We start from the raw sequence: 69,993 nt of genomic DNA, 5'->3' as shown, positions 1-69,993 counted from the left end.
TAGCTTACCATCACCAGGTATGAATGAGGAGTGGATGAATAATGGACACAATGTAAGCGCTTTCAGTGTCTGGAAAAGCGCAGAAAAATCCAATCCATTATTACTATGGCATTCATTCAGCCCAATCACTGCTTACGTTTTTTGTCTGGCTCCAAATTGAGGCATTGAGATAGTGAGTGTGTGTGCAAGAGTGCATTAGTGGCACAGTCCTCGGGGCCGGCTCACCGGGATCCTCTGGGGCTCTCCTTCCCCATCACAGATTGGGGAGGGCACCAGAGAAGGTATGGGAGGAGGGGCCGGATAATATGGCGGGTGAGGAGGGTTGTGTAGGGTAGAGTAGTGGGGGGGGTGGAGCTGTGGTTGCACGGTCATCTCTGGGTTGCTTGGGTCGGGTGCCGGGGCTGGCTTGCGGCTGGGTGGTGGGCGGCTCATGGGTTCTCTGGGCCCTGGCTTCGTCCTTGGCCCGCGTCTCGGTGTCCGGCGCCCGGTGTCCGGCGCCCGGTGGCCGGCGCCCGGTGGCCGGCGCCCGGTGGCCGGCGCCCGGTGGCCGGCGCCCGGTGGCCGGCGCCCGGTGGCCCCCTTGGCTGCCGCCTGGAACGACGAAACGTGCCTGTCCTGTGACCTGGGGGCCCAGACGCCGGGTTCACCTATGGCTATGCAAATTTGATTTTGTTCATATGTCCTCCATCATTAAAAAAAATGCCACAAGAACATGACAAAACCACCCAAAAAAAGATTTTCATTAGAGTGGGTCTTTAAACTTTTACATTTTTTATTTAAGTCTCAGAATGAACAGGCAGAACTTCACTCTCGGCGGCATGGCCAAATCAGGAATAATGACCAAAAAACAAAGCTTACCCGTGGTTTTCTGCCCCTGTTGGAGCCTTGTTTTACAGCATGTTGGGTTGGATCTCATTTTACCTCCTCCTGAAATATCCAGACAGTGACATTGCCTGCAGCAAAACCGCAAAGATTTGAACTTTTAAATAGCATCATAGTCCTAAAGAAGAAAGAAAGAAAATCCAACAATCTTGTTAACCTGCAGAAATGTTGCCTGACTGTCAACTGCCTTCACAGACTTGCAGAACTCTGAACTGCTGAGCCTTAAGCCTTTTCTTCCTTCTAGTTGTTTAAAAGCACTTGTCAAACTAGAAAGCTTTTTTCCTGTACTGACAAATTCTGAATGAGATCAATTTAGAGAGCAATTTCCTCTTTTGCCTCTGGTGTAGTTTGGTCTATTAAATCTGACAGTTTACAGGACTAAAGCAGAAATCATGTCAGAACATAAATCACTCGTTCATTACTTGATTTTTATATTTATCATTTAGTAATCATTCATAATAGAGCATTTAATGGCATTGTATTGATGCCAAAGGGAAGTCTTCTGAGCTGCAGGTGCATGCTTGAATTAACAAAGTTTAGAAAGAAAAAAAAACTGTTACAGTGAATTTGGTCTGAAGATTTTTAAGTAAATGTTTCTGTTTTCATCTTTTATTAGTTGATTTTAACTGATAATATGAATTTCTCATAAAATCCAAGGGCATAGTTTAAAAAAGCATAATGTCTGCTACTATCATGCAGTTGAGATAAACTTCTTTTCCATTTCTGCTTTCCCTTTCAGGGGTCGCCACAACGAATCAGCTCATTGGTCTAACTCACATACGGTACTTGGTTTGGCAAAGATTTTACGTCAGATGCCCTTCCTGACAAAACCCCTATGTATTTATCACATAGCACATGGAGACCCTGGCTTAAAACTTTTATATTTAAATTTCAGTTTTTCAAATCAGGGAGGATCCGAATTACAGATAATCCCTGGAAAACTCTCCATCAACAGATGCAGAAGATGTAGCTTTGCTTAGTGGAGTGAAACAGTGAAAGGCGTTCACTTTTCTCACTTGTTCAGGTGTGAACATATTTGCTCTGCAGGGAATTCCTGCATGCAGTAGTGATGGACAGAGGCATATTGTGCAGGTAAGATAGCATGAGAGTGAAACAGGTTCCTGTAACTACAAGACAGGCTGGACGCAATGACTCAGCCGCATGAATGAGTGCAGCTTTTATTTGCTTTTGCTCATAACTCTTTCTCTCACATCTGTGACATTTTCTCAGGACTCTGGACTCAGACAATCACTCTGTTTCCGCATTTGGTCAGATAAGAATGTTGCGGCAAACAGAAGATTTGGGGCGGGCACATGTTGGTGTCGGTACATCACAGTCGGGGTGTTTTGTTACCAGAGAAACAAAGCACTCTTGTTCAGCGGTGAGGAGGAGACTACACTTTGTGTCATCTGCCAACTGTTACCACTCCCCTCTTAATGCAGACTGTCATCTGTTTATAATAAAACAAATAATTCAGTAAGAAACGAGAATTATTGCTGTCAAAAGGTTGCACAGTAGATCTAAACTGTTTTTTTTGCAACATTAAATTAAAATGCACCTAACTCCTTTAAGTGGATGAGTAACGCTGTCGGGAGACAGTTAACGCTTGGGAAATGGGTATATTTGCTTAAGTGTGTGCGACTGTGATTTAAAGGTAAGAGTTTGACTGAGCTTGTGTCCTCCTCGTTCCTTCATGCTTCCAACACAAAAAAAGACAAACTGTCCAGAACTTAACGTGAAATGCACTCTTCCCTGTTCTTTGAAATGAAAGTCGCCCTTTTTTGGTCAGCTTTTCTGCTGCTTTTACTTTTGTTTGCATGTTTATGTTACATTTGTTTCTGTTAAAATGCTTTGAGTGTGTCCTTCTCGGTGGGTACAGTTTTTTTTTTATGCCGTTACTTCATTAGGTTTTTCAAATCTCAACTTGCTCCAGTCTGCTCTGGTGTGTGTCGGCGGTACATTCATAATGGTGAACAATAGGTGGGATTTGTGGAGTTTTTCTGTCTCTATAACTACGGCTGAGATTGTGTGGTCCAGGGTGGGGCATCCCCTCCTATTATTCCTGCTCAAACCTGTTCCTCTGCGGGCTTAGACGGTTCCTTGCAATTTACGGAAAGTGAGAAAGCTACTGGTAGTAATTCATGGACTAAACTTGAATTTTCTGCTGTTTTCCATGAGCCGTTTCAAGTTACCATTTTGGATAAAAGAGCACTAAAGTGCCGTGAGAATTTCATTTTAAAGTTTCAGTGAATTAATGGTGATAAATGTCCGTTTTTCATTTGATATGAGAGTTTCAGGAACGCGTGACCATCGGATCACGGCTAATGCCGTGGAACCAGGCAGGCTCGTACTCGCCTTGTGTTCCAGGGAAAAAATGTTATTTTCTTGCTTCTGTGTATGAAGTGCTGTGATTAGTAAATATTGTGCTTTTGCAGAGGTTTTGCACTTAGAAAACATCCAGTATGTTTCAATGTTTTGAAAGAACACATGAGCACCATATTCATTATCATTGTTACTGTTTTTTTTAATTCATTTTGCAGGTTTTTTCCTCCAAAATGGACACATCATGAGTGTTCATTATCTTCTCATTTTCCACGTGGGATTTACAAGGATACCATCTGCTGGTCAGTGTGGTGCGGTGCAGGGATCTGTTCACATTTTCCATTGAAAGGGAAACTAAACTTGGATCAAAGCACCGCTGCATGAACATCAAACCAGTGCCGAGACATGAAGAATTGATTAAAGATCACTCCTCGGCCACAGCTTGAGCCTCCTCCTGCTCCTTCTTCTCCACAGCTTCTGACTCCTCAGCTCCGGTTTTCTGCTCGTCCTCCGTCTCCTCCTCTTTCTTCTTGTCCTCGGTCCTGATCACCACCGTTTCGGTTTTGGTTACCGTGGTACTTTTAACCTCTGTTCCTTCCAAAGCAGAGACTGAACCAACACTGGACTTGATGCCTTCAAGAGAAGAGCTGACGCAAGAGGGAAGGCGAGAGCTCTCCAGGTTGTAGGCGTTGTAGTTCAAAGCTGCAGGTCAAAAGCAACAGGGTCACAACCAAAGCGTTAACGTGTAACAGTGACTGTTGGCGAATAGAGCAAGTCCTTACACGTCTGCTTTGTCACGTGGGTCTTGATTCCTGTGGCTAACCTTCATGAGAAATAGAAAGCAAAAGGCTCAGCATCATCTTGTATCGCTGCAGGACCACTCCAACAACTTACCTGATCTCCTCTCCTTCCAGCAGTTTCTTATAAGTGGCGATTTCGATATCCAAAGCCAGCTTCACATTCATGAGCTCCTGGTACTGACGGACCTGAAGGGCCATATCCTGCTTGGCTCTCTGAAGAGCTTCCTCTAGGTCTCTGATGCGGAGCTTGGCGTCCTTCACTGCCAGTTCACCGCGCTCCTCAGCCTCCGTAATCTGGGTTTCTAGGCTGCTTCGCTATAAAAGCAAAGAGTTCAAAAGTAGAGTGACAAACAACTCAACCATATTAGGCCTTCTAATGTTTTCAAAATGATAATGTTCATGAGAGCGATGAGTCCGAACGTTTCTGGACATCATTGGCCTCACCTGAGCTTTAACCATATCGATTTCAGACTGCAGACGCATTATCATGCGTTTCATGTCGGCAATCTCAGCTTTGGTAGACTTCAGGTCGTCTCCATATCTTCCTGCCGACTGTTGCATCTCTGCATACTGGCACATCAAAGGTAACAAATGTATGAGGAGATGGGAAGGAACAAAAAATGCAAGTAATCTCTCACATTCATGTTTTTTTCCTCATTCATACAGTGAATTTTTTTTTTTTTTTTTGCACAACATAAACCACCCTAGCCTTCAATAATTCTTTTTTTTTTCATTTGTATTATTTTTGCTTGATTTCCATCATGTCATGCATTTTTCTAATTCCTCTGCGGCACCAGATCTTTGGCCTTCCATTGGATCGTGTTTTAGAGTTAATGTCTTTCTGAATTTGGTCGTTTTGAGTGAACAAAGATTGACCTTTTGACCCCCCCCCTTGCGATGCTTTTCTGCATCTAACTGCAGACGCACCAGTAGCCGCGGTTACATGGCATACATACAAATACATGGGCAAAACTGTTTCTCACATTACACATCTAATAAGCAAAGTAGAATTGGACTCTGATTGAAGTGGCGTAACTGACCACTCGGGAGAACAAAGAGGAGAAATTTGGCTTTTTGTCTTTTATTCTTCTTTAAATATTGTAAATCTTTTAGCTTGCATTCTTTTGATTTTGTGGAGTTCAAATTTCTTCTGAATAAAGACAATTAGGTTTTGATAATAAGCCAACTTTTTTCACAATTTCTTTCAAGTAAAAACAGCACATAATTATCAATCAAAGGACTCATTTCTCCTGTGCAAATCTTATAGTGACATGATTATTTTTATTGTTTGGTTTGGTCAAATTGTTTTAAAATGCTAATTAAAAGCTTTGGATTGTGCATGCAGTATTGGATGTTTGCAGTGCAACCATGAAGCTGCCCTAACAGTCACAAATCACTGAACAAACAGATGCATTTGAAAAATAATTCCAAGAATTCTCCCCACCTGACTCCGTCTTTGAAAAGAAATGCATTTTGATCAATTGATAAATGCTATTTTCTGACCTTGGTCTGGTACCAGGACTCCGCCTCGGCTCGGCTCCTGTTGGCTATGTCTTCATATTGAGCGCGCACTTCTGCAATGATGGCGTCCATGTCGAGAATACGACTGTTGTCCATCTCCACCACGACGGATACGTCTCTGATCTGGTTCTGAAGCTCCTGGATTTCCTGCATGGCATTGTAAACCAGTATGAGCACATTGCAGTCCTCGTGATTTCTGTCATAAGTGTGGAAACATAAAGAAGTGAGGATGATTACTGCATCGTAGAGCTGTCTCAGGAACTCAATCTCATCAGAGAGAGCGTCCAGTTTGGCTTCCAACTCCACTTTGACCATGTAAGCTGCATCTGTGTCCTTTGAAAATGGAGAATATTAACTGGCTAGTTTACTTCACCCCACAAGAAATTTTCGTGTTTTCACATTTTAAAAACAAACCTTCTTTAAGAGGACGAAGTTGTTCTCACACTCATTGCGCTTGTTGATCTCCTCTTCGTATCTGAAAAACAAGAAAACAATGATCCCTTCATATGATGGGAGAAGATGGAAGAAGCTCCTCCTTCTTTTGTGGGTAAACCAAAGATGTGTTTGGAGAAAGTTGGGGAAAAAAACAAAAAACAGCGCTCACTTGGTTTTGAAGTCCTCCACCATGCCTGTTATGTGGGACAGGTCGGACTCCAGTCTGACCTTCTCATGGCCCAGGTTGTCCAGCTGCGTGCGGAGCCTGGCGATGTAGGCCTCGAACATGACCTCCATGTTGGAATGGGATGTGGTCTGCTCCTGCAGGAGCTTCCATTTGGTCTCCAGCATTTTGTTCTGCTGCTCGAGGAAGCGTACCTGGGAAGAGTGATGGGGGGATGGGGAAAAGAGCTGTGAATTAGTTCAACTTTGAAGGGTTTGAAACACGATGGCACTCATTAACTGTATTTGTAGTGCCCCACTTGAACACAGGGTGGCGCCATGTACCAAGTGCTGCTTTACAATGTTTCAGCTCTAGGTGGGGCCTGCCAGCACTCTGCAGACATGAGAAAGGGATCAAATCCTGCGTTTGCTCCTGATGACAGCGCTGAATGTGTTTGTAGGACTTCCTCGACAGCAAAACCCATTAATTAATCATCATGACAACTTCAGCACATAAAAGTAAAAAAAATGCATCGACATTTACTGTGCAAGCATTTTAAAAGATAATGTTTGACGAGCAACTTTTTACCACATCTTCAAGGGTTTTTTTGAATTAATTTCCTCCCCTTTTTAGTTTTTTTATGGCAATCAAACTGCCTCTGCATCGGGTTTATTAGCTGTTTTTGGAGGACATGAGCTCTGCTGAAGTTCACAGAGAGAAAGACTTTTCTTAGCCGGAAATGAAAAACCTTCAAAGGCACATTTTTTGCAGGAAATTGCTTATTTGCTGGATTCATTGCCTCCAGCTAAAATGAAGCTCCTCTTCGTGTCAACAGTGACCTGACACGACCTTCTTATGATCTCCTCTGAGCCTAAACTGAGAAAGCTTCCCCCCAGAAGAAGTGATGTCTTCACAGATTGGCTGGATTGTGAGGAAGACTATCCTTGTTTCGAGGATGCCCTCCATTGTGAAATGGTTCCTGTTTGTTCCTCACATCCATCAATGACATTGTTTGTTGTTGTTTTTTTTAGTTTTGAACTTCACTTCCTCTTTTCAACAATTTCTTTCTGAAAGAGCGTGAAAGCACTGACCTTGTCGATGAAGGTGGCAAAGCGGTTGTTCAGGGTCTTGATCTGCTCCTTCTCCTGGATCCGGATCTCCTGGATGTTGGGGTCAATCTCCAGGTTCAAGGGAGCCAGCAGGCTCTTGTTCACAGTCACCGCAGTGATGGGGGCCACCATGTCATTGGCCGTGCCCCCTCCGAAGCCCACATAGCCAAACTCCAGTCCGCCTCCTCTTTGCCCTGATCCTCCGGCTGCAAAGCCGCCCGTCACCTTAAACCCCCCAGCGCTCACGCCGGCACCGCAGCTGCCCACGCCCCCGTAGGAGCTGCGGACGGCGTAGCTCTGCCTGGCACTCCTCACGCCGTGACCTCCGTAGCCAGAGAAGGAGCGGCTGCTGTAGCCCTGGCTGGGGCCCCTGGAGGAGGACACGGTGGAGAGGGTGGTGGTCTTCAGAGCTCGAACAGACATGGTCGCAGGAAGAGTCTGAGATGGTAGATGGAGAGTAGAAGGTCTGCTGAGGGAAGGAGATTCGGGGCAGATGGACCCTCCCTGGTCTGCAGTGGCATTTATGAGTGCAGGGGTGGGACCCCTCTGAGGTGCAATTGGCTTGAGAGAGAGTCTGTGTGTGTGTGTGTGTGTGTGTGTGTGGGAGGGGGGCTGAGGAGGTAGAAGTGAGGCAATGTGTTCCTGTTACACATTAACAACACATTCAATGCAAACAATTCATCAGGGAGCGGATTAACACAAAACGTTTTAATATCAGAAAAGCGTCAAATCTTGATGAAAGTTGAAGGATTTTTGCATTTTTTTGATGACTAAAATATTTCTATGATTTGTTGTCATGGAAAAGTGTTTGACCCTCATGGAGCTGCATTCCTCTTTTCTAGACTCAGAAAGTCAAACCCTGGGTATAATGAGCAGGACGTCTGTTTTACAACCATGTTTTTCTTTAACATGGCCGCGACATCAGGGAGGCTGAGCTGCGTTTGGTGGGTGTGATGCCCGTTTTACTGTCGTTGGCCAGCGACTGTATGTCTCACAGCTGTGGCAGTGTTTCATCTGTCACCTTTGTCGTCTCCGTGTTTAATATGGACCTCGTGAACAACAATGCGAGCATGAAACATTTCAGAGTCTGCATTTGAAACGAGCAGAAAAACTGCTGCCTCTTCTGGTCGGCGCCTGCCTGAGATCGATGAACGGAGACTGGGCTTTGCAGACACCAAATAAATTCTTTCCATATCAGTGAGATGGGGAACAAAGAGGGGTTGGTTAAGTTCTTATCACTGAACTCCACCTGAGACATAAAGAATCTCACTTACAGATATATAACATTCATGACAGGCATTTAGCCTTCAGTATGTTTTCTTATCGGAAACATTCTCGTGAGTCATCGTCTCACTGTTTGAATTATAAAGCACTTTGTGGATGTGAATAATGTTTGTCCTTTTGACTTTAATTCATCTTTTTTGTGTAAAATCCTTAAACAATCTTGTGGTATGATGGGAAATATATGTTTCCATGTTTTTCTTGGCCGGTCTCAAACCCTAAAAGGCTTTTATTTCACATGCTGACCTTTGTGAGGACCATACATGCACAAGGTGCAGCTCTTTGAAGGATTTTACTAGAGGATTTCTCAAGCTTTGTGCGCAGATAGTAAGAATAAGAAGGTGATTTAGCAGCGTTTGCCTCCCCCCCGAAACTTCCCATGAGGCCAGAGATGGTGGACTGTGCGAAGCTGCTAAATGACACAATGTGACGAGAAAGTGTGGAGAGAGACACATAGATGTGACAAGTCAGAGAGAGGAGCTCTGGTGAAAAGACAATTAGCAAGGATAAGAAACATATCTGCAGCACGACCACTGACTGACTCACTGGAATTCTCACTAGGAGGGGAGGAATGCAGAGAATAAAGGCATCATCACTTTGACTTATGCAATTTCAAACAAATATTTAAGAGAATAAAACTACTAGAATTCGAGAACCTTCAGCACAAATTTCTTTTGTTGGGTTTGAGACTTCTGCTGTTAAGGAGAGTCCTGCCAAGCCTCCAGAGCAATCAGAATAATAAGCAATAAAAATGGACTTCCTGCGCCACCCTGCCGCCCCTGTTCAAACAAAGAACGTCCTCGACACACATTAAGGAGAGTCCACAGCATGGAGATCCAAGGCAGTGCAACAAGTTCCACCTTTACCTCAAGGAAAGTATGAGAGTCACGCCCTCTAGTGAAAGTATTCTGCATCTGCATGATTTGAAAAAAAAAAAAATAGAGGGGAAAATCTGATTTTTTAATGATTTTTTTAAGTTTGAACACTAATCTGATTATTACCAAGCAAAACTGTAAAAATTAGAAAAAAATAGCGTATTTTTTATGTTTAATGAGTTGTGGATTATTATTTTAACAAAAAAAAAAACTATGACTGTCACACAAAAATGAACAAAAGTAACAGTAATAAAACATAAACATGAATTCAGACCATCATAAAGAGGGATTTCCTCATTTTTATTAACGAGGATAAAACAAAGAAATCATCAGCTTTCAAATACGGTTTTAACTTTTCTAAAATTTCTTCTGTAACAGACAAACCAACTAAAGTAACTGAAAACCTGATCTTAAGATCCTGCACTGTTGCACATAGTCCTAGTTAATGTTTTCTTAGTGAACATGTGTAGCATTCCTCATTAAAAGTACTTTAAATAATATAACAAGAGGAGTTCAAACATGAAATAGCTGCATGGAAGACATTAAAAATGGTCAATCTGTTAAAACATTTATAAAATCAAAAACAATGATAAAAAAGGATGTAATAAATAGATATTGAAGGATTTAAGGAGTATTTATTGCCATTTTCAGTGAACAGGGCAGTTTCACAGAATTGGAATTTGCTGCGGTGCTAATGTGCGACATAAAACACTTGAGAATAACAGAAATTAACAACAGTGAGCAAAGAAAATAACATATCACAAAGGCCAGAGCAATTAATAGAGGCGCAATAGTGCAAACAGTGCAAACTGTGGATGGAGAAGGTGCAGGTAGTGGACTGGTGACTGTGGGAGGAGTTAAAAAGTGTTCATGAGTCTGACTGCAGAGGGAAAGAAACTGTTCTTATGTCCTGATGGACCAGAACCTGGACTTAACAAAATTCAATATTATGTATTTTTTATTTTACTTTTTTTTAACCATAATGAATTGTTTTCAGTTTTTGTGTCATGTAGTTTTGTAAAATAAAATAAAAAAATAAAAGCATCAGTGAATTTTATAAATACCTGAAAGGTTGCACTAACAACAGATAAAAATCATTTTTTAAAGACAAAAAAATCTTCCCAACATCCCATAAACAAAAAGATATGCTCATAACCTACCTATTATTTAAAATCTGTCCAACACAAGAGTTCCTCAGCCCACATCTGTTTGCTGTACTGCTGGACAGGACAAGTTACAAAAAATGGAAACTAATGTCATTTACTCGCTTTTTATTTTACCATCTGAATTCTCTCTTTTAGGAAACTAACATTTTTCACTTGTTGAAATGATTCACCTCCTCTCAAAAAGTGACCAACCGACAGCTCCTCCTCTTTTAGGTCTTCCTGTTATATATCTTGTAACCACAAATGAACATGAAAGGTCACAGAGAAGAGGCCTCTTTAGCCACACAGTACACACACCTCACTACAGATTGGAAGAAAAGCCAGTTCTGAGTGTGTGCATATGATCTTAGACAAAAAAAGGTGTTTTATAGAGTGTTTTTGAAAACCACATAAAGAAAAAGACAAGAAGAGATCCCAGTGAAGTGACAATGGGTGTGCCGCATGCTGTGAGCCTTTAGACCAGGCATGTCCAAAGTCTGGCCCACAGGCAACTTAAAATCAATTCTTTGCAAAGAAAATAAACAGTTTAGTTTTGGTGATTAAAATCATGGTGGGTTTTAGTTCTGAAAAGGATTAAGTGTTATTTTCCTGTTCAAATGATTTGAATTTAAAAGTTCATAGTGAGGATTTAGTTGTGAAAATGTGTAATATTTTATGTTAACCCATGAGTTGTTTTTTGACTTTTTCTTTATTTTATTATTGGTCTTCAGATATGACATTGTCAGTATTTTTTTGTAAAAAAAAAAAAGTATTTAAATGTGTTTGTGTTCTAAATGAATAAATGAAAAGTATTCCATTAAATAAATACTGGTAATTGAATAGTTTAATTGCACTTAATGTAATTAAGATGATTGAAAGAATGCAGGCCAAATGGTTGACCTCACCAAATCTTGCCCTCTTTGCAAAGAGTTTGGACCCTCCTGCTTTAGACAGTTATTTTTTTAAAGTTTTCATTCAGGCACGTCCTTCTGTGCTGAAGGAGAAAATCCATGGAAGGCCACGCTAGACTGAGAACGGTGATGATGTGGCCGATTTCCAAAGACTTAGTGATAAACTCCTGCAGCAGTGTGAGTAACGGAGACTCCCACACTGCAGCTGGACCAGACCCTCATTTATATTCCTCCGCTCAATCACACGTGGAGTTATGAATTTACTAAGGCTACGACTTTTCAGCAACAAAATCCGTGCATTTCAACGGTTGGTCTGTGTTTTTTTTGTTTTGTCTACATTTTTCAGCACACGAGTCAAACGTTGCCAAAGCAAACGCTCAAACAGAGCAGAGAGCTGTGACAGTCATGAGACATGAGTCACGCCGCTTTCATTCATCTTCCTGTAACTTGAGTTCTGACTGCATTCACTGCTAAATTTCTGCTGGAACCGGATCACTTCTGCCTTTTGTTTAAAGAAAAAAAGGAGGTTCAGACACACCAGCAGCCTTGGAGATCAACTCCATGTTTTGAGAAAAGACATAAAAATCAGTGTTAGCTGCCCTTCTTAGCTCCTATATGAGGGTGAGAGGCTGAGGAAGATCAGGTGATCCTCACATTAAAATGAAAACGTCACCATCTTTATAGTTTTCGTATATTTCCTAACAGAACTATAGTAATAACAGGACAATGGGTATAACTGAGATTAAAATGAGGATTCATATTGCTAAGGGCAGCCACCTCTCCCACCGGACAATGAAACAGAAAGGGCAGAGGGAAAGCAAGAACCAAACATATGAAGGGAAAACCAGAGAAAAAGAAAAATTAGGGGCTGCCAACCCAACACTGAGTAGAGGGGGGAGATAAACTTAAGGACAACCCATATTTTGTGTAAATAAACAAACAGACAGAGCTCATTCTGGTACACTGGTTTTCTCCTTCTTAACAGGATGCAAGTAGAAATGGGAAACAAATACTCACAGGGGCCGGGAGGGGCCATGGAAAACGCCTGAAGCTCTGAATCAATGACTGCAGATTCACAGTGGAGCAGGGACCACTGGAGACTCAGTTACTTGCTTTTATTCTCTGGGGTTCAGTGAGAAAAAAAAATTCTTTGGCCACAAGTACAAACTCACATCAACATTTTAGTTTAGAAATGAAAAAGTGGAGCTTGAGTCTGCCTTTTGTGGACGGGGTGCATCTCATTTTTCTGGGTCACTTGCAATAAGCAGCAGTGAAAAGAGGATGATGCTGCGCCGTGGTTCCCAGAGGATCACTGCACATGAAAAGTGACAACAACAAAAAAACATTGGATAAATCTTCAAAGACAATTGCTCAACAGCATCCGTGGCAGATTTGGGCAAGAAGACGTGGTGGTAAATGAGGGCGCGCTTTGTTTTCTTTCAGTTGTGCTCTGGGCCGTCGATCAGTTTACTTTTCTTTTTCAAGCTTCTGGGCTTTTGTTGAGCCGACACTTGGATGTCCTCTGGCTGTAAACATGCAAAGCCTGAAACCTGATGCCTGTGATAACTCTGTAACCAAACCAGTTGTGCTGCTGTCGCTGCTGCTCTCACAACTTGTTTTCATCTCATTCTAGATTAAAAGAGGCTGAACTTTGTTTGGTCCGAGACATTCCAGAGCACAAACTTAGCAACTGTGCAGCATCTGGTAAATAACGCCTTTTATGGGCGTAATGGGCACCAAATCTTCTCATCTTTTTGGAATTTTCTATTTTGGAGACCAAATTCTTTCATCTCCTTCTGCTTAGCTTCTATCTGTGTGGGCAGTAGTGCTTTAAACATTTCTGATTTGATCTTTTTCCACACAAAAAAATCTCCATGGTGACTAAAAATATTGCAGTACAAAAAGGGAACTGAATGACAAAGAGAAAAAAAGAGCAGGAAATAAAATCTGGGCGATGCTGTAGTGGGCAGGGTCTGTTGGACTTTCTGTTGCTGGGAGGGGGGGGGGGGGCAGAGAGGCAGGACTATAAATTTTCCTTCTTCTCACTGCCACCGTCTCTTTGTTAGGAAGTCAGCAAAGAACCTCAACAAATCATTTTTCACTTCATTTTGGGAAAATTTACATCCAAACTTTGTCCAATATGAATTTCAGAGGCTCCAGCGTTTATCAGATTCCTGCCACCCGGATCTCCACCACCCGAACTGCTCCTCCGTCCCGGGCTGCCAGCCTTTATGGAGGTGCTCATGGCCCAAATGTGCGTATGTCCTCGACCTCCGCATCTTCCCTGCGTTCTGGGGCTCCAGTCTCTTCTTCCTTTGGATCTTTCAACCTGAGCAGTGCAGCTGGTGCTGGGACGTCTGCAGCTGCCGGTCCTTCAGCTGGGATCCTGGGCAATGAGAAGGGGGCCATGCAAAACCTGAATGACCGCCTGGCCAACTATTTAGAAACAGTTAGGAACCTGGAACAGGCCAACAAGGAGCTGGAGATGAAGATCAGGGAAGCCCTGGAGAAGGGAGGACCTGACACGAGAGACTACAGCAAATATGAGCCCATCATCGATGACCTGCGGAGACAGGTAAGCTCCATTCAAACACTCTCATTCAAATACTTTCAATGAAATTATACATTTTAGACCTTTCAGGAGTCACTCTAAAGTTCCTCCTGCATTGTTTTTTTATTGTTTGTTTGGTTGTTATTTTTTTAAATAGAGTTGAGAAGTTTTTTTTATTTTCAGTTTGCAAATTTCATGCAAAAGACTTAAGGGTGTGGCTTCCGTGCTCTGGCTCTCCTATTTCCAAAGCTCTTCAGTACTGCAGAGTGGGGCAGAACTTCCCCTGATGAGTCACCGACAGCAGGGTATCATCACGAAAGATGTGGGGAAACGTTAAAAAACAAAAGCTTTTCCACATGGTTCTGCTTGTTGGATGGATACTTTACAAGCTTGCGGTGTGTAGGAGGGCTTTAATGAGAAACAGATGTGGGACAATGACTCACAAACACACACTGGTTTGTGCACAAAAGGATCCCAGTCTGGCATGGCAAAGCACCCAGATGCTCCAGTCTGTGGAGTCAAATGTCACATTCCTCTGCAGTCTCTCCAGCATCACAGAATGACATATTGATTGTATTTCTCAGCACAAAACAGGGAAAGTATTTTCCCTTTTCCTCTGTGACAGGATACTACAGCCACAGAGAATCCAAATCCCCAGTTGTGTTCAACGTATCCTCCGATCTGTGCCAAACAACGGCAGCTAGCAAAAAAGAGAGAAGAAATCAAACTTTCTGAATCAAGCTATTCTTTTTTTTGGGGAGGACGCCCTCCCCCACAGCAACAGCATAAGTCAAACCACATTTTGTGCTGGCACAGGAACATCCTTACTTCCTGTTCTTCTGTGTTTGGATCCTCTTTTTAGACCAAATGTTACCATGGACGCAAACGTGACTAATCGGACACTTTTGAGTTTTTATTAACAAGGATGTGTTCATTAGATTCATATTCTTGGGTGTCGTTACAAAAATTCCAGTTTGCGATCTCCACAGTGGATGAGTTTCTGAATTACTGCTTGAAAAACAATTCTAATAAAGTCGTGTTGATTAAAAATAATCTCATGACTTCTCCTTTCCCTCCAGATCTTTGATAAGATAGGGGATAACGCTCGCATGGTGCTCCAGATTGACAACGCCCAGCTTGCTGCTGATGACTTTAAAGTAAAGTATGTGGGTTTTCTTCTGCCTCATCTGTCAGCAACATAAATATTTGCCCCGGTATGATTTATGACTTTATGGACGTCTGAGTTTTTGCTTTGCATCTTTTGCTCTCCTGCAGGTTTGAGAACGAGACTTCGATTCGTCAGTCCGTGGAGGCCGACATCGGTGGACTGAAAAAGGTCATAGATGAGACCAACGGGAGCAGGATGAACATCGAGAATGAGATTGAAGCAGTGAAGGAGGAGCTCCTTTACCTGAAGAAGAACCATGAAAATGTGAGTTTACGAGACACATCACAAACAGGAAGATTTTTACAGGTGGAAAAAAAAAAGAGATGTAGGATCCTGAAATAGTTTCAGTTTGAACAAAACAATATTTTTAACCCAAAGGAAACAGGGAAAACAAGAAACAAAAATGTGAATATATTATTATTCATATTTTTATCAACATTTGCAGGGCATGTAAAATATACTTTTTGGATAAAACTACTTGCATGGAATGTGCCTGCAGGAAGGTTTTTTGTTAAATGTTTTTTAAGTGAACGTCTTTACACAAAAAATAAAACGGATGCATAATAATTTTCCTGTCTGTGTTTTGCAAATAGGATTAAGTTACTTGCTGCTTTTTGTCCTCTTTATATTGTTTCTACAACTAAGCATTCAGGATTTTGATTCGCTCTCTAAGTTTCCATAGAATTTTTGGTGAATTTCAACAAACTCTTCATTCAGGAAAAGAAAATGATGTGCTTCTTGCAATTCTTATTAATGTAGTTCTGGTCATTTATTATATTTCTTCTGAAATGACAGTGGAATCTAATAGTCAAATATTTTTTTAATATTCCTATCTTTTAGGGGGCAAAACACATTGTAATAATGTTAATTGGAAAATGTGACTTTTTTCGATCTAAATTCACAAATATCTGCATTAAATGTAACGGCTGATACATGTATTCTTGTTTCTCTTTCAAATAAACTAATAATTTTAGTTTACATCCAAACAACAGTGTAAAGCTCCTGAAGGATAAAAGCACATTATAGTATTTGAATCTTTAAAACTATAATCGCTCATTTGTGTTCATAATTTGCATTTCTCCCTTTGGCAGAGCTACAACAAAATAGTGAAATCAAAATGAATCTCCTGACATCTGAATTAGTCATGTAAAAGCCTCTTGCTTGCTCTGAGACTTCATAATGCCAAGAATAATTTTTTTAAGGCCTTCTTTTTTTCTCCCACATCAACACGGGCAGAACTGCGTGACCTGCTCGTGTGGGAATTCCCTTTTATCTGATCATAAAGGCAACGGCATTTTTGCAGAGCCGTTTGTCTCTCAAAACAAATTTCTTACATTTGTGTGCGTGTGTGAAAGGGCAAAGATAAGAGTTTCTCAGGGTCAGAAGAACGTGCTGCCTTTTCCTCTCAGAACCCACTGTTCTTTTCGATCAGGAAGTTAAATCTGTTTCAGAAAAAAAACAAAAAGTCTAAGAATTAAAGCCACTTGCCTTTTTGTGTTCACATAGGAAGTGATGGAGCTGAGAAGTCAGATCTCTGGTTCAGGCGTTCAGGTGGATGTGGATGCGCCCAAAGGTCAAGACCTGGCTCAGATCATGGAGGACATGAGAGCAAATTATGAGAAGATTGCTACTAAGAATGTGGAGGACCTCAAACGCTGGCACGAAAACCAGGTATAACACAAGGCTCAGCCGTGACACAAACCTGTAGATCTTTCCCGGTTAACTTGTTCTTTGGTGTCAGATTGCAGATATTCAGGTCCAAGTGTCACAGAACACAGAAGCTCTCCAGGGAGCCCAGGTGCAGAAGAATGACTTAAACAGACAGATACAGACACTAGAAATTGAACTTGCATCTCAGCAGAGTTTGGTAAGCATTTTGTCAAAAATAGTCTAATGTTTTACATTGCCAAGAATTTCCTAGTTATACATTTGAGCATTTTAATGGGATAACTTTTGTCTGAACTTCGTGTTTTCATTCCTTCTTATCAGAAAGGCTCTTTAGAGGACACCCTTCGCAACACGGAGCTGCGCAACAACATAGAGACGGAGAAGCACAATGCTCTGATTGTCCGTCTGGAGGAAGAACTGGGGAACCTGCGGGCTAATATCAAAAACCAAACCCAAGAGTACGAGGCGCTCCTCAACATGAAGATGAAGCTTGAAGCTGAGATAAGCACTTACAAGAATCTGCTGGATGGGGAAGACTTCAAGTAAGGCTTAGAAGAAGAAACATAAGATGATGGGGGTTTTCATGACTGGGTAGGAATGCATTTGAAAACAGCAACTAAAATCAACACTATTCATAATTCCGATATAGTTTGGAATTGCATTTGAAAGGTGTCTTTTACATTTTGTATAGGCTTCAGGATGCATTGGAGGAACTGGCAGCCACAATGTAAAGGGATGGGAGAGCCAAACACAGTTGATGCTTCAAGACTTCACAGGACCCCGTTCAAACCAGCAAAATCTGCACCTCAATGATACCGAAATGGATCACAAACCCTGCAAAATTAAATAAAACATGACTATAAAACATTATCGTGGTTTTTGTGAATTTATTGCTTCAAAAAATGCATTTAGTTTTCTACAAGAATAAATTCTTGCTAATATTTTGAGAGAAATGAAGTGTGAAAAAGTGTTTTAGTTTGTTCTTTTTACCTTTAACTGTCTCCGTCATACATTTTTAGTTGCCTTGTCCTTGAATAGGGCAGAAGAAATCGGAAGCTGCTGCAGAAAAAAATAATTTTCATGATCAAAAACATTTTTTTCTGAATTTTTGAGTGAATTTTAAATGGTTACGCCTCTCCAGTTCTCAGAGGATCCAATCCAAAAGTGTGTTTTGGAGTATTTGTTGATATTTTTAGAGCATTTTCAAAAACTTACAAAAGTGTCCAACTCTCAAGAAGAAGAGAGAGGAAACTGATTTTTTAATACTAAAAATGAGAACCTCTAAATTAAAACTCCTGTTCGCTCACATCTTCCGGCTCCTCCTATAGACTTTTAGCGCCACCTTTCTTTTGAAGAAAGCACAGCAGCTGTGTTTCCATTTCAACTTTGGAGAGAAGACTAGAATAGCAATTGGTTTTTGTCTCTTGGGTCACATTTCATATAACATTATAAATAATAACATTGTTAAAACACAAAAAATATAAATAAAATGCTTAAGTTTCCACTTTGTGGCCTCTACAAGAAGCTTCAGGTCTGTGTTTTGAATTTTATAAGAATTGTCACTTGTTTTAAAGGTTGTTCACTCTCAATCCTATCAGCTTTCATAAATGGTGGCTTGTTAAAAATAAGCAAAAAGGTTATAAGGTAAATATGAGGACAAAATGCAGCCTTCCCCTTTGATGGGATGTCTTGTGTAAATGAGTTTTATGCATTGATGCCTTTAGTGGGAGTGGATGGCAACCTGAGAAAACGCCCTCTGAAAAAGCGGTTATTTGTTTGCTTTATTTACAGCTGCTGCAGTTATGAAGAACTGAGTAAAAAGGTTTACTGGTCTTGATACTTTTGACCAATCAGAGTACTTTTTTAAGATATGCGCAGCACAATATTTAAGTGATTAAGAGGTAAGATTTTACTTTTATTTTGTTTTGTACGTGTGTGTGTTGCATATTTATTAAATAGCCTACAAGCCGTGTGTAAACTTTGCACATATGTCTGAAACAGATTTCTACTTGCAAATATTTTTTAAAAAGCTGTAGACAAAACAAAGAAAAACAAAAAACAGTAAAAATAATATACAAGTGTAAATTTATGTATTAAAAAAGGTAGTTCAATTGTATAATTTTAGAGATTTGGACCACTGTGCATGGGTCCACAACGCCAACATTGGTTACCATTACAATATATTTTTTTTCACACTAAGTTCCCTAAACCAGTACAAGGCAGCTTAGTTTAAACAGCACCTTTTATACAGGTGATGTGTGCAAACAGAAAAAGCTTTGGCAGTATCAAGCAAATAAACAAATTAAAAAAACGTATTTACGTATTTTAAGAACAATTTTCAACATGATACTAAATTTAAAGAAAAGCGTTTATTGATTTTTTTATTTAAAGAAAACAATAATAAAGTCATGCATATCATTTTTTGATTCCCCACCATAACGGCTGTTTTATGTTTTATTTTTCAACTATAAAAATTTAAATGTAAATATAGACCAGAGTAAATATTCAAAAATACATATTTTTGGATTTCTTTTTACAAAATTGTGTGTGGGTGGGTGGGTGTTAGGCCCATGTAATGTCCAAGCAGGAAACTAGGGAGGAGGCCGAGGCGCGCAAACGGCGATGCGCGCTCCCGACAATAAACAACTGACGCTTTCATCCGGGAACTTTATGGAACTCGCTCTCCAACATGGCGGCGTCAGGTGAGGTTTATGTGGGTGAGCGCCGTGGGTCGGTTATTAGAAACGTGTACAGCGAGTTACTTCAAAACAAATTTTCAGTAAACGTCTTAAAAATGACACGCTGTAGCCTGATCGGCTAACGTTCTTGTCTCCGGCCTGAACGCTTGTTTGGTGGCTGTTTAGCCCGCCGAAGACGCAGATGGCTGGGGTTAAGCTAATGACGGAGCAACTGGCTGTTATCGCAACGTTTTCGTGGATAAATCGGAAAGGAGGCTCTGGGGTTTGTTGCTATGCGACCTGTTTGTTTTCGCTCCATATAACATGGACTGATCAGGGGGACATAGGTTGCGGGTCGTTCCCGCAGAGCTGGCACACTGCATGTCAGTTGCAGAGCTACTCAGCTAGCCGTGGCGCTCGCGCTCAGGACACCGGGCGCAAGCGCGAGTTCTGAAGGAGGGGTTGGGCTGAGGCGTCCAGGCCGCCTGAAGTAGAGGCTCCCCACGTGTGCGGCGCCGTTCCCTTCTTAGCTGGCTGTGGTGAAGCTGGGCCTGCTGGGTCGCATCCGAAGCGCCGAGCTGTCTGCGTCAGAACTGGAGTCGTGGTTGGTTCTTTCAGCCGGACAAGTCCGACGCAGTTGATGGCGCACTTGGATCCCAGCGCTGCTACGTGCGCCACTAGGCCCTAAAACCTAGCCGGCTAAGCAGGGATACTTCCCCGTCAGCACTCTTCTGCTGACTAAGCCCGCATAGACACAAAAGACAAAAGCGATCAGCCCAAACAGAAACCTCCCGACACGTGCTCATATACTACTCCCGCTAAGTTTTGCCCCTTTAGTGCAGCTTTTTGGTAAATTACCTAGTGATGCAAGCACGTGACGTTCACTATACCGAGGCTTTTCCTATAGAAATAGAAGATCAGTCTGGTTTTCTGTACACCTGACAGCCGGGATTTTCACAGAAAAGCACAACCAGCTCTGTCTCTACGCCTTTTCTGCCTCAAACCAAAAACATCCAACCTGCTCTGGTTGGATCATGAATGAAGCCTCGTGAGAAACTGGGGGCTTTGTGAGGAATGTTACACTACTGTCTGACCTTCAACTCTTCATATTTGATTGCTTTGGCATTGATTAAATGTCATGAAACCAGCTTTTGCCCCCTGTATTTTTTTGTGGCTTGCTGTTCTGATGGATTTATTTTAAATGGCTTCCTCAAGAGATGTCTACTGTAGTGAAGGGTGTGTTCAGCATTTCAGGCCCACGTGAGCTAATAGGAGTCAAGCGCCTTCTGATAAGTGGCTGGCTGCCCTTAGTTTGCCTCATCTGCCCTTTGCAGCAAATGTGCAGTCAAACCTACTGAAGGTGATTTTGTTGTAAGAAAATCCTGTTGGCTGCAGGTGAAGATTCTGGGAAAATGGACGTGTCCTTCGGACTGCCTTCCACTGTTGCGTTGTGATCGTGTGCAACAAACTTTGCATGTCGAGTTGGTTTAAAGCTCTCATCGTTTTGACTTAAAGGTGCATCGTGTTGGTGTAATTTGGCAGTTGGGCCTGCAGGCCACTCCCTGAACATTTCTCCAATGGGGAAATAAGTGTAATATTTATCATGTACACATGGTGCCCCCCCCCCCCCTTATCTAACTCTGCTCCACATCTTTTTGCACAGAGGAAAAAACCTGCATGCTTCAGGACAGACAGAACAGCAGTTTTACGAACAATAATGTCGTTCTAATAACGCCTCTGTTTGGGCAACACAAATATTATCTGCCGGTACGCTCAGCACCAGGCTGTGAAATTTGACTAACTTGAGGATGACGTCTCCTAACTTGATGTGTGGTGTCCGTCTATCTTCTAGCTAAGAAGAAGAACAAGAAGGGGAAGACCTTCAGTCTCACTGACTTCCTGGCAGAGGACTCTGGAGGCAACCCCGCCGCGCCTCCCAGCTACCCAAGCAAGTCCACGAGTTGGGCAGATGATACTGACGACCTGGATGGAGACGGTGAGCAGAAAAAAACGAATGGTGTGTAGTTCAGTGTTTTTTATTCTCTTAATGGAGGAAAAGTTTGAGCTGGGGATGTAGTTGGACTCTTCTGAAACTGCCTCAATACTACGGAGTGCTGAAGGAAACGAGCATCAGCAGGCTGGTAAAGGCAGCGGGATGCAGGCGACGTTCAGCTGCAGAAAGCTCACATCCAGCAAAGGATGGAGTTCTGCTTAAGCTTTCATAAAACTGCTCTAAAATGTGGACTTGATCACACTTAATTCCTTTGTTTGCTTTTAAATAGTGATGTGAGGCCAAACCTGTGAAGAGTTTGTACTCTGAAAATTAAAAAAACAACATTTCCAAAGTACGGTTTTGTGTATTCTTTAAAAAATCAAAATCCTATATTGCGAAGGCCAAGAGGAAAGTTCATGTTGTAAAAATGTCAAGGAAAAGATTGCTGTACTTAAAAAGCAGCTGTTTGTGTGGTTTTTTTGTGTTTTTTTTTCTTTTTTCTTCCAGGGCTTTTTGCTGTGAATCCTAAACCCAAAAGTTTTTATTTTTTGTTGTTGCTGTATGTGTTGACCCTTTTAACACCTGGGGGGTATTCCAGAAAGCACGTTTAAACTACCCCGACTTTAACCCTGAACTCTGGCTGAAATCCACCTGAACTTGCTTACTCTGGGTATGTCGGTTCCAAAAGACCGGATATGAGTTGGCGTAATTACGCTGGACTTGGTAACCCTGGGTTAATGTGCATGCACGGCTAGTACATAAAGACATTCTCAATGGATCGCGATTTCCGGAGTCACCATGGAAACGCATGGAGAAAAATAGAGAGCGCTATACTTCAGTGAGACAGAGTCTGAGATTTAAATGACGGCGTATGAAGATTATACGTCCATTAAAAAAGTAATACGGCTGCATCATCAAAAGAAAGAGTTTCTGTTTGGAGAAAAAGAACGGACAAAGTAAACGCAAGAGTTTCTGATCTTATTTCTATTGCTTTTTATAAATGCTTTTTGTGAAAATATATACAACTTATCCAACTTTAATTAATTCAATTGGTAACAAGTAATTGAGTTACATTTATTCAACCTAATTTCTTACATCTATAAAACTCAATAAATATTTTTACAACTCAAATTTACATATTTATCTAACTAAATGTCATATTACTCCAATTCAATTAAATGTTTTTCCATCTTAATTTATTGTACTTGTGAAACTCTCGTATGTCTAAGTTTGAGCCTGCAGATATTCTCATTTTTAGAACAATAAAATGAATGATGCAGAATTGATTTAAAATATATGTCATGCATTCAGTTAACGTGACTCTAACTTTAACTTCAGTTGTTACGACACAAATTGGCACTAGGGGTGCTAAATAAACTCATCATCATCTCCCTCCCTCTCACTCATGGTGCAGAAAGAATTAAACACAACGGGACAAAAAACGAAAATAAAACACAGTAAAACAGCTAAACAACTAAACACATTTGGTCAAAAACCCACACTAAACCCAAATCCATCCAGACAGGCAAAGGGAATGGTATCCCACAATCCTTTGCGCTGCCAATCTAACAGCATCACCAAAGTTACACCTATTTAATTGAATTAATTTGAATGAAAGTAAAATAAATGTCTGATAACTACGTATTATTTTTAAGCTGACTTAACTAAAAAAAGGATTTATCTTGACTGAAACAAATAATTAAGTTAGATCAAAGTAAAAAAGTTTATTTTTCCAACATCCATATGTGGTTTTATCACCCTCTCATGGTGTATAAAGTATCATCTGAGCTTCTTCATCCACTAAATCATCCACTTTGAACCATCTTCAAATGGACACGCCATGCTGCTTCACCTCTCTGAAAACAAACTAACCTTCAACTAAACCTGCTCCAGACCAGGTTATGTTCAGAGCATGAGTTGCTATGGCAACTTGACATACCATGAAACATACCTCCATTTCTTGAACCGAAAGCTGAGGTTATCCGCTTCCTTAGCCTCAAACTTACAGAGGTAACTAGCATAACCTGCTTTCTGGAATACCCCCCCAGAGCAGTCGCCAACAACACAAAATAAAACCCGCTCTTCGAGCTTCTGTAATTCTTCAACTGTTTATGTGGAGAAAAGATGCTTTTTTTCAGCTTATGGCCTGTTCACACCGGGACGAATTTCGCCCACGATATTCGCCGACGTTTAACGCGTCGTGACTAAACAAAGGGCACCACTGTGTATGTACACACCGACGCGAAAAAGGCCATGCGTCAAAGCGTCACTTTTTAAAAAAACGCCTCGGGCTCGTTTTTTTGGTTCGACGCGCGGCGTCGAAAACTATACGGCCAATGAGAATGGCGCTTTTGCACACGTGTTTGGAGCTTCTGAAGTTACAGTAAAACACAACTTGGGGGCGCTCAAACATCAAACTGCCTTTCTGAGCACATATACCAGCGAAGAATATAGACGCCAAGTAGCGTCTACACTGCCACGACGAAATAATGACGGACATTTTAAAATATCCCCGAACCAAGCACCAGTTGGAGCTACTGGTGCTTGAAATATTCATGTTTTCTTTGTATTATTCTGACAAGCGCGTAAATACTTGCTCTCTTCTTCTGAGTGAAAAGCGACTTTAAGAAGCGTAAAGTTACGCAGCGCCACCTTGTGTACAGGAGTATTTCTGTTTTACATTAAGCGCCATCTAATGTCAGGGAATGAAATTGTATGTTCGCTCGGCTCATCGTCAGCGAAAATCGCCTGGGTGTGAACACTAAAGACGTGGCGAAAAACGCTGGCGAATAACGCCTGGCGAATATTCGTCCCAGTGTGTACGGGCCTTCAAAACAACACTGGAGCTGAAGCAGCAGTGCTAAAAGTTTACGAGAAAACTGTCAGGGCTCATTTTTTTGTTTTTAATTAATCAGAAACTGTCTATGTAGGACTCAACCCCGTCTGACTCGATGAACGTTTCTTTTGACGTTTTTTGAAAAAGCCGTTACGCTGTCATTTTATTTTATTTTATTTTAGACAAATGAAAATGCATAAAATGGAGTCAAACTGCCGCCCGTCTGCAAAATCACTAGTTCTTTGGTTGTTTTTGACTGTTCTGATGCTTTTATCCCTTTTAATGTTTGTATTCTGACTTAACTTTGTCTTTTAAATCGCTGCTCATGCAAACACATTCTCTTTGTGTGTTTTTACATTTTACAAACATTCTTTTCTGCTTCAGTTACCAGCTTTTGTCTCTCGGATAAACATTTTTCTCTCGCCTTTCTTAAGTCTCAACGTCATGGCACACTGACGAGGATACATACAGGGCGCCCCCCATTGACCGCTCCATCCTGCCGACTGCCCCTCGCTCGGCGCGCGAGCCCAACATCAACCGCGCCAAACTGCCCCGCAGCCCGCCGTACACCGCCTTCCTCGGCAACCTGCCCTACGAGGTCACCGAGGAGTCCATCAAGGACTTTTTCCGGGGCTTGGCTGTAGGTTCAACCAATGCATGGCCACACACCTCCACATTACGACACTGATTACTTATGCGTTAGCAATTCATCTACAACCTGTTGGATGTTTCTTTTTTCTTCTTGAACGCTGGAGAACCTCAGACTCGAGAATAGCAGCTTCTGATTATCAACACATTTATTGTTTCTTCTTTAAAACAAACCTATGACAGGAATGTTTGCTTGCTCCATAGTTGATCCTAAACTGGGTGTTTCTTTAGCTCAGTAGGTTAAGCAACCGTCTGCATGTTGGTTAAGGGTTCAAGTCCCAGGCCTTACAATAATGTGCCCTTGAGCAAGACGCCAAACCACAGTCTAAATGTTGTGTAATGTTTAGAGATATGAGATATTTGATTGATTTCCTGTGTCTAATAGTAATAAATAAGCGTGTTTGTAGGATCTTCCCAGATTAACTAATGTGGGGTTCATCCCTGCTGGCGTCTTTGCTCCATCCCGCTTAATCATCAACGTCTTTGCTCTCAGATCAGTGCAGTGCGTCTGCCCCGGGAGCCGAACAACCCGCAGAAACTGAAGGGCTTCGGCTACGCCGAGTTTGATGACGTGGATTCTCTCCTGAGGGCTCTCAGTCTCGACGAGGAGGTAAGATGGGCAAACGCAGAAATAATTAAATTTGTTCTTTTTTTGAAAGTGATTGGTGTGAAAAACATTTCTTCTTTGTCAATAGAATCTAGGGAATCGCAGGATTCGTGTTGACATTGCAGATCAATCTGACAAAGGTATGAACTACATTTCAAAAATTAAAATTTCCTTTTTTTTCTTTGATGTTCAGATAATATTAAAGCTAGCATGTTTTAAGGAAATAAAGACTTTTACTCGTCAGATAAAGACGGCGGGCCCATGGGGGGCAGAGACAGGGGAGGGCGCATGGCCGACATGGGACCTGACAAAACGGACAGTGACTGGAGAGCTCGGCCGAGTTCAGATGCTGATGACGGGCCTCCACGAAGGGATGATGCTTTTGGAGAAAGTCAGTCAAGCACTTTCTATTTTGTCTTTGTTCTGGTCTTGTTTTAAATAAAGTTTTATTGCATTGAGATGTTTAGGAGTTTTTTTTCACATGAAGTTCTTGTTGTCTTGTTGTAGGACCACGGGACCGTTACGAGTCAGACCGCTACAGAGACGGCCCGAGGCGCGACGATCGATACGAAGGAGGAAGAGACCGCTACCGTGATCGCTATGACGACCGGGACCGGAGGGATCGTTGCGACGATCGGGACCGCAGAGATTATGATCGAGGCGGTGAGTTGGTTGGCTCTGTTTCTGCGTCCTGATCGGCCTCCTCTTCTGCACTTTCCTCTTTTCGATGAAGTAAAATCTCTATTTCTAAAGATCGCCCCGGTTCTCCCTTTGTCTCCTCTTTTCAGGTTTTGATTCTCGCGGCGGCGGGGGAGGTCGCCGTGCCTTCGGTACTGGCTTTCGTCGAGATTACGATGACACTCGGGGAAGCGGCGATCGCTACGGCGACAAGGATCGCTACGCCGATCGGGATGACCGATACGAGAAACGAGACGAGCGCCGTGAGGAGAGAGGTGTGTTTGTCCATTTCAGGAACTATTTCCCTGAGTTTCCATATGGTATCCCGCATCCTCTTACAAAAATGATCGATATAAGTTCCAAGTTAGCATTTATGAAGTTTTTACGGTCTAATGAGTTCTAGAAATGACTTTATTTCTGCCAAACTGTCTGTGTTGACGGTCCTGGCACTTGTTTTTGCCTTTCAAGCTCCTATACAAAGACCCAAGTTGAACCTGAAGCCTCGGTCAGTCCCGAAAGAAGAAGAAGGTCCTGGCAACAGCGGCGGCACGTCTCCGGCTGCCGCTCCCAGCTCCGGCAGCAGAGCCTCGTCCATCTTTGGCGGAGCCAAACCTGTTGACACAGCGGCCAAGGAGAGGGAGGTGGAGGAGAGACTGAAGAAGGAGGAAGAAAGGCTGCAAAGGCAGTTGGAGGAGGACAAGAGCCGAGGAGGACCTGACAGGAAGATGAGGGACAGGTCAGGGGACGGTCAGAGTGTGTGTACTCTAACGTTTTTTTCTCAAGAAGTCTAAAAATGTGCTCTTTTTCGCAGGGAACCTGGTTGGCGCAATGAAGAGACTCCCACTGAGCGATCTCGCACAGGAAGCGAATCTTCACAGCAAGGAAGCACTTCTGGAAAAGGTGAGATCCGGAGCGTCGGGGCGCTCACGGACTGAATGTTTTTGGGGCTTCTCTCTAGAAACTCTTCTGTCTTTTAGGTTCAAGGTGTCGAGATGGCGAGCGCTCCGGAGAGAACGAGGTTTTCTCTGGGAGAGAAGGGGTCTCCTCTTCCCCTGTGCCCTCACCGCAGAGCTCTTCCTCCAAAGAACCACTGAAGGTGATGCCTGCTCCTCCTCCCAAGGAGAACGTGTGGGCCAAACGGAGTGCAGCCAGCACAAGCTCCAATGACGGAGACAGCCGGGCCCCGGTCTCCCCCGTCTCACCAGGCGGGTCGACTCCTCCCAAGCTCAGGTGAGGAAACCTGCAATGATGTTTAGAAGATCTCATTCATGAATTAAAGCCTAATCACTTTACCTGGAAATCTGTATTTTAATTTATTTTTTTCTCTTTTTTTTTTGCCTGAAGTTCCTCAAGTTCTTCAGATGAAAGAGGTTCTGGAAAAGGTAAAATTCGCAGGTTCAAGTCAAACCGGAACTTTTTATTTTTTTATTCATTTCACGTCCACTTTCATGCCTGAGATTTTTTAAATCCAGCGTGTGGAGTAAAATGTCTCTGTCAAAGTGTAACGTAACTCTCACTCATCTGTGTCTCTAATTGAAGATGAGAACCGGGGCCGAGGGGGGCCTGCTGGGCCTGGAGCCGGGCGGGGCCGAGGAGAAGCGCCTAACAAAGACCGAAGAAAGGAGGCAGACAAGTCAGTAGAAGTTTAGGAGTCACCCTGGTGCTCAACGGCATCCGATGGCATTTTTCTTTTCAGAAGTTTTTATTGGTGGAAAAAAAATCAACATCCTCTGTTTGAATTTCACCTCAGAGGTTATAGAGATGTGTGCTTGAATCTGCTTCCCCCCCTCCTGTGTTTTTAGAAAGGACCTCAAAAAAGACAGAGACTCCAAACCCCCCCCAGAGCCAAAGAAATACGAAGAAACCCCAACCCCTGTAAGTCCTCCTCTGGGCAGCATCACACTTATCACCACCTCCTAGTTTCATTTAGATTACAGTAAAGACCCAAGCCCATGTAAAAGGTGTCTCTGTTTTTTTTTTTAACATGTTCTCATGGCATTTTTCTCATCATGAAGGACAAATTTAAAGAACATTTAATCTAAAATTGTGTTTCTGAGTATTTCTTTTATTTAAATTGTTGTGAGTCAGGAGCAGACAGTTGGAAAAGAATCACATTTATGGTGTAGAAATACGCTGGGCGGGCCACAGGCTTTCTGTTCTGCTCCATTCTGATGAGTAGACAACTAGATCCATGTGCATCTTCGTTTTCCTCGTCTGAGCTCAAATCTAGCAAACTTTGTCCTAGAAAACGACACAGGTTTTTGATTTGGCCTAAAAACGGCATCATCATCATCATTGAAAAGCTGTTGGAAACGCTTTAATATCACGGTCACTCGTGTGACGTCTCAAGGATTTTTTTGTGCAGGCTTTTTTTTCCCCTCTCTTTACAGCGCGCTCTTCTGTGCCCTGATTGGCTGTTAACCTTGTCAGTCAATGTCTGTGTCGTGTGTGCTGCACTTTCCTGCCCAGTTAGGCAGTTTTGATTTTGAATATCCTAGCAAAAATTGCTTTGTGCTGGTGGACATCATTTGGGTGGGTTGGCGTCTGTCTGTGGTTTTTATTTTTTTTGTATACATTTTTCGGCTTTTCTTTTTTATTTTTCTGTGGCGTCTGGCGAGAACTGCAACTCACTGAAGGTGATGCGCCTGCTCCTCCTCCTCCTCTTCCTCCTGACCACTCAGTGACACAAATTGTCGATCTGTGATCAGATCTTTAAATCGCAGATTTATCGATATCTTGATATCAAGCTTACGCACATCGCAAAAACATCATGAAAACAATGTTTTTGGTTGTGGTGGTATTTGGTCATGTATGGCAAGGTGTTTCGTCATCACAATATTGATCACTAATATCGCATATCGCGATTTCCTCATATCGTGCAGCCCTATCCTTTTTTCCGTCTGTAATACTGGACTTAGTTTTTCTACAAAGGTCGGAACAAGAGAGAAAAGTGTGAAAATGTTCACGTCTGTCTGAGAAAAGTGTAGAAAGTGTGAAGTGAGGACTTCCATGGTCATAAAACATGACACACGTCATTTATGAAAGCGTCCTCCCCGATGAAAAGATCATTAGTGGGTCTTTAGGGTTTCACAAAACATTGTTTTTAAACATGTTTAAAGCTTCTTCTTAAATTAAAATTCATATTTTTCTCTGCAGAAATTCAGCTCTGCTAGCAAGTACGCTGCTTTGCTAATGGACGGAGACCAAGGAGACGACACAGAAGACGTGGAGTAGAGAACCCGGCAAGAAAAACAAAAACGAAATGCCTCAAGTTCAAGAAGAAAATGACAGTTTTGGAAAAAAAATAAAATAAAGAAAAAATGACCACACATAGTTTATTGAGACAGCTCCTCACGCTGAAGTGGCTCCTCCCTCTTTTCCTCTGTCAAACCTGACCCCCCCCCCCCCCCCCCCCCCCCGCGCTTTCTTTCCTGCCAACATCCGGACTTGTCAGTTCTAAAAAAAAATAGCCACATACTGGACTTGTTTTAAATGGGAAAGAGGAGAAGCTGACACAGGAAAAAATGGATGAAATTGAATTAATTGTAATAAATAAATGGAAGAAAATAAAGTGTGGGACTGAATTTGTATGTTTGAACTGCAGATTCATCTGCACAGAAGCTTTGGCATTTAAAGCAACATGAGTCTTTGTGTCTGTTCATAGCAAAAAAGGTAACTGAGTAATAATACCTTACTTTGACTATTTAGCCATAATAAATTAGGTTAAATATGACATTTCCTATGTCTAAACATTACCAAGTATTTTCTGTATATTTAGGTGGAGTTCATCACTTAAGCAGACATGTCCACAATAACAGATACATTTGTGTGATTCTCAGAGAGAATCCATCCTGAACTTCTCTGATGCTGCCGCATTCCTCCACTTTCAGGGAACATCGTCACAACTGGAGAGCAGCTCTGGTTTTGCTTCCAGCCCCCGAATGTCTTCCCGCGTGGAAGTGTGAAGCTTTTCCATAGATTCCAGTTCGGGAATGTGAAGCTGAGGGGACATCAGTGGGCATCAGGCTGAGCAGTCAATTTTGAACTTAAACCATGTAGATAACAGGAATGGAGAGTTGCATCATGGGGCTTCTGTGTGCGTCAATAAGGTGTATTTTCTTTTTGCTTCTGGTGTGGTCTAAAGAGGCAGATGGTCTCCTCGGTGTTTCTCCAGCTGAGGCTCCTAACCGGGAGCTGGACTCCTGTTGGCAGCTGTTGGAGCTCCTGCTGAGCCTGAAATGCCACACATGCAGGAGCGTGCTGACGCGCAGTCTGCAGCTTTTGCCAAGATTGGAATTTCTTTAGCTCTATGAACCTCCGTGCAGTCAGAAACCAGAATGTGTTGAGGGAGCAGGAAGTTTACGGTGAAACCATGAAATGCACAATTCAAAGGATTTTACTCCTTTGCAGATGCTCCCTGTTATGTTTCTCCAATCAGCTCTTCTCCAGGTGTGCACAGCAGGACGAACCGGTCAGGTGTATCGTCTCCCACTTAAACGCCTGATCCAGGTTCTATGTTTCTGTCTGATCCCAAACAAACCTTCAAAACTTTAAATTCAGCAAAGCTCATTAAAAATCAAAATCCGAATTTGTTGTATGCAAAAAAAAAAAAGGAAATAGGGGGAAGGTACTTTTTTAATGGAAAAGAATCTAAAAGTCCACCCAAAAATTACAGGTGTTAAGGGGTAAAAATAAAAAAAATGGCTTAAGGCAAGTTTACGTAATACATTTAAGGTAGTAAAAAAATAACTATGCAGATGTAAACATTTGAATAGAAACAATCAAATGCAGCTGAGAGCAGGTGGGTCTTTAACTTGGATTAAAATAAACGCAGGTAAACAATTTTAAAAGGGGACGTGAATCAAATTTTTCCTAAAAAATGAGTGGCTTTGAACTTTCGCCCAGTGATTTAGACCCGAGCAAAACTATTGACATTAATTTCAATATGTCGCATGTCAAGTGGTCTATGCCTTTACCAGTCAGGTCTCACGTGTCCCTGGAACGGGTGGACCAAAGACCAAGTTTCCAGTGTCATTTTATTATTTTTTAGGATTTTTTTTTCTCAAATTTCCAAATATTTCAGTAATTTTTGAGCAGGTTTTTTGGAACTTCCAATGCTTTTCTTTTTTATTTTAGTACACATCCCAAAGTTGAAAAGAATAAAGAAAAGCACTCTAATTTATCATGTGTTATCATGTTTTGATATATTTTTTATGACCAGTTCTTTTTGTTGGGTATCAGGTAAAAATTACCCGGCAAAAGTGATGATGTAGCTTTTTTTCATAGTGTTTTAAAGTGTTCTGGGGTTAAGGATGCCCCCTATTTAATGTACATGCTGACTTCCCTTTAAACGGACTGAAAGGCCACATCCTCAGCCTCTCTGCGCTGATGCTTTGCCGCCGGATTGCAGCCCCTCATGGATTTGTTTACGTCTTAAACCAAAGACTGCTTTGTATGGTCTGACTGGACGCAGAAACAGGCTTGCAGAAAGAGCTAATTGTCAGAGATGTTTCCCCTGGTCGCTCAGGAACCTCCACCCTGCAGCAGCATTTTGTCTGGGGAGAAAAGACTGAAGAAACTCTGAAGGAACTGGGATTTTAACATACAGTCTGTCTGTTTGTTTTCTTTTTTGGGGGAACAGCAGAGACATTGAGGATGTGTCAAAGAAGTCTTTTTTTTTTTACTTTTCTCTTTTTCATTCGGAACAGAAAGATTTCTTTTTTTTTCTAAACGTTCTGCTCATGATGGATGTTATTTACCAAAAAGTCCAGGCAACAGGAGGGTTGGAGGAGAAGTGGGGTCAGTGATAGATTACAATGTCTCTCTTGTGCAATTAGAGACTAAAGGGATGACGAATGTGAGACATGTTTTATCTAATCACTCCCCATGAGGAAGATGAGAGTGAGCGGGGCTGAACCGGAGCCAAAGGAAAGGGGAAGGGCCTGACCACCCAGCCAAAACAGCTGCCCCGTTCTCCCCTGTGGAGACGCAGAGAGGAGGCTCAGTCAGAGAGGAGCAGGAGAGTCCTGGAGGCATGTGAGGGTCTGCAAAAGGCTGGGAGCAGGGCAGGGGGGCACTGGCAAGTGGAAAGGGAAGGGAGAGGTGCTGAGTGAGGATAGCCAGAGAGACGAGGGACGGAGGGGAGGGTCGGTCCTCGCTGACATTTCTTGTGAGAGGTGTCTAGGAGGTGGGTGAAAGTCATCTGGGGGTAGTAGCTTCCCAAGCAGGAAGGGCTGTGAGCTTACTGGAAAATGAGAGGCAAAACGTGAAGGCCCCTCCAGGTGTGAAAGACTGGACGAGGACGGAGGAAAGTGAAGAGACGGCACTGGAAGCATGGGTTGTTTTCACAGCAGGACACAGAGGAAAGGACAGGAAGGAGCTGAACCTGGAGGAATCCTCGTGAAGGCAGAGCCTGAAGAACATCCTGAAATCCTGCAGCTCACAGAGGTCAGATTCCAAAACTGCACAAACTTGAACTTTTGTCAATTAATCCAGTCACTCATTTGACTCAGCTGGATCTTGTTTAGTTGTCACATTTACCATGTACAAAAAAAAAAAAGCTGGAAGTGAGATGCTGCCTGGACTCCAGAGCACTTCAGCTTCTCACAGTAAACATTTCAGAAATTTGTTCAGCAGATCTGTTTTAGAAGCTTGACAGCATGTGGTGCAATTTAAGATGTTTGGCTTTGATGTCTTTGGGTGCACTAAACATGCTAAACCACCGGGAAAGACTAGACACGCAGCAGCTGATGCACTTGATTAGCTGTGAGTGCTGTCCCTTGGGAGTAGTGAACCAAGAGGAAGTGGTGTTAGTTACGAACTGGTTTGGTCCCACCGCCTTCCTGTCTGCAGGTTTTATTTAGTGTTACGTATGGGCGCAGGAGTGAAGCGCGCTTTTGGTGACTGAACCCCCCCAGGGCTGCACATGTGTGTGATCTCACATGTCAGAGGAAATCCGTCTGCGCTGCTGTGTCATTTCATCTCCCCAAGCAAATAACGTTTTTATTTATTTATTTTTAAATGTGGAGTTAAAGTCTCATTTTTGTGGTACTAAATCCTAACTGAGGTCACGTGGGGCCTTGAGTCCCCCCACATCCATGCTTGTGTTTCTACTCCTGCCAAATCATGACAGCATGGTCCCCGCTGAATGGGTGGACTCCACCGCTGTGAGGAGGAATGAAGAGCGTCCTCCACGCCAAGTGGTCTTGTGTAACGCGTAGTGTCTGTTTGCTGAACTTTTTTATCACAGCACACTCATTCCCGCACCTATTCTCAGCTTTTTCCTGACCCACGACGGCTATAAATACCCCGGCAGAACTGGACCCCTGGTTCAACCACCTGCTCCCGTCCCTTTCTGAGAGAATCACAGCTCTGCATGCATGTGTGTGTGTGTGCGTGAGGTGGTGACCCCACATCTCCATCATGTCACCACTTGTGAGGTGAGGTGCCACTGAGAAAGGCAAGGAGACCTTCGGTGCCAAGGCTGTGTGTGGAACCTGGAAACAGTTGTCCTAAATGCAGTTTCGGTCCCGCCAAATGATATAGTAGAAGCAAAGAGTCCATAAAGGAAGCATTATACTGCTGCTGCTTCCTCTCTCTCCATCCTCATGGAGGATGCAGAAGAGCTCCAGGCTCTTGTCAGTGGATGCTTGGAGAATGACACAGACTTTGGCAGCACAAAAACAAGCAGGGTGGGGCTCGCTAAAACACTGCAACTCTGCAAACTGGACATGGACTCCAATGAAGATCCAAAGAGTTTCTGTCAAGCAAGAGCTTTAATGACAAAGGAACAAGAGTTTGACCAATAAAAAACAAATAGAGAGGAATTGTATGCAATGCATGTTTCTGCCCACAAGTAGAAAAACAAAGAAAAAATGACATCCACAGGCACTCACCTTTGACCCGACCTCACTCGTTAAGCAGCTGCTACGCACCCCCATCCTTTTGATCGACATAGAAATGTCACGGATCCCCCCCCCCGTCAGGCTGTATGTGAAAAATGTATGCAAAGAAACCCTTTTTTTTTTTCAAAATGGCGGGTTTTATCTCCATAGCAACCATTTCATGTTTTGGTCGTCTTGAGATACCAAACAGATCGACGGGCGTTTCGAAAGAATCGGCAAAAGTAAACTTTTGGATTTCCTTAGCAACAGAGGTTATCTGGGAACCACACCCACATTCCTAATATGTTCATATCTCATGGTATATTGTTTTGCTCTGCATTAAGTTCAAACAATTTCCTGTTCATAATTGTGTCAGTAATAGGAATATGACACTTTTGCAACCTCGCCACGTGCACGCCGTTCAACATTTTTTCCCCAACTGCTTCCTAATGATGCCCGAGAAGTTAGGAGACGATCAATGGAAATCCCTTGGACGAGGTTTAATTTGCAGCTAATTTAAGATGGCGGCCTCTTTCCGAGGTCAAAGGTCGACAAAACACCAAGGGTGATTGTGGACTTAAGCAGGAGAGAAAATTGATTAATCGTCATTTTCACTGAATAATAATTGAGTGCAAATTTGGCGAGTTATTGGTCATGGGACGGGGATCAAATTTTCGTTCAAAGACGCAGAAATGTTTCCGTCTGGTTGCTGTCAGTGACTCCTGCGCGCCATCATAACGTTTAGTCTCATTTTTGATTGTGGCCATTAAGCTTATGGAGGAGCGTCTTTGAAATGCTAAAATCATTGCCTTATAAAAGATCTTTAGAGCTGTTTTTCCTGCAGAGTGTTTGTTATTTAACCAGAGTCCTTGGCTACACTTTCTGCAGTTCCATTCATGCTGGGAAAAATTTGATGCCACGGTAGAAACGCAGAAAGCAGAATCCTTTTTCCAAAAAGGTCTTTGGACAAAAACTCTCTTTTCCGCTAAAGTTACTTTTCTGAGCTTCGGCCTTTGACAGAGACGTGCGCAGGATTTTAGAGCGACGGGGGTTTAAAGTCAGAAAAGGGCAGCAAAAACACTTTTTTCCCCCTTTAAACAATACAGAATTAGGCAAAACAAATACAAATACAATTCCCATCATTGTCAAGATGAGTTTGTTCACTTTATCGCAGACTTGGAAGACAAGGCCATTTACAGTTATTAGCACATTGTACTGCAGGCATAATCAACAAAAATCAACTTTAAAAAAGAATATTTATGCCCATACAACCTTCATCCCCAGAATACTTTAATTATTAATAATATATAATGTCATAATCTTACTGTTGCCATGGGGATTCTGCGCTTTAATCTGCTTTTTTTGGTTGCGTTATTGGTCCCGTCAGTCACTGCAGGTTCATGTTAACCACCCAAAGCTGAATAGAAGCGTCTTATTTTTAGGTCTATACTGTCAGGTCATCTGCTTTCTGTTTCTCCATAGTTTCTTTATGAAATGTTTACGTTTTCTGCCACCAAGCCCGGCTTCCTGCATTTTGGCTCCCACACCTTCAGTTCTTGAGAGCTGCAACTCAACATGACTCTGGTTCCATGTTGGGATTCACAGCTAAATTCTCTTTTGCATCTTTTCCTCTAAACACAGACTGTTGTTGTGATCGGAAATACTTTAATGCAAAAAAATGGTGAAACTGAATGACAGAGTTTCAAGAAGGCGATTCGAATCAGAAAAGATTACGTCAAACAGATAAATTTAGTGTCTGGCCCGTAGCGAGGAAGCTATATGAACTCGCCGTCTTCATTTATTCAGAAAATTCCCCCGATGTGGTGTTCTATACTTAGTACCCAACTTCCTGTCAATGCACTATGTGTTCTTTGTCGAATTGATGTGCTGTTCTCAGACGTCTGCCTGAAGTAAAACTGACTTCTTGACTAATTTAGAGCGCTTTTTCTGAAATTTTCACCATATTTTAGCTTGTTGAATCAGTGGGCGGTGACTAGTTATACCATAACTCACATGTTCAAGTAGCTGTCATGTCTTTTTATTCTCCGTAGGGCAGCGGTTTTCCCTCGCTGTCCCCCACTCTCTCTGAGTCCGAGCAGAGCCGCAAAGACAAAGGCGGCAGATCAGAACCCCCCTGTTATAAGAAAATGTTTCACACAATTTCTTTTTTTCTTGTATCTGTAACAGAAATTCATTCATGTTTATTCAAAAAAACCTGAAGGCACTAGGGAACTTTTCAATATGAGGCCAAAGGGGCAGGTACTAAAGCCCCCCTAAGACCCTATATGTGCACGTGCCTGGGCCTGGCATTTGGTGAGAAATGTTTTTAATGTCTGGTATTTCTACCCGTTTTGGCTTATTCCTGACGCATTTGGCACATCAAGAACCCGAATTCCCACCAGCAGTGAGAATCAACCAAGCTTTTTGAGGAAATGTTTTCTAGAGATCATCAACCTTTAAAGTTTTCTTCACCACCAACCTTTAAGAATGAAATCCACTTCCTTCCTCCACACAAGCTATGTGTGGTTATGAATCATTTCCTTGTTTAAAGTGTTTTTTTATTATTTCATTATATAAAAATAGTCATAATTTTAGGTGACTGTTGAGTCCAAAGTTCTGTTTAGTTATGTTTACGTGTATACCTATTTTATGTTTAATCATCAAAAACAACACTCCTGGTCATCTAGCTCTTCAGCATCTTGAACAAAATGCTTATTTTAAACCCAGTAATAAAATATATACTGTTAAATATAATATTTGTTTGAAAGCTGTTAGATATAGTAACAGTTTTAAAGTAACTTAACATTTTCAGTTTTACATTTTTTGTCAAAAGACGTTCTGTGAAGTCTTTGCTGCCTGATATTTATAAATCTTTTTAAATAGATAATCCGAGAACCAGCTAAATTATACTTTTCATGAAGCCTCATCTTCTGAATTCAAGATTGGTGTTAGTTTAATCTTTATGGGATATTTGGTCAAAGTTAAGACAACTTGTAATTTCCTTTCTCAGAATCTTAGCTGCACTACCACGCTGCGGCCACTAGATGTCATCATTTCCTCAAACAGACTTTCTAGACTCTCCTGGAGTTGAATGAGTGTTTATGATAAAGAAAATGAAAATAATTAGAAACATTTTTACAAAGTCAAAAAATTGTTGCCTCAAAATGTTGTTACTCCATAAAAGGGCAAACTGGATGGTAGAAAATAAAGGTTGTATTGCTGTAGGAGCCTTGTGTTCATTGATTTTTAAAAAGAAATGCATTTAAGAGAATTACAAAATCCCCCCAAATAAGTCTAAACACCAAGAATTATTCCAGTTAGACTGAAATAAGTATAAGAGTAAAATGAGTTCTGCTGAACATAATTTTGTCGAGTGAACTCCCAGAGTCTTACCTCCTTCATTTTTTGATATAGGTAACTTTTTACCTCTTTTGCAGGATAAAAAAATGTCTGAAAAGTGGGTGAAATGCAAGAAATATGAACAGATGGACTAAAACCATCTTCTCCTTTAGTCTGCCTGTAATTTCCGTCAGGCTAATAGGGAACCAAACACAGAGTTACTGCATCTTTGCTGGTGATTTTTTTAAGAAAACAACTGAATGTCCAGAATTCTTGATTCACTGCAGATGCAGCAGTGGATACATGCTGAACAAATGCAGCTCAGGGGACACAACTGTGTACACGGTGTAGTGGTTGGCACTTTTTCCTCACAGTGAGAAGGTTCCTGGTTTGAATCTAAAAAGTTATTACTTTACTTAGCTACTGGATCGAAATTTTGGTTGAATTACTTAACTCATTTTTTTGTCAAACTGTTTTGGTTTGACATTGGTTCCACAATTGTTTGTTTTTTCTCCCCTTCTTTGGTCGCAACTAAGAGGGACAGAGTTGTGCAAATTTACTGCATGCTTACATGAAACTTGTGGGTAAATGAATGCTTGATAACAGCTAAGTAGTCATGGAAAATTCGGACGCTAACATGAGTACGTCACAAATTGATTCATTAGATAACGCAGTCTTTTTAATTTGAAAAACCGATGAAGGAATGAGATCCATACGATTGGCTGAAACCAATCGTATGAATCGCCTGGTTAGCTGATGAATTTGATTGACAGCTTAATTAGTAAATTATGACATTTGTTGACCTGGCACGTTAGAAAAGTCTCAATTATCAACATGTCTCTCACAAATGCAGAGGTCTTCACAAATCAGAAGCTTTTGTAGATGTACATTCGGTGAGTCGTATGATCTGTCAGTTTATTTTGCAAATGTACCTAAACATTATATTATGAAACAGTTTATGCATCTATAAAAAAACAATTAATGTCTATTCGTGAATTTATATTACAAGTTTGCAAAAACATATATTTGTGAACCATGAGTGTGTATTTGTGAACCAAATTGTGTGCATTTGTGAAACATTTTGTGTGTATTTGCAAATTTATATTATGCGTGTATATTAGTATTGCATAAGTATTCATTTGTGTGTATATTTCTGATTGTTGAGAGTAAAAAAGCTTAATGTAAATTGGATCGTTGAGTCTGCTGCAACGGTAGAACCAGCAGCACTACTGACTCACAGACTGTGACAGAATAGGGACATTTCATGTGGTGGGACAGGTTTTTGTTGTGAATGTTCAACAACAAATAGAACATCAGTGTTCATGCTGATGTGTCACAGAAACAGTGCATGTCTGTCCAAATGCCACTGTGAAAACAAAGTAGAGTTGAGGATCAAATCAAAAGTGTCCTTTCAGGATTGGGATTTTTAAGTCTGTCTCTGCTCTGTGTGTCTGCAGCTTGCTCATTCAAGAAGTCACACCTTCACAGTGGGGAGCTTCAAGAAGAGACGGGTGTGCGATGTGTGTCAGCAGAACATCGACGACCTCGGGGCTTTCTGCAGGGGTGAGTTCACGTCTTTGTCAGATCACGTGACAGAATCGCCGTTCCACCTGAATGCAACTTCCCCTGGCTGCAGACCTGAACTCTCTCAGCCTCCGAGTCTCATAGTAAAGTAAAACATGTCTGCTGTTCGCAGAGTGCAAGATCGCAGTTCACAAGCTGTGTGAAGGCAAGGTAAGGCTGATTTACATCATCCCAATCCGCTCTCTGTTTACCCTCTGAGGGGCGCTCTCCTGTCACTGAAGGATCTAATGAACACAGAAATCTGCAGCATGAAACATCACAGAAATATTTGCTGTCATGATAGAAAATGTCATCTTTAAAACAGCCAGAATCTGCAGATTTTAAGTCACAATAGTACTTTTAGATACCACACTTAACAAAAGAAACACAGCAACATGGCTCCAGGCAAACTGTTATGTCTTCAAACAAGAACACAAACTGTTTTTCAGCGGGCTCCTGGCCAGTTAAACTCTTCTGAAATTAAGAGGCGGCTTTGCAGCAAATATGGTTATGTGCAAACATTTTTTTTTTATAAAGCTGTACTTTTGTGAAGATGGTAAAACTTGTGTTTCACTCTGAAAAATAAACTGCATCCACTGCTGTTTGATATAGAAACCAAAATGAATGATGTCATTGACAGCCAAAGACTTTTTTTCATCTGTGTATTTAATGATGTGTGGTTTTGCTCCTTTTTTAATACCAATACTTTAAAATAATAGTTTAAAATGTAAACATTGCAGGATAGTGGGGACACCCTGGACAGGCCGCCAGTCTCTCGAGGGCCACAATCACACACCCATGCACACTCACATTCACGAGTTTCCGGAGAAAATCCATGCATGCAAGGGGAGAACATGCAAACTCCATCTTCTCTGATGCTTGGTTGGAACTGCAGCAAATCATCTTGTCCATGTTGACATGCCAAAATACACAGAGTTGCTGCCATGCAATTGGCTGATTAGAAATTTACGTCAACTAGCAGCTGGACCGGTGTGCCTGAGAAAAATGGCTGGTTAGTGTACATGTTGATATTAAAATGATCTCCTCAAGTCACAGTTAGCATCGGATGTTTTTTTGCTTCTACATTTCAGTCTAAGTTTATATTTCTGACCATCCTAAGAAGTCTTGAACGTTTTTTTTTAAGTTGACTTTTAGACCAATTCAAAAAAATAACACAGAAATCTAGAAAATGATGAGTGATTTAGGGTTTTTGGAGAAGATCCAAAGAAAATTAACTTTTAGGTTTGCAGTTCAGTTTCTTTCTTTTACAGCACATCTGTCACTCAGTAGCATCTTGCTTCAAGCAGCCCAGAATGTGACTATTTTTTGCCATTTTTGATCAAAGATTGCGTATAATTATTATGTAAATTGCAGAACATTAATGTAAAACTGTAGGCCTGCTGGTCGAACAGAAAGCTCCTTGTGCCGTCAACAAATAAACTTGATTGAGTTGCGTGCAGCTGAGGACATTTTGAGTTAGTGAAGTCAGATTAAGTTCCATAATCACATCACAAATGTGGAGCATGAGCTTTAAAGTGTATTTGGGATATTATAACGGACCCGGACGGATTTTAAATCGTAAAGTTGCTTCATTGGATGCCGGACATGCCAGACATCATACAAAACTGTAATGTTTCTGAAACTGAAAACAACTTTTTCAGGGTATTTCAGGGTATTTGTTCAATCGTTAAATGAAACATTGTAAATGTGGTTCTCTACCCTTACACTTTCAATTCATTTTGTTCCCCTTTTATGTTTTTCTTTGGCCGTTGATTATTGAAAATGTTTTGAAAGCTCAGACAACCGCAAAATACCATAGAAAGATTTCTTATTCTTTAATGCAAATTGAATTCTGATGACGGCGGACATATATAAAGACAAATTTGATCAAAATAACACTTCTGAATATTTCTTTATTCAAAACATTGTGAATCAGGAGCAGACAAAAAAAATCCCTTTTGAAAACGATCGTTTTTGTGGCGTGGGAAATACGCTGGGCGGGGCCACAAGATCCCTCCTCTGCTCCATTCTGATGCATCCACTTGCATACAAATAGATCCATGAACATCTTTGTTTTCCTCGTCTGAGTTGGAATCTGGATCCAAAGTGTACAGCTGAATAGCTCCAGTGTTGCTTTCCATTTTTGTTGCACCACAAATGTTAGGTTGAGTGTGTGAGGGGCTGTAAGCTACCAGAGCTTTCAGTTAGGGGTAATAGGAAGGAGGAGTGGGGTTGCTCCATACAAACTCAGAGGAGAATTTCTATTGAGCTACTACAGAAACTAACAACACTTTTTTGTTTTTTGAATTTGGCTAAAAACAGCATCATCCCTAATTAAAAGAAAATACATCAAAAGAAGATCGCATTGGATCTTTAAAGTTTCCTTAATGTTTCATTTCAATGTAAAATCGTTTTCCTTTAAAAATGAAACAAGCTACGATTTCCTAAAAATGAAAACATTGAAGTTTCCTAAAATAACCACAAAAGTCAACCTAACAAATTTCTGTGCGTGCTGACGCTGAAACAGCTGTAAAAAAAACAAAGTAAAATGTTGAAGTTTGAATTGGAAAGGCAAGTAATGACCTGAAAACCAAGCTCTTAAATTTCATAATACCTGCAGACAGCAGTGGATGATGAGCAAACACACCATGTGAGATAAAACCAAAAAAGAAACATGAATAAAAAAGAATAACGACCAAAAGAAAAGGACCAAACTAAAAGGACAGTCTTCAGTTTCAACCACCTGAGCCAGACTGTTTCTTTGTGCCAAAACATTGGCAGTGGCCGCCCCAACCCCTTATGTGACAGCAGCTCACTCACAAACACGCACAACTCATAAGTTCATGAACCTGCAGCTACCAGGCAGTTGAGGCTCTGGACAAAAAAAAATGTAAAGGTTTAAAAGAAGAATTGTTCAGACACGGTAAGATCTCTAAGGTATAAGAACGAGATCTGACATTAATATTTACGTATGAAAAAGTCTCAGCTCTAATAGAAAGCAGGAGCACACTTTTTCTTTTGTCATGCGTAAATGAGTACGTCTTAAATAAGAATTTTGCAGGAAAATTGCAAGGTTTAGATTTGTTTTTTCTGGAAAAAAAAAAACCCGTTTCCATTGTTTATATAATCGGGAGCTGCTTTCTGTCCCCGTAAGGGGAAGTGTGCTCAGATGACCGTGTAAACATATCTAGGTCACTACAATCTGAGCCATACCTGGACCACAAACATGCGTACACACTCTGTAATAATGGTGCACGACAGGGCTCGCCAGCTGTTGTGCCAGAGCAGCCCGTATTAAAAAATGGATTATTATTTTTGTCATGCTCCAATAGCCAAAAACATTTCTCTGAGGCTGCAGCAGCGAGCCGAGCGGGTGCCACAGATGAGTGAGGATGTCAGCGTATAGCAGGACGCTGATCAGTCTGGATAGAAATCTGAGTGGGTAAATATAGAAAATAACAAGAGTGCCATAGATGCTTGCCAGTGAGTGATTGCAGGGGTACACAAATAATTGAGAGGCAGCTGAAGAGGCAGACTTTGTGTCTGTGTAATCAGCCCAATTTGGGTTGGGGGGGGGGGATTCATAAATACAGAGGAACATTAGGTCAAGGCTGCAGACTGATGTCTGCTTCATCTCACGCACCTCTTCTGATGTATGTTTCCTCTGCGTCTTTCAAATAATGCATTGTTTGAGCTCTTTTTCACCCCTTTTATCTCTACCAACACATTTCCCCCTTTAAGTTTGGGTTAATTTTCATTGAAAAACAGGAGAAAGTTAAACTGTGTGGAGTAAAAACGGAAGAAGTATCTGAGTTTAGATTCCTTGAGGTAGTTTTTGTTGAAAATGTGTCTAACAGATATTATTTATTAAAAAATGGCTAAACAATGTATTTTTTAAAGCTAAAGTTAAGCATTATTTATTCTTTAATGTGTTGAGAACTATATTTTGTTCAGTTTTATTATCCTATTTTACGAATTGTGTTGAACTTGTAAAACCAATTTCATGTCCTTTCTTTTACAGCAGAAAAGAGTTATTCAAATAACACAAAAATGTGGATATAAAATACAAAGTTTTTATTTAGTGGAACAGTAAACCTTATTAGAAAAGGTCTTCAACTTCAGAAGATGAAAATCACAGGAGGAGATGTGATTTTAACATGTTTTTCTTATATTGTGGTGAATAATCAAATTCACAGAAGAAAATGTTTGTTGTTCAAATAGACGTTTATGGTTGAAAATATATGTAAAGAAGATGAAGATGAGATTTAGGGGCATCATTACAATAAGAATTTCATTTTTCCCACTGCTTAATTACAGTCACGAAGACGTGTGGACTGATGTTGAGTCGTCTGCATGACAGGAACAAATAAAGCGATCGAAACAGATTGTCAGATTTACCCGGCTAAGATTGTTGCATACAGGTTTTATTCATGTTCAGCTACAGTCAAGATTCTTTTATTTAAATCTCTGTATAATGGACACCTATGGAGTCATTACAGGGCATCAGCATGCAGAGGCTGCAGGTGGCACATTTCATTAAAAAGACCGCAGTGGTGCAGCACGAGTGAGAAGTTCATTGGTGTAGGAGTTAACACTCTCCAAGCTCTTTAAAGAAATCCTATTTATGGTTTTATTCAACGTCTCAATACTTTGGAGACTGAAATCATTCTAACCCTCGTTACCCACTATGATCATCTTTTTCATAGCGTTCCCAATGGACTGGTATTTATGATTGGGCTATTTTTAGACAAAATTAAAAAATCTGTGTCGTTTTCTAGGACATAGTTTCTGCAGAGCAGCTGGAGTTTCACCTCTGAGTTGTGGGTGGGACTGTTATAATTTCTGTTTTATTTGTACATTTATTCTTCTGTACGACTAAAGAATAAAGATAACATTTTTATTGTGTTGACATTTAGACCTCGTGTCTATAATAAAATTCTAGTCCATTCCATTCTATTCTAGTCCAGTCTAGTCTATTCTATTCAATAGTCAACTTTGACCTTTTCTTTTTTAATACCATTTTAATGTCATCTTTTCATCAAGTTTCCTGGACTCTCTTTTGCCCTTTCAACACCCTCTGCCGCTTCCCTGCCTCGGCCTCGGGCTCTGCAGAGGTCACGGGGCGTCGGCGGCCTGCGCCTCGCTGCCCTCGCTGTCTGCATGAAGTGTATTGATAAATATGAGTGCACATGTAAGGGAAAGCGCCGGCACAGTGCACACTCCCTGTTTGACAGCGGCAGGGTGACAGGAAGCTGCGTGTGCAGCTGGCACACTCGGAAAAGCGTGTTTGCTGTGGCGGTGGCGGTGGTGGTGGGGAGTCGGCCAGGGAGAGTGAGGCGGGAGTTTGTGAGGAAGAGGAGAGGATAGGGGGAGGAAACGCATCTCACTCCACACACAGGACAGCTCAGAGGCAGAGGGGAGCACTGAAACGGCTTGTTGAGAGGTAAAAACCCATCTGTGCTTTGTTTACAGACTCACACTTCAGGCTTTAGCTTTGCTTATGTTGACTGTCAGCTTCAAGATGCTTTTTAAAAAAAAATCCTTTCTGTCCTTTGAGCATCTTTAAAACAGCTTTGTGGGTACAGTGTGCGATTGTGTGCATTTTTTCTTAATCCACCTAAAAAGTGGGTTTTCTTTAGAGCGGTTGAGACAAATAAAGGACCTGAAGCGGGGTCTCCAGGTGTGACTAAAGGAGGCAGAGGATGAGAAAGAAAGCTACACAGATTTTAATTATTTATCCTCAGGAATAGATTTACTTTTTAATGACGTGGATGTTGTGAAGTCAAAGAAAGCAGAGGGCTTGAATTCCCTTCTGCATGCAGAAATAAACATATAGAGTTAAAGGAACTACTTACTGTCTGGAAAGGCTAAAATTCCCTTTTATCTTCATCTTTGTCTGAGTGACTTCTCAATAGTTGAGAGCTCAGGGAAATCCAGCGCATCCTGATGTTGAACAATAGCACAAGATGGGTGTCTTCTCATGAACCAGAGCTGTTAAATGATGACCTCATATTTGTTCTGTGTGTTCATCTGCCTGTCATTCGGTGTTGTAGGGTTTTAAAAACTTTTTTTTTAAAGCCAATATCGTAGATGGTCTCCGTCAGGTCCAGATGTTTTGAGTTTTTTTTCTTGTTTTCCAAAGTCTTCATATGTCTTTATAAAGGGATTACAGCCGTAGTCTCACCACTGTCACATTGTTGCTGCTATTTATATCCTCACTGGCATGATGAGCTGCATTCAGGTAATTATTGTGCTTTATTTAATTTTACTGCTCTCGTCGCTGTAGCAACATTCAAGTGTCACCGAGCGCAAACTCCAAAGAGTCCTCGTTGCTCGTGTTTGCTCTCAGCTTTTCATTTCCTGAGACGGTTCTGTTTAATATCCCCAGAATGAACAGGACTGCTTTTTTGACAGCTTCCAGCTCTTTTGAAATACATTTATTCTGTACTATTGCTTTAATACACCATGAAGGAATGGGATGTTTCTCAGTCATTTGAGGGTCGGGTGTTTTTCCCGAAAAGACCCCAGAACTTTAGTATAAGTGTGTCCGATAGCTGTCAGAGTGCTATTTTGTTCAAATCAGCTGCTCAGTCTCCTGAGAAGTTGCAGAAGAGGTGGATGGATAAAATGACTTGGATACAGATGAACAAACTGAACCTTTGAGAGCCCTGAGGGTCGCGCGGGATCTTCTAAAATAAGGAAGCCCATCAAAATAGCTGTGTGAAAATCTCCCTGCTCTGTGAGAGTGGTCAGGAGGCATGTACAGCTGTTGACATCCCTCCCGTTCAGGGATCGCACTTGATTTTTGTCTCTGCCCTCCCCCTCTGTTCTCTTCCTGCCTTTCCTATTTGAAAGCGCAGCCTCTTTTCTTGTTTTTTTTTTACTCCCCAGACGGTTCTGTTTTGCATTTGTTTTGTGGTCCTCAGGTCCAGTTTGGCTGCGATGCCACCTGGCTGTGAGCGCTGATGCTTTTCAAGCTGCTCTATGTGGTATCATGTTTGTGCTGGGAAAAGATGTTCGCTGTAGATAAGTCAACCAAAATTTAAAAGAAAGGAGGATAAAGGATGATGGAAAAATTGGGCAATACGGGTGAGAAGCCTGAGAGCTTCTAGAAACCTCTTAAGCTCCTTCCATGCTGTCCTGCGATGCCCTGAATAAAACATAAACCACTTTTTTTTGTTTTTTTTGTTTACTGAGAACGTGGAACTTAAGGTGCGGCCTTTTCAGGTTGTCTCCTCTCGGAGCAGAAGGCTGACGCCCATCTCTTCCTCCGAGGTGTGATCTCAACCCGGCTGAAGCTGTCAGAACCAAAATCGCCCCTGTTGGATTCTGTCACCCTCTTCTCAAATGCTCACTTTTATTTCCTGCTTCAGTGCTCTCTGGCAGAGCCGTGCGTCAGATTACATCTCCCTTGAAAGGTGACTCCAAACGTGGAAGTTATCACTGGAGAATTATAGCCCATGGCAATGCTGCAGAGGGGGGGTTAGGTATCAGGATGGCCTGAAGGCTGGATGTTTGGGGGACAACCGGTGCAGAACAAAAAGGTGTTTTCTTTCAGATGGTTGGATGTGAATGACTGGATTTTATGGAAATAATGTTTAGCTTATTTTGACATGCCATTGTAATGCAGATTCACTACAGTGAAAATAGTTGAAGGAGGACATATTTAAAGAAAATTAGAAGTAAAATAGCATTTCTGAGTATTTCTTTGTTCAAATCCTTGTGAATAGAGAGCAGATCTAATGCGTGAACGTCTTTGTTTTGGTGGTTAGCGCTCGTGCTTCACAGCTAGAAGGCCCCCGGTTCAAGCATGCAGAACAGACATGCAAACAGAACACCAATGGGGGGCCTTTCTGTGTGGAGTTTGCATGTTTTCCCCGTGCATGTGTGGGTTTTCTACGGGGACTCCGGCTTCCTCCCACCGTCCAAAAATATGCTTCATAGGTTAAATGGTCACTCTAAATCAGTGGTGTCAAACATACGGCCCCCCCACTCATGAAGAGTAAAAATTCTAAGGACGTTTAAAAAAAATGCACCTTTCTAGTGCATTCCTATGGCGAGTTGCGTGATTGTGGCCCTGCGACAGACTGGCGACCTGTCCAGGGTGTCTGCCACCTGCGCCCACGAGTGGCTGGGATAGGCTCCAGCAGCCCCGTGACCCCGAAAGGGACCAAACGGGTTTAGAAGATGAATGAAATTTCTTTCATTGTTTTCCCATTTAAGTCGATGCTAAATCAAGTTAAGTCCTGGATTAAATGGTGCAAATGAGTGACACACGGCAACATTTTTCTAAATGTTTTGATAAACTGAAGCTGATGTTTTTTATTTGACTACATAAAATGAAAGAGGCAGGCATCTTTCAGAAAAACTGAATCAAACAAAAGAACCAAATGACCTGTCAGACTCACAAAAGCATTGTGTTCTACTTACAATGCTAATAGAAGTCTTGATAGAACTTTAATCTAATTAAACTACATTTTTATTGGTGACAAGTTCAAGCCTTACCTGCATCTTATAAAGCTCCAGTCCAGAAAACAACAGCAAAGTGGTCAGAGAGTTTAGCTCCATAGAGAGTTTAACTCCATAACGGGAAAACTTGAACCACTGAAGAGAAGGCTCTCTGCCCGGTAGTCAGTCGGTCAGCCCCAGCGGGGGAGATGGCCTGCTGTCAGTGGCACCTTAGTAAAAACTATCAGATGAGCAAGACGAAGTGAACCAGATGGCCTCATTCCCAGCTTCTGCAGCATGCATTAATGAAGAGCCCGAGGCAGGCAGAGCTACCCTGCACTCGTGCACACTCTGCATGTATTAGTGTGTGAACCTCTGTCGACCGGCACTGATATCCTGTTGCAAATTGCTTCCTGTTGACTTTAGTGTCTTACCCCTCTGCCTCATTCCTGCATTTCCACGGTCTCTGCCTCTGGGTTGTCCGATGTCTGCATGTGTTTGCGTGTTTTTGTGTATTTATTCATGGGCACTGTTTGTGTTGTATCTGTCTCCTACTGTTTCTTCCTGCAGTTGGCCCCTTCATTCGCCTAACTACCATTATTAAACCTGTGAGGTTCTCCCTTTGGGTGAAACGCTGTACTCCCACATTTCCTATTGTAATTTTCTTGACATCATTGTCATCTGTATTTTGCTTTGTCAGCACAGACTCAAGTCAATTGTTGCTATGCATTTAAGTGTTAAATAAAAAAGGGAGGATTTTGGATATGGAGCTCCTCTGTCACAATAACCATGCTAATACTATTGTTGCTTGTTTTTATTACTATTTATGTGGTTTAATTTTTGTATTATTTATTATTTATGTTGTGCTTCACGTAGATACTACGTTAATTCACGTCATTTTGCATTACAATGCACCAGAAAAAAACTTTTATTCTGATTTAAAGGCTGCGTAGATAACTTTTATGTTTAGGTCACCCACCTGGGTGCAGGTAATGTATTCTCTGGATTTGACCCATCCTCTGGGGGAGCAGGAAGCTGAAGTCACATTCAGGAAACATGAATTAAGCCCTTAGTGCTGAGCGTCAAGCTACCCTGGGTTCCATGTTTAGAGTCTTTGGTATGACTCAACCATGGATTTTAATCGTTGATGTATGAGAAAACTAGTGACCCCTCCCCCCTGGCGTTTGAAACAGGAAGTACCTGCTGGCTACATTAAGCCAAAAATCCCATAGACTTCTATAGAGAAATAAACAGCTATTACTCATTCTGTTGGGCAGAAAAAAAACATCATTTTTTTCTTCTTATAATATCTTCATATTTTCCCGATAGTTTTTCTTCATTGCAAGCTATTCAAGTTATAAACTGACCAACCAGATGCCTCAATAAAAGTAGATGGACCCTGCTGACCCCCACATCCAATGTTCAAAATATTTGATTGACACTTTCTCCTGAGCCCGCTTTCAAGTGGTGGGGGTGTGGACTTCCAACAAGCTCACTCTTGATTGGCATGTGTGGTTGACATAGAAACAACGATGCAGGCCATCTCAGACCAATCACTGCTTATCGTCTGAGTCCAACAAGGGGGGCGTCCATAGCACAAAAAAATGGCGACTTCATTTGGTAGCAGGAACTAAACCATTTTCTATGAATGATGTCACACTCACTCGGTCCAGCTCTTAGATACAGTCAATCATTGGAACCCATGGCCTCCCAGTCTCAGGCTGGACACTCCACCACTGGTCCACTCAACCATGTACGAATATTTTAAATTGAATATGTCAGCTTTTAAAAAAAAAAAGGTTTGGTGCATTTTTACGAGTCAGAGAACCAGCAGAATACTGCAGTGAAGTTTGGCTGGAGGAAACGCTGGCAGCCAGTTTTAAATGAAGCACAGACACAAAGAGCAAATACAATCCATGCTTTGGCAGGTTGGCCTCATTTTTGTGACACACAGCATAGTTTGCAGCTCACAGAGTTTTAGCAGGTCTTAGTATACAGTTGATGCCTCTTTTTCTAAAAGGGTGAGCGAAATATTTGGTGTTCGATGCCACTGCTGTAGCCATGCAGATTCAGCCCACCATCTAAAGAAAGTGGGATTTCTGGGAATTTATTAAATAAATAAGTAAAAATTGTGCAAATGCAAAACTAGACCTAATGTAAGAAAACATTGACTGTATTCTGCACAATCATATTTTCTTAAGCAGGGGTAGTGACCTGGTTAAAACATTAAGCATACATTAAGAAGATTTATTATCTTCCAGGGTTTTAAATATTTTCTGTAAAAATTGTACAAAAGATTAAGGAAAGCTGCATCTGCACCCTGTTTGATTCTGTCCTGTTGCTCTCCGTGCACACATATGTGTTTTTAGTGAACAATTGTGTGTCCACCAAAAGAGCAAAAAGGCTGCACAGCACATGTAGCATTTTCTGCCAACAAACTACATCTGCCTGGGTCTTCTGTGTCTTCTAAAAGGCCATAAAATCATATCAATCATTTTTATTGGGTTCTAATCAGCAGTAAACAAGGCACAAATATTAATTCTAACACACTCAGAAAAAGGCAGCAGAAAACTCTACATCCACATTTACTTTATAGTGTTAACTCAAATGTTCAGTGTTTTGTTTTTATGTTTTTTTTTTTGATAATTTGTCAGAAGTCCAACATGTGGAACTGCAAAAATCATGCTGACAGATGTTTTTTTCAGGTCAGCTGCTGCAGATGACTCTAAGCAGATTTGAGAGGGGCAAATGTTCCTATTCTGCCCCTTGGGTCCTTCCTCCTTTTTCGTCTTCATCAGGATCTATAGATCAAGCACATGAATCAGTGTGTCACAGTGGCTGCAAAAGATGACCTCATGCTTCTCTCTTCTCAGGTGACGACCACCTGCTCTCCAGTGCCAAATCTGGTGGGTTTGTGCACATTTGTATCAGAGAGAAGTTTCGTATTTGAATAGGACGGCTTATTTCTTCCAACTTATTTTCCAGCAGGGATCCACTAAATCAGCATCTCTGAAGAAGAGAGGCTCTTTACCCAGGTACTGTACTACATCTGAAAGAGACTAAGGAAAAAAAGACTTTCTTTGTAAATTAAAAAAAACAAAAACAATGAAAACATCTAAATAATCAAACAAGTCATACTAAATTCATGTGGCTTTTGACATTTGGCAGAAGTAAAAGTGTGGAACAAGTGATGGAGCATGTGATGGAAGGCCACTATGACTTTGACCTCACCTACATCACGGAGAGGATCATATCGGTCTTCTTCCTGCCAGACCTGGAGGAGCAGCGGTACCAGAGGAACCTGAAGGAAGTGGCATCAATGCTTAAATCAAAGCACCAAGACAACTTTTTGGTTGGTCTGACAAACTAAAATAATACAGCATTCTGACTGCATGACACTGCGTGTTTCTTCTGGCTTGTGTTCATTCTTAAAATTGTATTCATTAGCACATTCTCTGAAACATTTATGAAAGCAGTATTGGGTAACACAACTCGGTGCCAAGTTGGTATCGGTACTGACGTATTTGGTACTACCGGTACCGTATAGTTTATGTGATTCATTTTGGGGCTTTGTTTTGTCAATCATGTCAATCACTTGTATTCTATTCAGTTTTACTGCTCAATTCTGACCAATCATTCTGACCAATTTTACCTTTCCAACAATTTTGGGCGGGCTTATATAAGAATGGATGAAGCTGTGAGGGTGTGTGGAGCTTCAGTCAAACGGACAAAGCCAAAGCAAGCAAAGGTTTGGCTGTTCGCAACAAATTATTTCAATTAGACGACCTGATGGATAAGAGTGACTTGTACGAGGCTCAGAAAAAAGATCGATTTTGTAGCAATAGCGGTGAAATACATATATACTCGGGCGTGTGAGAAAACTCAGATGCAGCATTGCAGTGAAGACTGTCAGAAAGAATAAATTAAAGCATATTGAGGACATTCAAGCATTCTCTTTCACTCTGTGAGGCTGCTTTGTCACACTTAAATGTTTTAGGAAAAAAAATCGTCATGTTTTTTCTCAATTTTGAAGCACCTTTAGGCATCGCATCTATTTCAAAAGTACTTATTTGGCACAGGCTTAAATCCAAATGGTACCAATCCTTAGTTACAGCTTGGCTTGCTTTTAAATTTTCTAATTTAGAAATTCAGCAAGTCCCGGACAAGCCCCCGAGTCGACAAAAAAGCTTAGCTAAAAACTTCTTTAAATGTGAATTTCCGTTTAATTTCTTCACACTACCATTTTCTTAAAATAAAAGTTATAATTCTATACATTTCTGTCGTCTTTAGCTTCTCAACTTATCAGAGAACAGAAATGACATCACCAGACTCAACCCCAAGGTAAAAGATTTTACGTCTTCAAAGTAGTTTGAAGCTCATAGCTTCATCGGCCTATGTATGAAAACTGATTTTTACTTTACACTATGCCAAATAAGCCAATATGGCTTGGACAACAACCATCAGAATTTTAATGCAAATCTTTCCTCTGTGGTCCAGGTGCAGGACCACGGCTGGCCTGATCTTCATGCCCCCCCACTTGAAAGAATTTGTGCCATTTGTAAAGCCATGGAGACCTGGTTGACCTCCGACACCCAAAATGTTGTGGTCCTTCACTGCAAAGTCTGTAATTGAATGTATCTGCTTTCTGTGTTATGATCCTTTGTTATTGAACATTTGGGTTTTTGCTCGAACAGGGACACAGAGGAAAAACGGGGGTCATTGTGGCAGCATACATGCACTACAGCAAGATATCAGCTGGGTAAAAAGCATCAATACTACAACATAAAACCCACAGCATAGCAGCATATTGCATTGTTTATTTACATGCATGCATTAAAGCCTCCTAAACGAATAACAAGCATGTTGAATGAATGAGCAAAATGTATTTGTAATGGCACAGAAGTCAGCTACGTCACTTATTATAGTTGGATTACATCATTAGGCAACGCCAGTTCAATTTCCTAACCTTCTGATTTGTTTCTTTTTGCATTTCAAAATATATCAAAAGAACTTTGTTGCAACTTAAAGAAAAGAGAAAAAAGTGAACTTCAAAAGGAGAAAACAAGAACATTTTCAAAAATTTGGCAGACTTGAAATATGGCTAAGTACACTTTTGATTTTGAAATTTCAATCAAAAATGATTTAAAGCAACATTGTGTTATTTGTTATACATTTATATTATTCATTTTTGCTGCACAGCACTTTGGATTAAATTATGTATTAAAAGTACTATATAAAAAAAACATTGATTTGAATATTTGATTTGATTTTTCCGTAAATGTTGCTAAAATTGTGTCATAGATGTAGTCTTTGTGAAAGCTACTTCACTATTTAATGTTTGTAAGGTATGTGTGCACATTCATGAACTCCTGTCTGTGTCCACAGCGCTGACCAGGCTCTCACCACGCTGGCCATGAGGAAGTTCTGTGAGGACAAAGTCTCCTCTTCTCTCCAGCCTTCTCAGAACAGGTCTGACAAAGTCTTGAAATGCTGTTTCTTCTGTAGCAGCAGACACTCCTTCATCTCATGTCTTCTTGTCTTCTTCACAGGTACATCTACTACTTCAGTGGACTCTTGTCCGGTACGATCAAGATGAACAGCAGTCCTCTGTTCCTGCATCAGATCCTCGTTCCATCACTGCCAAACTTTCAGACAGGAGGAGGTCAGTCTGCACACACAGGTGGCGGTGTACCAACTTGACAGCCATCCTTAGATTGAAACTTGTTTTTTTTATTATTTGTTGTGTATGCAGGATTTTATCCCTTCCTGAAAATCTACCAGTCTCTGAAGCTGGTCTACACATCTGGCGTATAGTGAGTGTCGAGTCACCATGTGTGTTTCAAACAAACCTCCTGTTGGTTAGAGTTGCATCCTTCTTTAAATCCCTCTAACAGATGTGAACTCTGCAGCCTACCGTCTGTGTTTAAACACTGCCTAGTCTGTGTTTACATTAAAGACAGTGCTGTTTACTTGTGGTTTATCCGACTAAAGCATGCTTCAACTGCTTTTATCTGTGTTTTTAAGCTGGAGTGCCCACTTTTTTATTGTCTGTCCAGTGATCCCCAGGGTTCCAGAGCAAGGAAAGTTTGTGTGACCATGGAGCCAGCCCTTCTTCTAAAGGGGGACATCATGGTAAGAATTCATTCATAAAACAGTGGGCAACCAGTAAAATTTGGTTTGAATTGCATCTTTTTCTGTCATAGCAGCACCTAAATGACTTCATCTCTGACTTTGCCTTTGAAGTGCTTGTTTTTAAAAATAGAAATCACTTTGGTTAAAGCTATAAGATTTAAAGGTTTCCACTATTATGTCTCTTGAAGAGTGTAAGAACCTTAGCAACCCAGAAGTGTGTGTTTTTAGCCCGGTTCAATTGGTTGCCATAGTAGCAACTGGTGTTGAACTGCAAGACTAAGCAAACAGAGGCTGTTTTAATTATGAACCTCTTGTTTCCTTGTCAGTTTGAGAGTTCTCATAAGAAGCAAACATCCGTAGATGCTGAATAAATCTCTGTGCGTAGGTGAAGTGCTACCACCGGAGGAGCAGAGCGGCAGAAAGGGAGGTGGTGTTTAGAGTCCAGTTCCACACCTGCACGGTTCACGGAGCCCAGCTGTGGTTTGGAAAGACTGAGCTAGACCAGGCCTCCACAGGTAAACAGTCCCATTTTCTTTTACAGAAACTCTTCAGAATCAAAATAAGATTAAAAATATAGGGCATCCATTGCTTTTACTTTTGGTTTTTTAAAGTCAGACCCACTATTTTTTCCTCTGACTGTTGCAGTGTGCATTTGAGACAAATAGCTAATGACAGCGTCAGGTTAGATGAAACAGAAATGTTTACATATGGCCCACTAAGCAGCAGTCTCTTGGCAGTTGCTCGGTTGCTGACGCATGCATACAGTAACATTTAGAAAGAAATTACATGAAAAACACACCAGTTGCCTGTCAAAAGAAAGCAGTTTTCAAATTATAGCTTTCTTTGATCTGTTTATTGAATTAATATCCTTTCCTTCAGGTCTGTTTATTTCCGCAGTGAAAAAAAGCGAAACACTTTTTTTTTTGTTATTTTGTTTTTTCTGCCATACAATTCATATCTTCTGATGCAAAGTTTGTCTCTCTTTGTTGTTACTCTCTGAATATTTTTGTCATTGCCTCTTTGCTTCTCTGTCTGCAGATGACAGATTCCCCCCAGATGCTACAGTGGAGCTCATCTTCTCCAGTGGACCAGAAAAAATCAAAGGTAAGGATTGTCAATTTTCTGTGTGGCTGTGTTGTTGCTTACTTTGAAATACTCTTTACATCTAGGTCGAATCTGAATCCCTCCCCTACCCCAACGGCTTCTCCTTACCCCTAACATTTAGCCTTCCAAACGGAGAGTAATTTTACAATATTGTTACTCCCACTCAATGACATCATCAGTATTCATCAGTCAGCTACGTTAGCGCAGAGCTGCTAGCTCTTGGAAATGCATAAAAAATTGGTTTTATAACTTTAAAAAGGTCATGCTAAAACTAAAAGTCATGACTTACAATGTTAATGTGTGAGCATCAGAGCACACCCACCTAAAAAAAAATGATTCGGGCTCGGCATTCCTCCACCGTGAGGGTTAGTCCCTAAAAAAACAAATTCGGACAACCCTACCCCTCCAATTGCCCCTACCATTGGAGGGGTAGTGAGAAGCCGTAGGGGTAGGGGAAGAATTCGAACTCAGCCTTACTCTCTGTATATTTTTTTATTTTTTGTTTGTTTGTTTTCATTTGTCCTCTTGTTGAGGTCGAGAATACAACAAGAAGGATTCTTCCATCAAGGTAGACTACAACATCTCAGACCATGTCGTTAGATGGGATTCCTACGAGAACTTTAATCTCCAACGTGAAGACAGCATTGAAAGTAAGAAACACGCACACCAATGGAAAAAGAAGTGTTACAAGATTTCAAGAAACCCCACAGGATAGAAACATGTGTCCACATCCTTTAAGATCTGACTGTTCTTATCTTTTCAGACATATCTCACACAAGAGGCCCTCTGGATGGAAGCTTGTATGCTCAAGTGAGAAAGCGACGTGGACCGGGCGCAACTGCTTCTGCACTGAATGGATGTCTGACTAGCAGCCCAACTGTCCAGTCTCAGTCTACCACAAAGCCCCAGTCTCACACTTATGCAGCTGGCTCCAGAGGTTCTTCTGTCCCATCAGTCCAACCTAATCATCCGGTGGAGTTGTCCCCATCGAAGACATTCACAGCAAGAGAAAACACTGACTGTCCTGTTAGAGGAGTAGGAGACACAGGAGACAGAGGAATGGAGAAGATGAGAGACAAAGCAAAAGACAGAGAAACAGCGATTTTAGATGATGGGGACCTGTCAAGCCCTGAGGGTGTAAGACGAGAGCAGTCATGTCAATCAGGTACAAAGTGTAGAGATTCAGGATTGGAGCGAGACAGAGAGCCCTCTTTTACTAACAGTCAGTGTCTGGGATGTTGCAACAGCGTTAGAAGACATCAGAAAAGCCAAACTCTGCCAGCTTTACCATCTAAATCTCTTTCCCATCCTCCTCTTGCAACTCATGTGGAATTTTGCCATCGCCACAGTACCCATCCTTTACCTGAGTTACCATGGGAATGTCCACCGGCAGCACCGTCTCTGCCCTGCCTCCACAGACCATGTTACACTTATCCGACTGCCGAACATGCTTCCGCACACAGCCATAGTCTGCCAGTTTCAAACAGATTGTGCACAGGAGATGAGTGTCACCTCATTCATTACTCCAGCCACAACCCAGGCTCTCACTTGTCCCACCACCAACCACAACCTTTAAGTCCTTACAGAGAGATGATTTTCAGCTCTCCGACATTACCTCCTTGTTGTCCATGTCAAGATTGTTACAACAGACGAGAGCACCAGTCCAACTTAGTGAAAGCAATCCACTCTGTGCATCAAGACCAGTCAGAAGGCTCACACTGGTCCCAAGGAGCTGGGGTACAGCGGACACGAGAGGCACCCATGCTCTGGGACAGTGAAAATCCATGGGAGCTGGCAAGAGGAACAGAGTTCTGGCAATGCAAATCTCCATTGCCTGTATTTCGTCACTGTTTTCCCACTCTAGACCAGGTTTCAAACCTCGAACAATCAAGATTTGTTATCGCATCGCAACAGAGCTACCCCATCCCTCAGTCTCTAATGGATGTGCGGGATAGAGCAAGCAGTGGGTACCACACTCCTCTACAGCCCCGTCATTCCTGCCCATGCTCCCCATATGAACCATCTCCATCTGAGAGCCAAGGGAGCCATGGCTGTGCCTCAGGGTACCGCTCTGGATCAACCTCTTCTATGCCTCCAAAAAGCCCTTCTCCTGGTAAAGGAAGGCTGCCAGATACCACCTTGGAAGCCCAAGACCAAGAGCATGCTGGCAATCACAAAGGTAAGAAAAGAAATTTCAGATTTTCAAATGTTGTTTCATTTTTTAAAAGATTTCTTTAAGCTTCCTGGTTTTATTTGCTTTTGTGATAGTGCAAAACACCAAAGCAGGAGACGACACATCTCACGGTTCAGAGAATAAATGTGACTCTCATGATCAGCCAAGCACTCCTGGACTAGACTCTGATCATGACTACACACTTATTGGTAGCAGCAGCCCAACCCACACTGAGGACAGGTGGGTGTGCACATGACACACATAGTAAGTGTCTGCAGGACCTCAAAAAATAATTTCCTTTTTGTTCTGCCCTTTTCTTAGTATAACTACTGAGACCCCCTTTCAAAACAAAGAAACTACCACAGAAAACTCCAACACAAGCACCAAATCAACAGTACCAGTATCAGCGGAGACTCAAACCCAAATTTCAGTCATATCTACAAACCCCATACACCCATCAGGTCAGTCTCCTCAAAGTCCTGAGGACAAGCCAGAAGCAGCTGACCTCACTGGAAGAACCAAAGAGTGTAGTCCATCACACACTTCAAGCCCTGTTTCTGTCATTGTCTCTCCTGTCCAAGTGCAACTTAACGGGTCCGACCTTCCTGGTGATACCTTATCCAACAGCAGCAGCAATTTATCTGCAATCCTCTCTACAAGTCTAAGTTCTAGCACTTCCACCTCCTCCCCAAATTCTCCTCTTGGCTCACCAGAGCAGTCTTCTCCTAAGTGCCCCACATGTGCTGTAGACACAACAGAACAACGACTGACTCCCGACAGAGACAGCTCAGCCAACACCAAACCTCCTTCACCTGTGCCGGATGGATACCAGACACCCACTTTCCCAGTAGCATCCTACTATTACTCCTTATTAAATGTCCCTCATGTCCCGTATACTGGGTATACCGCCATAACAATTCCCGCCATCCAGCCTCCGTTACCAGAGAAGAAGCGTCTATCCTCTACATCATCGCCATCCCCGAATGGACACAGTCCTACTTTCTGTGTCTCCTCTGCTTCTTCACCCACACATCATGTTACTTTTTCCCCAACTGTGGGAGAGCAGAGAAAAAGTTCTGGACAGCCCAGTTGCAGGGAGGGGGCAGACATCCGCGTGAATGCCAAGTTTGTCCAGGATAGCTCCAAGTACTGGTACAAACCAGGAATCTCCAGAGATCAAGGTTTGAGTTTTACAAAGATGAGAACATTTTATTTATCATTTCTGAACCATCTGGCTAAATATAAAGTGGTGAAGATAATAAATTTAAAGACCTGCTCTGATGAAAATCATGTTTTTTGGCATTTTCTTTGTCCTTTGTCCATCATCACAAAACTGCCACAAAAACATGATTTTCATCAGAGCAGGTCTTTAAATTTACGACGTACAAGTTACTACGGCAAGCCGCAAGCTCCCTGCTCCGCTCCATTCTGATACTTCCACTTGTACATGTTGTGTGTACATCTTGGTTTTTCTCGTCTGAGCCTGTATCTGGCTCAAAACTGTACGGCTAGATATCGCCAAAATCGCTTGCCATTTTGGTTGTACCGGTAATGTTAATTTGGGCTTGTGACGGGCTGTAAGCTAGCAGGAATGCACATAAACCAATGGATGAAGGGAAGGGAGCAGGCTTACTTGCACCAACAGTCTCGCCCGAACTCAGAGGCAAATTTCTAATGAACTCCTGTCGCTGTGCAGAAACTATGTCCTTGAAAGCGACACAGGTTTTTCTTTTACTTTGGCTAAAAACTGCAGAATCATAATTAAAAGACCACTGGGAACATTTTTATAACAGATCAAGAGATGATCAGAGTGGGTCCTTAATAAGCTTGTGTAAACCACTGTCTTTTCCTATATGCCTACTCTTTAACGAGTCTTCTCCACCATAGCTATAGCGGTGCTGAAAGACAAGGAGCCAGGAACTTTCCTCATTAGAGACAGTAACTCTTTCCAGGGAGCATACGGCCTTGCTCTCAAGGTGGCCAACCCTCCTCCCAATGCCAACATCAGCGGGAACAAAGGTTTGCATCGCAGTGTTTTTCCATTTTCATGTTCTCCTCAGCTTTTTGGTTAATTTTGCCGGGTCTACAGGGACTGACTTGAATACATTTCTACTGAAATAGAAACTCAAATTAGCAAGTGGAACCCAATGTTTCAAAAAAAACGAAAATGAGCCAAAGTCATCTGAAAAAGAAGTATTCACACATATTACATATTACAGCTTCTTGCACTAAATTAGCAGAAAATGTAGTGGCTGCCACTACATTTTCCTTTTCCGTTGGTGAGATGCGTGTCATGGAAGTTTCCATCATCAATGACTAACCTCCTCCACCTCTCTCCCTTTGCAGGAGATTCTCTTGAACAGCTGGTGAGGCACTTCCTCATTGAGTCTGGGCCACGAGGAGTGAAAATCAAAGGCTGTCAGAATGAGTCCTGTTTTGGTCAGTTGCTGTTTTGATGCAGCTACTGCATTGTAATTCAAATTAACATGCATAAAGGAGAAAGATGACCCCCCCAAAAGAAAGTTTTGAGGGGAGATTCAGCTCACAGAGAGCCTCATACTTTTGTGTCTAACTTTGCGATGTGTCACAGTGGCGATACAATTTGTCAGTTTTCTTCTCATTCTCTCAGGGAGCTTATCTGCTTTGGTGTACCAACATTCAATTACTCCCATCTCTCTGCCATGTACCCTCCGCATCCCAGGAGAGGGTAATATTGTTATCACTTGATCTAGATAGGACTTTTAAATGTTTTTTTTTATTTTTTTTAGTGGCACGTTATTAAAGCAGTGACTTCCCTCTGTTTATTGATTGAGAAGCTCATGATGTTGCAGATTTGGTTGGGGAACTTCAGGAGATGCAGAGCACCACAAATACCAGCACAGCAGCTGACCTTCTCAAGCAAGGGGCAGGTACAATGTTCTTTTTTTAGGCTGTTGAAGCCTCAACATTCAGAACAATGAACCCCAAAACCCTTTAATGTCCTGTTAATTTTTGTTGCTTTGATGATCCAGCTTGCAGTGTGCTGTACCTGAACTCTGTGGAAACAGAGTCATTAACTGGGCCAGAAGCTGTATCAAAGGCAACCAAGTGTACTCTGGCTTTAAATCCGCGGCCAGCAGCAACAGTGGTCCATTTCAAAGTGTCCTCCCAGGGAATTACACTAACCGACAGCAAAAGACGGTATGGTATATCCTTTGCAAAATTTTTGTATGAATTTGAATACAAGTCATATTTCTACAGTCAAAGTCCCACTCTGATCATCTTCTCAGCTATTTTAGAAGCATTCCCAGTGGTCTTTTAATTATAATTATGCCGTTTTTAGAAAAAATGCTATTTTCCAGAACGTTATTTCTCCAGAGTGGCAGTTAGGGGTGTAGGGAAAAATCGATTCCGTGATGTATCGCGATATTTCATTTGTCAATATTTTTGTCGATTTAAAATGGTGCCAGGATGACATTTATTTAATTATTTATGTTTGTCCTTCAGCCTCTGACTCTTGTTTTCCACTTAAACCTCCGACCGCTAGTTGGCAGCACCACACACTGAGCCTCTTTGAGCAGCTCTACACCACACACAACAACTACAAGATCTCAGCAAGAAGCAGCTTGTTTTGTTATTATGAGACATGCACTACTTAGGTTTTACTTGGAATGGATACCAAACCGAAACTCCGTGCTATTTGCAGTTAGGATCTTATAAAAATGCGGATTGCTGAGTTTTGTAGCGGGTTCAGATAAGAGGAAGTAAAGCACTGCAGCTGCACGGCGGGTCATGCACAGAGCATCAGCCAAAATGCTGTCGGCTAAGCAGGCCAAAGTTCTGAGGAACCTCACAGCAATAGCTTGAGTAAAAGTAACTTGTATATGAAATACAGTTGCAGGGCTTAATATTGTAATAATTAAATAAAATGAATGTTATCTTTTTATTCCAATGAGAGGGGTATTAATATAGCAGTTTTTTCCAAGTGATACTCAAAAAAAAAGAGGGAAAATGTGTTCCAGTACAATATCGCGATACGTCTATCAGGATGCGTATCGTATCGTCAGACTCTTGCCGATACACACCCCTAACCACAGTTCATTAGATAATTGGCCTTTAAGCCGCGGGCGGGACTGTTAACGCAGAACAACCCCGCCCCCTTCCCAGCATATTTTCTACATCCGATTTTCTGCTCAGAAATGCAATCTTAAACTTAATATGCTTTATCTTTGTCCTCCATCATCAGAAAAAATGCCACAAGAACATGTTAAAAACACCAAAAGTGCAATTTTCATTGGAGTGGGTCTTTAAGATCAGTGTCAGAAAAAACTTGATTTGTTTTGCATGATTGTATGAAAGTATGATTTGTTTCTACACAGGCTATTCTTTAGGCGGCACTACCCCATCAACAGTGTTACGTTCAGCAGTCTCGACCCTCATGACCGGAGGTGGGTCCACATGGTGCTATTAAAAACTGCATGTACTAACAGCTCATTGTCTTAAAAATGTACAAATATAAATGCGTTTTTGCTGCAGCTTTGCCAATCAAGCCATGCAGACTTATATTTTCTACAATATAAGTTCTTTTGAGAGTTTTCTTGTCTGCTTCCTTTTCTCTGAGAGGTGCATAGAGTGCTGCTAAGAGGGTCTAAAGTGATGTAATTCATGCATTCCTACCTTTTGTTTCTGTGTACCTGCGCTTCAGGTGGACTAATTCTGATAGCACAACGAGCAAGTAAGTGCTTGTGTCATGATGTGTTCTACTAAATGCTCCCATGCATGGCACCTAATCATAATCAGATCTATTGCATCCTTCTGGAGGTTCTCATTGAAACATTTGGTTTTCGCTCCAACTGTTTGACCTTTGGTGTCTCCCCCCTGGTCCAGGATGTTTGGCTTTGTGGCGAGACGAGCAGGAACGACCACAGAGAACGTGTGCCATCTATTCGCTGAGATGGACCCCGAACAGCCAGCTGTGGCCATCGTTAACTTTATCAACAAAGTCATGCTGGGACCCCAGCTACAAAGATGAGGAATGACATGATTCAACCGTGGACTCTGGGGATCACGATGAAGTTTTACAACTTTCTCATGCAATTGTTTTGCCTTAATGGCACTTGTGTGCTCTTCAATCACTTTTATATAATAATATAGTTTTGACAAATCAGCTTAGAGTGCAAACAAGTTATAAAGTTTGACTGCACAGGGCCAAGTCTCACCTTATTTGTTATTTGAAAAATGTTATTGACGTGAATCAATATATGTTTAAAGAGCAAACAAAGGTTAAGCTAACAGTTAAAACATTGTGGTATAGAATGTGGCTCATGTTTTAAGGAGGGAAAAATTATATTTGGTACCATGTTGGACATGAGAAAGACAATATAAGTGGGGCAAAAATGAACAGAGTATGTGGCTGCATTTGAACCAGTAGAACATGTTAGCATCAAAATTGTGTTTATAAAAGAATGCTTTAAAAATTGTTGCTTTAAAATTTGACAAATGTTTAATTTTAAATTAGTAACCAAAAAATTAATGTTACTTATCTTATTAAATCTTATAGTTTAACATCAAACGAAAATAAACCTTAAAAATTATGTCACACTGTATTATTAGGATGAATAAGGACTAATTTAAATTTAAACAGTCCTATATTGGTATAATAAAATAGTAAATCTTTTAAAATTTCTACTTTGAACAATTTTCTGTAATTTTTAAACAAATTTTCTGAATTTGTTTAGGTTTAATGAAACCCTTCATATTTTTAAAGCAAACACTAAACATTTAAAAATGTATTGTACAATGAAAACTGAGTAAATGTACATGAAAATTTGTGCCAGTGCCACTTTTTGTAACATCTCAAAAAACAAAAACAAAAAAAAACACAACAACACGTTTGTATGACCCATTGTAAATTAAAACAAAAAACAAATGAGGAAATGTCTTGATTTACAATAATGTTATTAAAGGAAATATCAGATTGGAGGTTTGAACTGTTTGGATTTTGGGGGTGAGGGTGCCTTCAACAAGCCAAAGATGTATTATTGTGTTGCTACTAATACTGTTTTTATTTGAAAGGACTCATTTCTGTTTGGTAAAATGTTATTTTCTGTGTGAGCTTGATATAAACTGAGACAGTATTTTTTACGATTGTAGAACGTACATTCTTTTTCATACACATTTTATGTAAAAGGAGTAATATATTTATGGTCTTTGAGATGTTTAAAAGAAAGCTGTATGGTGTGTTTGACAAAACAACATATTCGCCCAATAAAAATGATTTTTCATTATATTATATTAGTTTTGTTGATATTTATGGACAATATGAATGCTAGTAAAGAGACCACATTGACAAAATCACATGTTAATTAATTTTATAAAGTTCTGAATAATTTTCTATCGTAAGAAAAGGAATGAGGTTCCACCGAGATTTGAACTCGGATCGCTGGATTCAAAGTCCAGAGTGCTAACCATTACACCATGGAACCACATGTTCTTGCCAGGCTGTCAGGCGGGACTATAATACTGCAGAGACACACTACTGTTCTACAAAAAACATATGTTGACAGGTTCTTTCATGCCTACAAGGAATGCATCTTACTATAGACGCCTGTCTATAGCGCAGAACTGGGTCATTATTCTAAAGGTCTCTCAAGCTGCAGGAGAAGACACTACGGTATTTACTAAGGGTGCTATTCAATTTAAAAACCTAACACACAATTGTTGTGTGTTATTGTGACAATAAGAAAGCCTTGCAAATGTTTACACGACCGCTTACGCTTGCACGATGTACCTGGTTTTAAATAGGCTAAAATAATGACAAAAGAACTCAAAAGTGACGAGCAGAAGGAAGCGATGCCAGTGTTACTGCGATGTCAGATTGTGTGACTGCAGATGGCGCTGTCACGACTTTCTAAAATGTGTCCTGCTCAACAGTCGAATAACAGCCTGAATAAGAGCGTTTACCGTAAGTAGCCTAGAATCTAGTAGAATGATGATCTTTTTTCAATTTGAGCGTTTCAGGAGGAGGACGGGGAGGAAGCAGCACTGGAGCGACTGCGTTTCAGACTGAATGCAATGGACTACCATCAAATTTATGGAAAAAACGTTTCTTGTAATCTTCCATGTGTTTGCACAAAGTGAAGCCAATCGCTTTCAGTCGTTGTTGCTGCTGCTGCTTCCTCCACCCCTCCTCCTTGGGTTCAGCTCCGTGAACACGTTGCACCCAACGTATTGAAAAAGATCATTCTATTAGATTCTAGGCTACTTACGGTAAACGCTCTTATTCTGGCTAACGGTTGAGCAAAACAAATGTTAGAGAGTCGTGACAGCGCCATCTGGAGTTACACAATCTGACAGGTCACAGTTTTCGGTTTAACACCGCTTAGCTAGCTATTAGATTTGTGTTCCTCACTACATTCTACAAAATAAAAGCGCCAACTTCAAAATAAAAGTGTACTTTTAACCACTCAAAATGACTTGTGATCTCAGCAACATTTAATCAGAAGTGCCACAACAGTACTTACTTCTCCTCTAAATACCATTTGCTCAAGCTTTAAATGACTTTTAACGAGCTGGTTTATGGTAATAGTCTTTCCCCCTTTACATTTTAGATAAGGACATTTACAACAAAATTAGAGTGTTTGGAAACTGATAATGTTGTAATTTTATACTAAAATGGATTGATTTGTTGGGAGAGTCACACTTGCTGTTTTCTACGAAAAGGTAGGGATTTTTTATTCCTATATTTCCTGAATTTCCATACTTATATTTCATGCAGTAAAAAATATAGAGAGAGAGAGTGTGGATCATGGGCGAAAGGGTATTTTAGCTTAATAGTTTGTAAAACAATAATATTGAAAATCATGTATAAGAATCAGTAGCATGTGTTTTTTAATTATTGAGTATTGGGGCAAACAAGGAAAAGTACAGTTAGAAGGGGTCATGTCTTCCCCTTATTCACCCAGAAGAGGGAACTAGAGGTTTTTCTTTTATGCCAAACCATTCCAGAGTAAGATCACCGCATCGCATGCAGCAACTGTAAGCCTCTGCAGGAAAACAGTGAAGCTGTGGTGTGAATTTTAATACCCCTTTCTCTGTAAAAACATACAAAATAATCAAATATTGCACACCTCCCATATGGAAACATTAGACAACTGACATTAACTTAAAAAATTAAATATCTATTATTCGATTATCCTCATATATGTTTTACAAAGTGTGAGAAGGGTATGTCCAGAAATACTTTTTAAGTCTTTTGGCTATACTCAGAGGAATTTGAGCAAAACAACCTTTGGTCTTCTAAGTTTAGACCTAAAGAATTCCAGTAATGCTAAAGAATCGGAGCACGTATTAACCTAAACAAGCCCTTTAGGGAAATTGCTTGTGTTGAAAAAAAAGGGGAGTTTCTTTGAAAACAAGAAAAAATTTGGAGTAAACCTCCTGACCTTGTAGCAGCGCCACACTGTCACCTTTTTAAAAGAAACCACTGTAGGGGTGTACTTATTTTTGAAGTGGTAAGCAGCACTTGATAGAATCAGGGAAAGCTCAACTGCAGAAAAGTGAAATTACAGTCTGATGACAGGAAGGATGCTGCTGTCCGGAACTTCCTTTCCTTCTGGAAATTATATTTTAGTAATGCTTTCCTGAACATTCAGACTTCCAACTATGCGGTTATGATAACTCTGCTCCTGCACAATTCTTTGTTTTCTTACCCCTTACATATCACTTTGTGCACATGTCATAGTGGCTTTGTTGTTTGTTACCTGTGTGGTCCTGTTTACATCATCTGTTGTGTAGGTATACACAGCAAGTCATCCTCTGGACGTGACACAGTGACGCAGCCGCGTTCAATCCAGCAAACGTCAAGGATTCTGCAGCCGTTTAGAGCCATTCTGATCCTCATGTCTACATCACCCAGTGATATTGATCCAAAGGAACTTCAAACTGCTGACTCCTTCCACTTGAGGGATATTGATCAGTGTTTCCGCCAAGATGTGGTCATTACCTGAAGCTTGCTGTCATCTCCTTCATCGGAGTTGCAGCACAATAATAAACTACGTTTTCGTATTAATTTTGGAGAAAAAAATCGTATTTCTCTTATATTATTGCGAAATTTAGGAAAAAGGATGGAGTGATTTTCTTTAGAATCTTTGTTAGGGAATAATAGAAACTGTTGAAGTTGGCACTTTACTGTAACAGTCGCAAGTGACCAGCAGAAGCGTTGAGTGCTGACAACTACAGTAGAGAAAGTGACCGTCTTCACCAGCAGGGATGTCAGCAAATCCAGGATGCAGTTGCAGATTCTGTGGTGAGGCTCACATACTCCTTGAGAGTAAACAGAACAAATCAACTATCCCTGCCATACAGCGTGTCCCTTTGGTCCAAATGAAACAGAGCTTGCTGTGTTTGGAGATGGCTTTCTCACATGATCTTGCTTTAATGCAAAGTGCAGACAGGCTGCACGGTCTGGGGGAAGTGAGGCTGTGTGGGTCTTGACCAGCTGCCTGAGGCATCTCACGATGACAGAGGTAAATGGAACAGGGTGTCCTTCCCACAGGCAGGATATCCTATAAGTTTCATGAGCACAACAAGGATTCAAGTTATATTGCACTGGAATATTGCAAGAATGAAGGCAGGGAAAGGTTGAGTGTTCATTAGAGCTTCTAGCTGCAGATCTGTACATGCTCACAAATCTACATCAGGACACTTTCAGGTTCTTGGACTTGATGCAGAATATGCCTGATTCTCCCTTTCAAGCCTCGAGCACATAACCTTTTTTTAATGCACTCGTGAATTTACAAAAATACTCAAGTATCTCAGACAAAACTGAAACATTTTGTTGTAAGAAATAAAGAAATAAAGCTAGGCCAAAAGTCAGGATGGGTTAGGTGAGTAATGCATGCAGAGACATTGTTTTTGTGTATAAAAGTGTACTCCTGTTTGTTTGGGATGGAGGCAGTGATGTGTGACACAACTGTGGGCTCAGGCTGTCCTTATTACTGCACATTACCTTACTGTGAGATTTAATAAGATTTCAGTATGCCTTTGTTTGTATTTGTTGATACAAAACCTTTTATAGCAAAATGAACACGGCAAAAAGAGGTAGCCTAAAAAGAGGTAAAGAACATTAAGAAAATCACTAATAAGTAGTAAAATGATTTGTCCATGAAGCACATCATTTTAGTTGTTAAAAAGATATAATAAGATATTAAAATATAGAAAGATGTTTGACACAATCTAAAAAGCTAATTGTTGCATAGTATAACTTTAAATTTAATGTTATACGGCATAATACGTTTTTCCCCAGTAGTATTTATTTATCTCATTGTAGTTCCTTTTGATTACAAAACTACTGTAATAAGTGGATGTGACTCATTTTAGAACCAAATGTGAATAAAAATAAGATTACAATCTTAGTCCAAAGTTGACCCATCCTAATAAATCCCCATACAATCTAAAACTAAAGCACTTTTTCTTAGAAGATAAATATACATTTTTGTTTCCAAGATAATGACAATGAATGGCAGTCTAACTTGTCAACATGTATAGAACTTTAAAACCTTTACAAAAAGTGACATTTCAGGTAGAGTTTGTTTTTGGTCCTAAATCAAGTTTTTTCTATCGTCGAGACTTTGGAGCAAAAAGGATTTTGACTTATTTGAATATTAATTTCCTCATTACTGGATCTTAGCTCCTGACAAGACAAAACTTTTGAGAAAAGCCTAGAAAGAAATAGAGCACGGAGAAGTTTAAAAAAACTATTAAACTGGTAAAACTATTAAAAAGAAAAGGTCTGAAATCTTTGCAAATAGTTTACAGTGAAATTGTTGCAATTTATTTTTGTGCAGTCCAACAATTAAGTGTAACAGATAAGATTACCGCTTTCAGACAATTTGCATTGTCATTTTATAATGTAATCTAACGTTGAGTCTTGATGTCGTTGTGCTCTAACATCATCTCTCTTACCACGCAGTTATTCCTGTCTCTGCAACATTGCCACAAAAACTGACTCCCCTACTTTTAGTAGGTCAAGATTTTCTGATTTATGAGTCCCCCTCCCCTCCCCTGGTTTCCAAACAGCAGGCCAGCTTCATGTGAAGAACTGGAGCATTTGAGGACACAAAATGGCGGAGCCAGGATGCATGTCTGACATGGGGTTGCGGAGCCAAATAAATCCCCATTAGCAAAACAGCTAGATCCAGAGCTGGTGCCAGACTTGGACAGCAGCCAAGCCACAGGACAAGGATCAGCTCCCCATGAGCATGAACCTAATACCCACACACTTTACTACCAGTTAGAGCTCTTGAATCAACAGTTAATATGCCTGTAACACATATTTAAGATGCTGGCAGATCCTGAAGACGCAGCATCTGAGGTGCAGATAGAATGTGAGGTTCGTAGAGACTTTTCCGTAGCTGACAGTGAACTTTGCACATGTCCTCAGGGTTTATGGTGTGAGCCTAATTGTTGACTGGTCTGTACTCTTGGCCAAACTGTGGCTACAAAATATATAACTGTTTGATGTGGAATGGACAAGAATAGTTTGGGAATGTCTGTTGTAAAAAATGTTGTTTTGAAAGCAAATCTGTGCTGGCAAATGATTCGGAGAACAGAACAGTGGCACCCATTATGCTTTCCCTCTTGCACTGTGAAATATAGAGATGCATGGATTGGTGCAGTACTCTGAATGGATAAAATAGCTTCTGGACTCTTTTCTTTTTTTTTTTTTAAGGTGCAGACAGCGGAGGGGGTTTGTATTTTTTAATCACTGATTTGTTTTGAGGTGTTAAAGCATGTGTACACATTTCTATTTCTCGCTGTTTTTAAACGAATCATGGGCAGATCTGCATTAGGAAAATGTGCAATAATTAGAAATGTGTTAAAATCCCACTCCAAACATATTTTCAAAGTGTTCCCATCGTTCTTTAATAATTTTAGACCATTTTTAGCCCATATCAAAGACCTCTGTTGTTTTCTAGAACAGAGTTTCTGCCGTAGTTCATCAGAAATTCACCTCTGAGCTGTCAGCCGGACGGTTGGCGCACAGTAAGCCTGCCCTCATTTCCCATCATATCTTTGTTTGCACTCTCTCCGGCTCGTCTGCAGACCTCAAAGTAACATTACTGGTGGTACAACAATAGCGAGCAATCTCAAATATTCAGCTGTAAGTCTGCAAGTAAATGCATCAGAAAGAAACAGAGCAGGGAGTTTTCCATTTGTAGATTTACATAACTACAAACTTATTCAAACATCAATATGCTTTCTTACATAAATCTCTTTCATAATGCATGGACATGTTTCTTCACAAAGGTACACGTTTGTGTACCCATGTGTAATAAACAAATAGTTCTTTAAGTAAAATAACTATATGCAAAACTAAATCTTTTTTTTACTTTCATGTAAGGAACTCGCTGTACTCCCACTCCCCCTCTTATCAGGGGTCTCTATGGTGTTTACTCTACAGACACACATCTGACCTTCACTTAGGCCCCTTCCGTTCGCCTTAATGCGCGCGCACGCACTCAGAAAAAAACAACACACACCAGCATTTTCCATCAGAGATCCTATACCCTAACTCTTAAAAACAAGTCATCTGTTGATGGAAATAAAAAAGAAACGTCGTCATTGTGTATTGAAGCAGATAAATCTTTGTCCTACATATGCGGAGTTATTTATCTCGCATTGTGAACGTATAGCAACATCGTCATGCGGCGGCACTGCCTTCTAGCCTACCACCATACTGCAGAGGGGACACACCCCTAAACCCTCACGCCTCGCTGCGCACATTTGTAGAGTGGCACAGAAACACGGAGACAAAAGGCACAAAACGGAAAACATTATAACAAACAGGAAATCTTTTGAATTTTATTCAAAATCCAAAATGTGAAATGATATTTGCGAATCAGCAATTTAAATGTGTAATGCGCATGCTTATGCAAACAAAGGCAGTCATGCCAAACAGGCAGATGGGATTCAATTCTGGCTCTATTGAATTGAAAACGTAAAAAATTGCCCTGTGAAAAAATGTGTGGAGAAACTCGCACCGTGTCTCCATTCAGCCACCGATACAAACGTTGTTGCTTTAAACCTCACGCGGTCAAA

At 41.2% G+C, this 69,993-nt stretch overlaps 4 protein-coding genes and 1 non-coding gene across 14 annotated transcripts; 3 read left to right on the top strand and 2 right to left on the bottom strand.

The window, feature by feature from the left end:
* Positions 1-3,381: 3,381 nt before the first annotated feature.
* Positions 3,382-7,655, bottom strand: LOC101166547 (keratin, type II cytoskeletal 8). Its single transcript, XM_004069179.3, has 9 exons — positions 7,215-7,655; positions 6,130-6,338; positions 5,940-6,000; positions 5,763-5,858; positions 5,508-5,672; positions 4,449-4,574; positions 4,099-4,319; positions 3,987-4,027; positions 3,382-3,906 (listed from the first exon to the last, which is right to left on the bottom strand). The coding sequence occupies exons 1-9, from the start codon at positions 7,653-7,655 to the stop codon at positions 3,629-3,631; spliced, it is 1,638 nt and encodes a 545-aa protein (XP_004069227.1). The 3' UTR covers positions 3,382-3,628.
* Positions 7,656-13,483: 5,828 nt separating this feature from the next.
* On the top strand, positions 13,484-17,701 carry LOC101166789 (keratin, type I cytoskeletal 18). Of its 2 annotated transcripts, none has more exons than XM_004069180.4 (7): positions 13,484-14,019; positions 15,075-15,157; positions 15,271-15,427; positions 16,670-16,834; positions 16,905-17,030; positions 17,153-17,373; positions 17,523-17,701. In XM_004069180.4, the coding sequence occupies exons 1-7, from the start codon at positions 13,585-13,587 to the stop codon at positions 17,560-17,562; spliced, it is 1,227 nt and encodes a 408-aa protein (XP_004069228.1). In that variant the 5' UTR covers positions 13,484-13,584; the 3' UTR covers positions 17,563-17,701. The 2 variants fall into 2 exon arrangements, with proteins under 2 accessions (XP_004069228.1, XP_011473883.1); XM_011475581.3 differs by having other exon boundaries at positions 17,153-17,422.
* Positions 17,702-19,436: 1,735 nt separating this feature from the next.
* eif4b (eukaryotic translation initiation factor 4B) lies at positions 19,437-29,842 on the top strand. 4 transcript variants are annotated; one of them, XM_011475580.3, is made up of 15 exons: positions 19,437-19,533; positions 21,362-21,505; positions 24,773-24,978; positions 25,480-25,596; positions 25,682-25,733; positions 25,823-25,984; positions 26,101-26,256; positions 26,382-26,546; positions 26,740-27,007; positions 27,083-27,171; positions 27,249-27,501; positions 27,616-27,653; positions 27,811-27,904; positions 28,074-28,146; positions 29,428-29,842. In XM_011475580.3, exons 1-15 carry the CDS (start codon positions 19,521-19,523, stop codon positions 29,503-29,505), a joined length of 1,908 nt encoding a protein of 635 aa, XP_011473882.1. In that variant the 5' UTR covers positions 19,437-19,520; the 3' UTR covers positions 29,506-29,842. The 4 variants fall into 4 exon arrangements, with proteins under 4 accessions (XP_011473882.1, XP_011473879.1, XP_004069226.1 ...); XM_011475577.3 differs by having other exon boundaries at positions 21,362-21,526; XM_004069178.4 differs by having other exon boundaries at positions 19,438-19,533; positions 25,838-25,984.
* A 2,412-nt stretch (positions 29,843-32,254) lies between these two features.
* LOC101172728 (tensin-2) lies at positions 32,255-63,184 on the top strand. Of its 6 annotated transcripts, none has more exons than XM_020703559.2 (27): positions 32,255-32,718; positions 38,951-39,056; positions 39,190-39,227; positions 50,378-50,410; positions 50,493-50,539; positions 50,673-50,856; positions 51,795-51,845; positions 52,002-52,124; positions 52,199-52,263; positions 52,890-52,973; positions 53,054-53,166; positions 53,257-53,317; positions 53,561-53,636; positions 54,022-54,151; positions 54,675-54,740; positions 55,274-55,390; positions 55,504-56,919; positions 57,009-57,153; positions 57,235-58,094; positions 58,801-58,932; positions 59,260-59,352; positions 59,543-59,620; positions 59,730-59,822; positions 59,925-60,093; positions 61,272-61,340; positions 61,598-61,627; positions 61,780-63,184. In XM_020703559.2, the coding sequence occupies exons 1-27, from the start codon at positions 32,605-32,607 to the stop codon at positions 61,922-61,924; spliced, it is 4,638 nt and encodes a 1,545-aa protein (XP_020559218.1). In that variant the 5' UTR covers positions 32,255-32,604; the 3' UTR covers positions 61,925-63,184. The 6 variants fall into 6 exon arrangements, with proteins under 6 accessions (XP_020559218.1, XP_020559219.1, XP_020559217.1 ...); XM_020703560.2 differs by having other exon boundaries at positions 32,256-32,718; positions 50,490-50,539; positions 59,745-59,822; XM_020703558.2 differs by having other exon boundaries at positions 32,256-32,718; positions 50,490-50,539.
* Positions 63,185-63,305: 121 nt separating this feature from the next.
* On the bottom strand, positions 63,306-63,377 carry trnaq-uug. The gene has a single exon. It is a non-coding gene; the product is annotated as a tRNA-Gln (tRNA).
* Between the last annotated feature and the right edge of the window lie 6,616 nt (positions 63,378-69,993).

The sequence above is a fragment of the Oryzias latipes genome, chromosome 5 (assembly GCF_002234675.1).
Source record: "Oryzias latipes chromosome 5, ASM223467v1".
Lineage (NCBI taxonomy): Eukaryota > Metazoa > Chordata > Actinopteri > Beloniformes > Adrianichthyidae > Oryzias > Oryzias latipes.
The sequence above is the reverse complement of the archived record's forward strand: the minus strand, read 5'-3'. Positions and strand labels throughout refer to the sequence as shown.

Coding starts and splice junctions, on each gene's coding strand:
- LOC101166547 (XM_004069179.3), bottom strand. CDS start 7,655: ATGTCTGTTCGAGCTCTGAAGACCACCACCCTCTCCACCGTGTCCTCC. Junction 4,028..4,098: donor CTGGAAGGAGAGGAGATCAG/GTAAGTTGTTGG, acceptor TTTCTCATGAAG/GTTAGCCACAGGAATCAAGA. Junction 3,907..3,986: donor CCACGTGACAAAGCAGACGT/GTAAGGACTTGC, acceptor TTTGACCTGCAG/CTTTGAACTACAACGCCTAC.
- LOC101166789 (XM_004069180.4), top strand. CDS start 13,585: ATGAATTTCAGAGGCTCCAGCGTTTATCAGATTCCTGCCACCCGGATC. Junction 16,835..16,904: donor AACGCTGGCACGAAAACCAG/GTATAACACAAG, acceptor CTTTGGTGTCAG/ATTGCAGATATTCAGGTCCA. Junction 17,031..17,152: donor TTGCATCTCAGCAGAGTTTG/GTAAGCATTTTG, acceptor CCTTCTTATCAG/AAAGGCTCTTTAGAGGACAC.
- eif4b (XM_011475577.3), top strand. Junction 24,979..25,479: donor ACTTTTTCCGGGGCTTGGCT/GTAGGTTCAACC, acceptor CTTTGCTCTCAG/ATCAGTGCAGTGCGTCTGCC. Junction 27,654..27,810: donor TGAAAGAGGTTCTGGAAAAG/GTAAAATTCGCA, acceptor CTCTAATTGAAG/ATGAGAACCGGGGCCGAGGG.
- LOC101172728 (XM_020703558.2), top strand. CDS start 32,605: ATGGGTTGTTTTCACAGCAGGACACAGAGGAAAGGACAGGAAGGAGCT. Junction 32,719..38,950: donor AAATCCTGCAGCTCACAGAG/GTCAGATTCCAA, acceptor GTGTGTCTGCAG/CTTGCTCATTCAAGAAGTCA. Junction 50,540..50,672: donor AAGAGAGGCTCTTTACCCAG/GTACTGTACTAC, acceptor GACATTTGGCAG/AAGTAAAAGTGTGGAACAAG.